Consider the following 72,089-nt stretch of genomic DNA (forward strand, 5'->3'; position numbering starts at 1 on the left):
TGTGAAGCTTAATCCCATCATCATAGTCATTCACCTGCTTAAAGATGGGGGTGTGTGGATGACTTAGCACGTCTAGTAATCTGTTTATTCCCTCCCAAATGGTAAAGACAAGAAGCTCTTCACAGATTGCTGGATGGCTCCAGTTATTATGAATTCTTACAAAGACACGGCAAACGGGCAAGTGTTAGTTCAGCAGAATAACAATACACATTGATATTTGGATCGTTCTTGCATAGTATAAAATTGCAAGTGATTTCAGGTTCTGAAAGGACTTTATAAGCCTCAGGTCTCAACACTCAGATTTTCATGGCACATAGTCTTTTTCATTTCAACTTTGTTTAAAATATTTTATTACAGAAAATTTCAAACATATCCAGAATTAGAGGGAAGCAGATCGTGATGGTACTATCACCCAGCCCCAATAATTATCGATATTTTGCCAATTGTGTTTAACCAGTCTGCACTCCTGGGCCACAGAAATTTTACTTATAAATACCTCATTTCTAACAGATAAAGGCTTTAGAACAATATAACCACAATAGTATTATCACACCTAACAAAATTATTATTTGAAATATTATTCCAATCCGTGTTCAGATTTCTTCGATTGTCTCAAAATTTGTTAATTGTCCTATTTGTTCAATCAGGACCCAAACAAGGTCCTTTATAGAATTTGTTGATTTATCTCTTATGTCTCTATTATCGTTTAGTAGTTTCCTCTCCTTTTTTTTTTTAACCAAGACATTTATTTATTGAAAAAATGAGTCATTTTTCCTGTTGATTTTCTGCATCCTGGACTGTTTTGGTTATATCTCTGTGGTATTGGTTAACTTGTTTCTACAGTCCTATATTTCTTGTTAACTTGTAGCTGAGTCTAAAACATGAAATATAGGCTTAATTATGCTGGGGGAGGCAAGAATATTTCACAGGCAGTGTGGGTACTTGCTATTGTATCACATCAAGAGGGATGTAATACCTGTTTGTCCCACTTTTAGTGATGCTAAGATTGATCAGTGGGATTTAGGTGTCAACCTTTTCCTAATGGTCTTAGCAGCCATTGAGGATTATTGTATAGATCCATTATTTCACTGGGGTTGCAAAATGACATTTTTCTAAGTCAATCGTTCTTTCTGAATTAGTTGGACTTCTTTATCTGGTTAATATGAAAAACAGTTTATAAAGGAGAGGCAAGATAAATGCTTGATTCTGTACCTTAATCTAATTTCAGAATAATGAGCCCAGCAATATATATATATATATATATACACACACATATATTTTTATTTATTTAATTAAAGTATAGTTGATGTACAATATTATATAAGTTATAGGTGTATAATATAATGATTCACAATTTTAAAGGTTATACTTCATTTATAGTTATTATAAACTATTGGCTATAGTCCATGTATTGTACAATATAGCCTTGTAGCTTATTTTATACATAGTAGTTTGTACCTCTTAATCGCATACCCTTATATAGTCCTTCCTTCTCCTCACTGGTAACCACTAGTTTGTTCTCTATATCTGTGAATGTGCTTCTTTTTTGTTATATCACTAGTTGATTTTTTAGTTTCAACTTATAAGTGATATAATACAGTATTTGTCTTTATCTGACTAATTTCATTTAGCATAATACCCTCCAACTCATCCATATTATTGCACAGTTTTTTTGTTTTTTTTTTTGTTTTTTGGATATATAAACCCAGGAGTGGAATTGCTGGGTCATATGGTAGTTCTATTTTTAGTTTTTTGAGAAACCTCCATACTGTTTTCCACAGTGGCTGCACCAATTTACATTCTCACCAACAATGTGTGAGAGTTCCCTTTTTCCATATTCTTGCCAACATTTGTTTTTTGTGTTCTTTTTGATGATAACCATTCTGACAGTGTGAGGTGATATCTCATTGTGGTTTTGATTTTTATTCCCCTGATGATTAACGATGTTGAGCATCTTTTCATGTGCTTGTTGGCCATTTGTATATCTTCCTGGGAAAAATGTCTATTTATGGTTCTGTTCATTTTTTTTTCAGGTAAAAATTATGTTTTCCTTTTAATGGACACAGTTTCCTCTCTCGGTGCTACTTTGGTAATGATTAGGTCCCCACCTCTCAAGAACATTGCATCTGAACAGGCTGAGACAGAGCCAGTGTGAACACAGACCCCCAACCAGGGCTTTTGGAATAACAAGAAGAGCAAAAACTAGCCTTTCTCTTCACTTACAAAGGGAGTCACTCAGAGGGTCCAAAGCTCTGCTTTCCAAACTAGAAAACCTGGAGCTCAATGCAAAATTAGAAAGCAAAATGTATCAGAAATGAAGCATAGTGCTTCCTCAGGTACTTAAGTTTTGATCATCCCTCCTCTTCTACAAGAAATAGTCCCACTCCAACATTTTTAAAGAAAGATGTTTTGTTTCTGTTTCACTTTCCAACTGGGTGTAAAATCTACTAAAAGGGGTACAATGAATAAAATAAATCAGCTCACTCACAAGAAACACTCCCAGATAATGATTTTTTGGTTGCTGAGATTATTCAGCATATTATTTCAAAGTGGCAAAATTCAGGACAATCTGAGAAACGAATTCAAAAGTGGCAGCTACATTTGCTGATATGTCCATGTGAGACACACAGACACACAACCCCATTTTTCAGTGTATATGTCAAGGGGCCAAGACCCCGATCAGCACAATAAGTTATTTTGTACATTACAGTGCACAGAAAAACAGAAGGAAAGACACTTTCTCAGAGAGGTTCATATTGCTCTGAAGGAGGCTGGAGCCCAGCACCCCAGAGCCATCATTAGCTGGACCCCTCCTCTTCTATGGTTGCAGTGGCCTCAGAGGCAGCTGTTTCCTCTAAACGATCCCTTGGCTTCTCCTCTTCCTTCTGGAAATAGAGGTCCGGGTACTTCTGCACGCACCCCTGCATGGCCCAGAACTGGTCTACACAGTCTGACCCCTTGACATCCTCCATGCTGTAGAGGAATCAGGAAAAGGCCACCTTGAAAAGTTTCCCACATGGACCACTGGCCATCCGCCCAAGGCATGGGCAGTTCCAGTTGATATCTCCATTTGGCAGGATCAGTCTCTTCTCCTCATACAGATCATTGGGGTCTGTATGAGGAGAAGAGACCCCAGCTCCAATCGGCCACCAGGTCCAATCTGCTTGGAGTTTCATAGTCTTCTTTGGTGACAAATATGATTCAATCCTTCCCTTCCTGCTGGCAGTAGATCATGGTGCAGGCTGGTGCTTCGACCGCACAGCAATGGCGGTGGTGGCCTCCAGGTTCTGTCCATTTTTAAATCAGGTTTTTTTTTTTGATATTGAGTTGTATGAGCTCTTTATATATTTTGGATATTAACCTCTTATTAGTCATATCATTTGCAAGTATTTTCTCCCATTTAGTAGGCTGTCTTTTCGTTTTGCTGATGGTTTCCTTTTCTGTGCAAGAACTTTTAAGTTTAATTAGGTCCAATTTATTTATTTTCTCTTTTGTTTCCTTTGCCTTAGGAGACAAATCCAAAAAAAATTGCTATGATTTATGTCAAAAAGTGTTCTGCCTATGTTGTCTTCTAGGAATTTTATGGTTTCAGGTCTTTAAACCATTTTGAATCTATTTTTATATATGGTGTGAGGAAATGTTCTAATTTCACTCTTTTACATGTATCTGTCTAGTTTTCTCAGCACCATTACTTGAAGAGTCTGTCTTTTCTCTATTTTATGTTCTGTCTCCTTTGCTGCAGATTAATTGACGATAAGAGCATACGTTTATTTCTGGGATCTCTATTCTGTTCCATTGATCTATGTGTCTGTTTCTGTGACAGTAATATGCTGTTTTGATTACTGTGGCTTTGTAGTATAGTCTGAAGTAAGGGATCATGATACCTCCAGTTGTGTTCTTTTTTCTCAAGATTGCTTTGGCAATTCAGGGTCTTTTGTGTTTCCATATATATTTTAGGATTATTTGTCCTAGTTCTGTGAAAAATGTCATGGGTATTTTGATAGGTATTGTGTTATTTTTGTAGATTGCTTTGGTTAGTGTGGACACTAACAATATCAGTTCTTCCAATCCATGAACATGGGCTATTTTTCCATTTCTTTGGATCATCTTCAATTTCCTTCATCAATGTTTTATAGTTTTCAGAGTTAAGGTCTTCCATCTCCTTGGTACATTTATTCCCAGGTATTTTATTCTTTTTGATGTGATTTTAAATGGGATTGTTTCTTGCTTTCTATTTATGATTGTTCATTATTAGTGTATAGAAAAGCAATAGCTTTCTATGTATTAATCTTGTACCCTAAAACTTTACTGAATTCATTTATTAGCTCTAATAGTCCTTTGGTGTAAATTTTAGGGTTTTCTACATATAGTATCATGTCATCTGTAAATAGTGATAGTTTTACTTCTTCCCTTCCAATTTGGATGCCTTTTACTTCTTTTTCTAGTCTGATTGCTGTGACTAAGACTTCCAATACTATGTTAAATAGAACTGGTGAGAGTGGGCATGTGTGGTTTGTTTTTGACTTTGGATAAAAAGCTTTCAGCTTTTCATTGTTGAGTATGATGTTAGCTGTGCGTTTGTCATAAATGGCCTTTATTATTTTGATATATGTTGCCTCTATATCAACTTTGATAAGAGTTTCTATCATGAATGGATGTTGAATTTTTCTGCATCTATTGAGAAGATCATGTGATTTTTATCCTTCCTTTTGTTAATGTGGTGTATCACACGGATTGATTTGTGACTGTTGATCCATTCTTGTATCCCTAGAATGTATCCCTTGTATCCCACTTGATCATGGTGCATAATCCTTTTTATATACTGTTGAATTTGGTTTGCTAATGTTTTGTTGAAGATTTTTGCATCTATATTTGTCAGAGATATTGACCAGTAATTTTCTTTTTGTGTAGTGTCTTTGTTTGATTTTGGTATTATGCTAATGGTGGCCTTGTAAAATGAATTTGGGAGTGTTACCTCTTCTTCAATTTTTTGCAATATTTTGAGAAGGATAGGTATTATCCCTTCTCTACATGTTTATTAGAATTCCCCTGTGAATCTGTCCACTCCTGGACTTTGTTTGCTGGGAATTTTTATTATTATTATAAATTCAATTTCACTGCTAGTTTTTGGTTTGTTCAAGTTGTCTATTTCTTCCTGATTCATTCTTGGAAGGTTGTATGTTTCTAGAAATTTGTCCATTTCTTCTAGGTTGACCAGTTCATTGGCATATAACTGTTTGTAGTATTCTTTTATGATTTTTTTTTGTATCTCTGTGATACCAGTTATTATTTCTCCTCTTTCATTTCTCATTTTGTTTATCTGTGTCCTCTCTTTTTTTCTTGATGACTTTAGCTAAAAGTTTATTAATTTTGTTTATCTTTTCAAAAAAACAGCTCCTGGCTTTATCTTTTCTATTTTTTTTAGTCTCTAATTTATTTCCTCTCTGATTGTTATTATTTCCTTCTTTATGCTTACTTTGTGCTTTATTTGTTCTTCTATTTCTAATTCCTTTAGATGGTAAGTTAGATTGTTTGACATTTTTCTTGTTTCTTAGGGGCAGACCTCTATCCTTGTAAACTTCCCTCTTAGAATTGCTTTTGCTATGTTTCATAGGTTTTGGAAAGTTGTGTTTCCATTTTTATTTGCCTCAAGGTATTTTCTGATTTTATCTTTGATTTCTTCATTGAGGGGTTTTTAGTAACATGTTTAATCTCTTCATTTTGTGTTTTTCCCATTCTTCTTGTAATTGATTTCTAGTTTCATACTGCTGTGATTGGAAAAAATGCTTGATATAATTTCTATCATCTTAAATTTTTTGAGACTTGTTTTGTGACCTAACATGTGATTTATCCTAGAGAAAACTCCACATGCACTTGAAAAGAATGTGTATTCTACTGTTTTTGGATGGAATGTCCTATAGATATATATTAAGTTCAACTGAACTAATGTGTCATTTAAAACTATTATTTCTTTGTTGATTTTCTGTTGTATGATTTGTCCATTGATGTAAGTGAGGTGTTAAAGTCCCCTACTAATATTGTAATATTGTCAATTTCTCCCTTTATGTCTGTTAATATTTGCTTTATATATTTACATACTTCTGTATTATGTGTATAATACAGAATTTTTTGTATATTTGTTAATGAGTGTTATATCTGTTAATGAGTGTTATATCCTCTTCCTTTATTGTTAATGAGTGTTATATCCTCTTCCTTTATTGATCCTTTTATCATTATATAATGCCCTTCTTTGTCTTTTGTTACAGAATTCATTTTAAAGTCTGTTTTGCCTGATATAGTATTGCGACCCCTGCTTTCTTGTCATTTCCATTTGCATGAAATATCTTATTCCATCCCTTCATTTTCAGTCTGTATGTGTCTTTAGCTCTGGAGAGGGTCTTATGTAAGAAGCATATAGGTAGGTCTTGTTTTTGTTTTTTTTTTTAATCCAATTAGCCAGCCTATGCCTTTGATTGGATAATTTAGTCCACTAGCATTTGGTAGGTATGTACTTATTGCCATTGTTACTTGTTTTCTGATTCCCGTCTCAATTTTAAGAGGATTGTTCTTAAGCTCAGTATATAACTGCTTTTATATCATTTTGGTTATTTTTAAAATAATGTACTTAGAACTAAAATATGCTTCTTATAGAAAATTTAGAGAATAAAGACTCACATAAAGATGAAAATGAAAATCACCTGTTTTCTCCCCACTCAGAAGTACCCTTTAAACATTTTGTTGAGTTTCCTTCTATTTTTTTTCTCTTAGGTACATCATTAAACTTCCATGGTCTAACATTATAATCACCCCCTCACATGTAGTCTCAACCCCTCTACTACTCTCACCTTCATCACACATGTCTAGTAAAACCTCAACACCCCCCATCTCTGCACCTGTGTCTGAGTAGCTGAATGTTACTGGAGTATATATAACTGAATTGATGTTTCCTTAATTTGATTATCTAAAATCACAACTTGCACATACTACGACCCAGAAACCCACTTATATTTCCCAGAATGATTTTATATGTTCTCCTCAAACCACCCACAACTCCTCCCTATTTTACCCTCACTCAGCTGTTGACCTTGCCTCATACTTAAGTGAAATAAAAGCCTTCAGATGATAACTCTAAAATTTCTAATGCAAACTTAACAAAGACTACCCTCATCAGCAGTTATCTTCACTTTTTCCCTTCTGTCATTATGGAGAGCCCTTTCTTCATCTTAGCCAATTCCAGGCCCTCCCTTATCCTATGGATCCAGTGCTCTTTGACCTTTAAAAACACTTCACTTTGGTTATCCACTCACCTTTTATCAAATTTTCCATTCTTTACCATATCAGTTTTGTAACCATATTCTAATTTTCCAACTTTATCTTAGAAACAACACCAAAAACAAACAATCAAACCTTAGTTCCATAGCTCCCTGAAGATTGGTTTCACTCATTTCCCCATTATCCTGCATAACCAAACTTCTCAAGAGTTGTTAAATGTATTAGTTCCACCTCCTTAACTTTTCTTTAATCCATTCTAATATGGTTTCCACATTGCCCCACGACTATACTGAAATTTCTTGTCTCAGGATCACTGACAATGGTCACACAGCCATTTGCAATCTACACATCTCTGTCCTCTTATCCACCCTTTGAGCATTTGATGGGATTGGCCATTTACTTCCTGAAACACTCTCTTCTCTTGGCTATCATTACACTATTGTTTCCTAGTTTTCCAAATGCACTGGCTTATTACATCGGTTTCCTTTTCCAGCTGGCTCCTACGCCTCCTCTGAAGTATTGGCAGTCCTCTGGTTTAAGTTGTGGATCCTCTTCTCTTCTTTTGATTTTTCTCCCTGAGTGATCCTATTAATTCCCAGTCTTTAAAAAATCAGTATGACTAAAGACTCCAAAGTTTATATCTCCAACCTAGATAATTTTTTTTCTGAGCACCATTACAATTTTGCTTACCTGATAGCTCAACCTGTATGTCTTACAGACACTTAAATCATATACATCTAAGATAAAACTTCTCATTTCTCTTCTGCAAGTGAATCCCTCCCCTATCTGTTCTATCCAAATAAATGGCACATTATCCTTTAGTTGCTCAATTCAGAAACCTGAGTCAGTCCTGATTTTCTTTTCCCATAACCCTTATCCAAAGCATTGGTAACTTCACTTGATTCTACTCCCCAAAATATCTTGACTCTCTCTGTCTTTTCTCCATCTTCTTGGCTCCTGGCCATAGCCCATCCTTCACAGACTATGTTGACATCTCTTTGATGTCTCTCTGATTCCACATTTGCTCCTCTACAATCCATTTCCACATCACAAGCAAGAGTGATCATCTTCTAGAACATAAATTAAACACTCCTTAAAAACTGTAAGTGGCTTTTCATTATATTTGTAACAAATTCAAACTCTTTACAAGAGCTGGATGGCTCTATAGATCTACCTCATTTGTCTCTGCTGATCTCTCCAACCTCAGGCTGCACTACTCCATCACTACACCAAAGCCACTCTTTTTCAAACACATCCACATCTTTCCCACCTCAGGATGTTCATACATGCTGTTCCCTCTGTTCTTTTATCTCTACTGTTGCCTTGTTTGACTTCTTGTCTGTTGGAAATCAACTTAAATATTGTCTTTTCTGCAGATGCCTTTTCTGGCCAGTCTGACTAACGTAGGTAGAATTTCTATTCCATCCATCTGTGAGTGAAGTGATCTGAATATCTCTCAAATGCCAATTTTTAATCTTTTCTCAGAAAACAATTTCTTCCCCTATTAGTGCTATAAATCCCAGTGATCTATTCTTGGAAAAGCCAATTTAAATATGAAATACTGACTGTGATATGATAACAGTTGCATGACAATAGACTTGGATTCAAATTTGAATTTGGACTTGTTACTTTTAAAATCAGCTCTTTCCTCTTCTGTTTCTTAATTAGCAGATAGATGATAAATCAAAAAGAATGAAATAAGGGGGAGATACAGTACAGTTGCTGAATGATAAGACAGCCTCGTAAAACTTCTTGCATTTAAGGGCAGAAGAATCATGAAGGAGAGGGGCAAATATTCCTTAAATGCTCGCTCTGTATTAGGGCACTATACTAGATACTTAACTAGCTGTTCTGACTTTAGGGCACTGCTAGGCCAAAGCCAGGGACTACTAACTCATAACATTTTAGAATTGCAAAGAATCTCACAAATCATTTATTATGTAATGAATGTACCCATTATGAGATTCCTCTAGTAATACGTGATCTAGTGCTCTCCCAGTCTACCCTTGAACTCTCTACTTCCCACTGAAGCTCATTCCATGGTTAATAATTCTAATTACCAGAAAGTTTTAGCTTAATGGCATATAAATCTGTCTCCATGTAACTTCCACTCACTATTCCTGTTTCCATCCCCTGCAGCCAAACAGAGTGAGATGTCTCAGTCCACCCCATGAGTCTTCCAGGTATTTGGTCATCAAGTTGCCCTCGGGGCTCCTCCAGGCCAAATGTTATCAGTTGGGTTTGGACTTAGAGTTAGAGTGACTTGAGGCTGATTGGCCACAACCAGGATTCCTGCAGACTTCCTCCCTTCATTTTCCCCTGTGCCTCTGGGCCAAGTGTACATAGTTGAGATCATTTCACAGCCCCTTCTCTCTAAATAATTACTTCTTTAGGCATAAGGCTGCTCCTGTTATTATTGTCCATAGAATACCTGTTCTTTAAATGTCAGCATTGTACTTGTGCTATATGTATATTAACTTTAATCCACACAATATCCTTGGATGGTAGGTACTAGTTTGAAACATATGAAATTGTCATTTTTATTGTTTAAAAATGGTTGAATATCAGAGACTTCAAATGGGGCATTTATTATTAATCTGATTTTATAGATGAGAAAAGCAGAGCCTTGCACATGTGATATATCCTGTTCAAGGCCACAAAGCCAAGAGCAGGGTGAGGTCTACCCCTACATCAGTCCAGCTCAAGAGGTGGCTCATTTGCTGCATGTGCTGCTTCTTTATGTATCACCTTGCCATTGCAGATGGGAGGATTCAAGGTAAAGACAGAGGCCACAGTCTTTTGTAATGCAGCATGGCAGAGTGGAAAGGAAACATTTGAGATAGTTGTATATTTGCTAAATACGTATATTCCAGCACTTATTATTTGTGTGGCCTTGAGAAAGTTACCGAACCTCCCAGAAACCCAATGAGGGTATCTCTAAAATTGGGTTATTAATATTTAACTTGCAGTGCTTGTACGAGGACTCAGTGAGTTGACATTCTATCAAGCTCCCACCCAATACCTTCCTGTTGCCTGGCATATCGTGCTGTATGGTCTCATCCCACTCACTCTCTCTTTCTCCTACATCAAGGGACCGCTAACTTCTCCCTAAAAGGCCAATAGTAAATATTGCAGGCTTTGTTAGCCAAGAGGAAATATCATCTCTTCAAGAACCTGTTCTCACTAAAAAGCTATAGTTATCTGACCACTTTGAAAAATGTAAAAGCTATTCTTAGCTCACAGGCCATACCAAAACAGGTAGGTCAGGGGGCTGGAGTTTGCCAGCCCCTACACTAGCTGATTATTATGTAGTTTTGTCTCTCTTCTCAAGTCTCCAGCAGCTTCTAACTCATGCTCACTCTCAATGATTACATTGCTTCTTCTTTCGTTGAGAAAATAGAAGCAAACAGAAAAGATGTAGCAGCAGTTCCCCTTGCCTTATTTATTGTGCCTGAATTCCCCTCCTTGTCCCTATAGCTAAGGGTCTCTCTGGGCTCCTGACACAATCTAGCCCTTCTGCTTGTGCACTTAATTCCATTGTCTCATACTCTCAGGAACATTGCTCTAACAATTCTCCCCTAGCTCCTTCAAAGCACTAACATTTCTTCCTCCATTGAATCATTCCCATCAGTGAGCAAACATGCTGTGATTTTTCCCATCTTAAGAAAGCTCTCCCTCGACCCCACTTCCTCCTGCACTTACCACTCATTCCCCATTTCTTGCAGTAAAACTCCATGAATGAATTAGCTATCTAGGCTAACTCTAATTGCTCTTTTCCCATTCTTTCTTCACTATCACCCCATCAGTAATGAACTCCAGGTCGTTTACATGAATGAGCAGTTCTCAGTCCTCATCTAGTCTGATTTATCAGCAGCGTTTGCCACAGGATCATTCCTTTCTCCCTGAAACCCTCCTTCATGTGCCTTGTTGGGTACTAGACTCTACTTCTTTCCCTCCTGAATCACTGCTGCTTCTTCTCAGATTCTTTGCTGTTCATCTTTATCTCAGGGATGAGTCCTTAGATCTCTCCTATTTTCTGTCTACATTCTATCTTGTAATGATCTTATATAGCCTTATAGCTTTATCTGTACGTTATGACTTCAGTATGTATATTTCCACCCTAGGCCATTTCCTGAACTCCAGGTTTTTATATCTGACTGTCCATTTAACATCTCTACTCTGATATCTAATTGGTGTCTCAAACTCACCATGAGTTTGAGCTCCTGATATCCCCCATCAACAAAATAGCCTTCTCTTCTAGTCTTTCTCATTTATGTCAACTGCAATTCCATTCTTTCAGTCACTCAGGCTAAAAACCTTAGCTTTATCCTCTTTAAAATTTTTTTTAATCAACTTTTTGAGTGTAATTTATGCCCAGTAAACTTTGCCCATTTCAAGTGTACAATTCAATGAGTTTTGACTGATGTATATACCAGGAAATCACTGCCACAATCAATATACAGAACATTTCTCTCTCTCTTTGTCACCCATTCCTCTCTTTTCCCCTGTCCCCTAAAGAGCACTGGTCTGCTTTCTGTCACTGTGGGGTTACTTTACATTTTCTACAATTTTATATAAATAGAACTCTACAGTGTGTACTCTTTGGTGTCTGTGTCTTTTACTTAGAATAAACATTTTGAGATCCATTTTTGTCATGTGTGTTGGTAGTTCACTTCTTTTTGTTGTGATTCATGTTCCCTTATATGGATAATTGTTTATGTCTTCTCCAAGTGATGGACATTTGGGTTGTGTCCAGTTTTTGGCTATTCTGAATAAAGCTGCTATGTACATTCAGTAGAGGTCTTTGTTCAGACATTTGATTTCAGTTTTCTTGAGTAAATCACTTAGGTACAGAATGTCCAGGTAGAATGGTAGGTGTATTGGGTAACTTTTAAAGAAAGTGTCAAACAATGTTCCAAGGTAGTTGTGCCATTTCATATTCCCACCAGCAGTGTATTAAAGTATGAGTTCCTGCACATCCTTGCCTGGCTACATCTTCAACTGCTCTCTTTTTCTCGCATCCAATCTGAAATTCCATCTATTAGGAAATCCTGTTGCCCAAATCTTCAAAATACACCTAGAATCCTATTCCTTCTCATCCTACTACTGCCACCATTTTGGCAGAAGACAGTCTCACTGGGTGTTTTCAATGGCTTCCTGCTTATGCCCTTCAGTGTGTTCAAAACACAGCACTTGAAATACACTTGTTAAGTATAAGCAGTTTCTATCACTCCACTGTTTAAACCCTTGGTGGCTGCCCTTCTCAGAGCAAATGCCAAGGGTATTATAGTGGCCCATTTACCTCTTCTCGATCTGTCCATTCCTAATGCCCTTGACTTTCCATGCTCCCACTTTTCCTTCTCTCCTTTCCTTCTCTCAATGCTACCTTGAATACACCAAGTTTGCTCCCATCTCAGAGCCTTTGCACAGGCTGTTTTCTGGTCCCTTTCTTTCTCAGATACATATATGACTCCCATCTTCACTTCCTTCAGATCTTTACTCCAAAAACCCTTTCTCTATGAGGCTTTCCTTGATTCTCCCATTTAAAATCGCACCCATCCCACTCCTTAGTCCATGTTCCTACCTTATTTCTGCCATCGCGCTTATCACCATTTGGTAGTCAATATACATTTGCTGACCCTCATCTATGTGCCAATGACTCTTCTAGGCACTTGAGAGGCAGTGTTAAATGAAACAGTCAAAAATCTCTATCATCCTGGAGTTTTCACATACTTTATTAATTTATCTTGCTTCTCAATCATCTCCCATCCACAAGAATAAAAGCTCTGTGATAACAGGGATTATGTCTGTTTTGTTTAATGCTGTCTCACTACTGCCCAGAAAAATGCTGGCAAATAGTAGGATTTCAACAAATACCAGCTGTTGTCTTTTAATTTCATTTTTCCAAATAAAAAAGCAAACTCTGGTCCAAGCTTTATTAATGTAGAATAGATTACTGCAGTGTCCTACTTTGGACTTTGAGGGCATCTGCAGCCTGTGAAAATTGAAGACACAATTGAATTGCTAATTAAAAATGGAACCAGTTCAATTCTGTAATCCTCTAAGAGTGGGTTTTAAACTCTGAAGTAGTAGTAATCTAATTTTCTAGACTGCTTATCAGGAAAACTCCATTTCTCTGCAGACAGCCTCTTCCAAGACCTTTGGGTTGATGAGCAGCTGCCTGAGTGTTGAGCAATGAGGTGGGCTGTTCTGCAGATTTCCCCTTCTTTAGAAATGTGCCTTTTAACACGTTGTCTGGATTAATGTTTCCCAAAGTGTGTTCTCTTGACCACCTGCATTAGCACTGATCAACTCCAACCACTGAATCAGGATCTCTAAGGGTAGGATTCTGAAATCTTCCTTCTTTACAAACTCCTGATGTAGTTGGCTATTTGAAGTTTGAAATTATTTTTTTTTAAATTTGTCTGGGTTAGGACAACTGGGTCTAGGAGGATTGAACCACTGTAATTGAAGGCAGTATGGCAAGGATCCTCAGCAGGTGGATTGAGATGTTCAGGTGAGGGTTGGAAGATTTGATTGAAGCCAAAGGTTAGTAGTTTTAGTTTTGCCCTTGTTATGGGTTGAATGGTACCCCCCCCCCAAAAAAAATAAAGTCCCAACTCCCAGTACCTCAGAATGTTACCTGGTTTGAAAATATAGTTGTTGCAGATATAACTAGTTAAGATGAGGTCCTACTGGGATAGGTTGGATCCCTAATCCAATTTGATTAATGTCCTTACAAAAAGAACTCCATGTAAAGACAGGGACACAGGAAAAATGCTATGTGAAGATGAAGGATCAGATGTTGCATCTACAAGCCAAGGGACACCAAAGATTGTCAGCAAACCATGAGAAGCTAGGGAAAGGCAAGGATGGATTCCTCTACAGGTTTCAGAGGGACCATGACCCTGCCAACACCTTGATTTTGGACTTCCAGCCTCCAGAAATGAGTGACAATAAGTTTCTTTTGTTTTCAGTCTCCCAGTTTGTGGTACATTGTTTTGGCAGCCCTAGGGAACAAACATTGCCCTTGTCCTTCAGTTATTTATCAAACAACTAAAAATATATTATTGAGGTGGGATTATAGATAAAAGAAGAAGAGGCCAGAGTGACAACTTCAGGGACTTCTAGAACTCAGGGAATTTTAAATGTAGGCTTGAAATTTTTCTAGAGGATAGACAGTCCAACGGAAGAATAAGGAAGCTAGAAAAATGTTCACCCCTACATGAAAGCTGATGTATGACAGAAATGGCATTGTTAGAAAGTGAGAAAGAGGTCAGCTAGTATATAGGGGTAGGAAATTTGGTTATCCATATACAAAAATAAAATTAGATTCCTACTTCATATAATAACAACAACAATAATAATAGTAATCACTTAAATGCATTTAGTAGGTACTGTTCTAAGAGGTTTTTGTATATCCTAGTTGCAACTTCACACTTATCTATCAATAGATGCTACTATTTTTATACCCATTTTACAGATTAAGAAACTAGGGCATGTAGAGGTTAAGTGACAGGCTAAAATGTGATGGAGGTGAGATGTGAACTCAGGCAGTCTGGCTTCAGACTCCATGCTTTCAATCACTATGCCATACTAGTTCACACTTCATAAAGAAATCGAGTCAAGGTATATTAAAAATTTGACAGTGAAAATAAAACCAAAAAAATTTAGAAGAAAACAAAGAATATCTTTACGGCTTCTAGCATGAAATAAATAAAACAGGAAAAATACAAATTATAAAAAATATGGATGGCATATACTACAATAAAAACTTTGTTCATCAAAAGACATCATAATAAGAATGAAAAAGAAATATTTGCAGCACGTATAATCAACAGAGGATTAAAATGCCGTGTATGTAAGAAATTCTGCACATCAATAAGAAAAGGACAAACAACACAATAAAAAACGAGGTCCATAAAAAACACACACAGCAACATGGAACTTCACAGATGAGGAAACATAAATGACTAATAATCACTTGAAAAGATGATTATAATTTCACACCTATCATATTTGCAGAAATTTAAAAAACCTGCCAACACTATATTGTGATAAGGATATAAAGCAATGGCAATTCCTGTACACAGCAGGAGGAATGTAAATTGGTGTAGCCACTTTGGAGGTCAGTTTTACAATATTTAGTAAAGTTGAATATTCCCTCACCTTATAACTCAGCAGTCCAAAGGAATATACTCCAGGGCAACTTGCCCATATAGTCAAGGAGACAAGAGACATGTTCACAGCAAAATAGTTTGTAATAGCAAATGCTTAGAAACAACCTAAGTTGTCAACAGAAAAGTGAATTAACTCATGGTGGTGTATTTATATAATGGACTACTATGCAGCACTGAAAATTAATAAACTAGAGCCAAATATATTTATAGGAGAACTTTATAAACATAATGATGTCTTGAGAAAAGAAAATCACAGAATGTGTAAAAGTTAAAAGCATAAGCAAATCTTATAAATGTTAAAAATATATAAAGGTTAACAAATTTAAGAAAAGAGTATATAAAGGTTAAAACATACAACACAATACAAAAATTGTTAAGGGCTACATAGAGACAGAATAAAAATATAACAACAACAAAAAGATTGGAAAAGACAAACCCTAAATTCAGGACAGTGTTTACCTTTAGAATGAAGGTATATTTGTAATGAGTAAACAAAGGGCATTAAATATAATGGATTAGTACTATTTTATCTCTTAAAGTAGGGGTGGGTGCATAGGGACTTATTTGTTATTTCCTTTTCTATGTCTTAAATATTGCAAAAATAAATTTTTTAAAAAGAAAAAGATCATCTGGCAGCTATTGAGAGCTATAAGAAGCAAGCAAGTCATCTGAATGTCAAATGTTGGGGCTACAAGTCAGAAGAGGCAGGAAGTGGCCACAGTCTTTGCTTCCTCTGACTCCCCCTCACTCTTCCTCTCTTATTCCAGAATGGTGGTCAGAAAAGAGAAACACTGGAAAAATGTCTTTTTTCGTTTTTCTGAGGTCCAGGCTCTTCATATTTTGGTCCCTTCCTCTTGGTTGGATAGGGCACTGTTTGGGTAAAGAGCATTCTTTTTGGCGTGAGTACTGCTTTTTCGCAGAGTCGCTGTGGTTTCTAGTCTTTTGTGTTTGACAAGCTCTTTTTGATTTAATATTTTCTAGTGTGCCTTTGATTAACATGCTCTAAGTAAGCAAAGTCTCTCACAAATAAAGTGTGACTGACGTACAGCTAATATTCCTCCTCCACAACACCAAAGTGTCTTCTAGACAAGCAATAAATAAGAATCAAAGAGCTTGGTGTCTGGTGCCTCTGGAGGGCCTTATAGCATACCTCTGGGAATCCATTTGGTCTCAACCAAGAGGAAAAGCTGAAAAGAGGGACGTGTATTTCACACAAATTAATAATCTTGGCATTTCCTATGCTCTTCTATTCAGCAATGTCAACAGAAAATATCATTTTGGCTGTAGGTGTTGTCACTTAACACTTTGCCACAGTGAGTTTTGCCCAAGTATTTTAGTATAACGGGTAGAACAAATCTGAGTGCAGGTATTACTCTTTTTGTATTATTTCAATGATGTTGTTCCCTTACCAGCACCGTGGGTGCTTTCTTATTTGCAAAGGACCAATGGGGAGGAATAAAATGCAGCCAGTCAACCACTTTGTTTACATGAATTCAGAAGGATCCAACCTAGAAAACTCTTTCAAAAACTGGAAAAACAAAATCAATGCTTTCTCTCCCTTGAAAACTTATATTTCATAATAATCATTATTTTGGTCACAGTGGCAGGGAATTATCTCCCAGAGAATTTAGTATTTTTTATTGTTGTAGGGATTTTTTTGTTTGGTTTTGCCAATTGCTGTTCGTTTAAATTTGGTCCGCCTACTGAAATTGAATCTGGAGCTGAAGAATTGAAAGATTTTAATAACATTCTTAAAATACATGGCTTTATAAAGTGGTAATAGGAGGGAGGTATTGCCTGGATATGGTAGTATTTGGCTCAAGGGACAGGTGTGATCTGAATACTCTCCTTGTCTGCAGGAATATTCCTCTATAAAAGATGTGATTAGGATGGGCATGGGTGGGAGGACTTTCCCCTGGAACCCTGTTTATTGTGCATAAAAGATGGCTTAGGCACCATTTAAAGCCTTCGTCCGGTTATTAAATCTTGTGATGCTGGAATGGTGAATTTTATCACCTGGTTATCCATCTTCTAACAGCATCCAAAAACATTTTGCCAGACATATGACTGGATTTCTCCAGTAAATAATTTGTACTTTGCAGTCATCTGAATGAGAAGAGCTTTCCTATAGTATTATTTAATTCTTAGAAGCATATTTATTTTCCTAGATCACGTGCATTTGGTTACTTAGCAAAGAATGAATGAAAAAGTCCTTGTTAGGTGTGGTCTGTAAAAGTAGATGTGACAGTCTTGTTCACACTCTTTATTAATATATAAAACAATGCCTGCCACATAATACACGCTCTTTACCCACTGAAAGAAAAGAAGAATGAATGAATGAATAGATGACAGATTGAATATGGGACTTTAACTGTTATGTTCTTCATAGTCATTCTTCTAACATTACAGAATACCAGTCCTGTATTCTATAACTAGAATGAGATATGAAGAGCGTAGGAAGTACCTAGAAAATAGAAAAGAAGGCAGCAGCTGGGAAGCACGGGCGGGTCAAAGGCCTCTAATCGTCTTGTGTTTTATTTCCACAAGATTAAAGATTCCTTCTGAGTTTTGATTAAGGATGCATAGTTACAAGATTAATCGGTGAGTCAAATTAGAAAAGGTTTAACTTCAATCTCAGAATTAATCAAAGCTCCCCCTGCCACCCCCTCGCTCACATTAAGCTGTCTTTACAACAGGGGATTAGAGAAAACCATCTAAGACTTTGCATCCCCGGGCTCTCTGTTACCTCTTCTGTACAGCTGTCCTCATTCAGATCACAAACAATTCTCTTGTCAAGAATCAAAGCTCATTTCCCCTTGAAGTTTCTGTTTATACCCAGGCCTGAATTTATTCTAGTGCCTCTGCACATATTTATTTATTTTGGTGACCTGCAGTGTCCTGTATCATGCACTCGTCTTATGCATTGTCACGAAACATATTAAAACTTAGTACACTTGTCTGTGTCCAAAAACACCTCCTTAATCATTCCAGTAATTATGCAAACACTCCCATGGGACTGGCTATAAACATGTCCTTCCCTTCCCGAGGAGACTTCTGACTCTCTCCTTGGAAGCCACGCCAAAGGAGTGTGGGCAGAATGCACAATTAATAACTCCACTGAGAAGAGGTTAATGTGGTCATGAGGCACCCAAGAAATAAAACTGCCATTGATTTATTAAAGGTTGTAATTCAGGCACAGGCTTGCATGGTAACAATAAAACAATTTTAAAGAAATAAATAAAAGGACCAGAAAGAAAAATGTGGATTTTAACTGTGCCTGGATTCTAGATTTTGCAAATATATTTTCTTGACTGATGAACAATAAGAGCCATTGCCCTTTAAATGTGTCACTGGTTGCAAGAAAATGTAAAAGTCCAAGGAAATTCTATAGAGACTTTGCTACTTATGGCTCAAAACCTGCCCCCAAATTTCCTAAGGACATCGAACTCTTGACGGTCCATATTTGATATGGTCCCACCTCTTCAAGGGGTAAGATATCATGCTTAATCATGTAAGTTTTCCTTTCCCCTCTGTGGGAGGGGACCATGAGTTCAGAGAATCAGGGTCATTTAAAAAGGCCTATATCATCCCTCCACCCTTTTTCTGACTTACTTCGTACCAAAGAAGATGAGGAGAAATGTAAAGAGTCAGACCTTAGGTTCTTACATAAGGTTCAAAAACACAAAAGAGAACTCATGATCGGGTCCTGATGTACAATCTCACAAAATGGAAAATGTCAGATATAAAGATAATGGGACTCCATTTAGTGCTAACGTGAACTCTTTAGGGAGCCTGGGGTAAGGGAGAGCCATAGACTCTGACATGTGGCAGCCAACACTGGCTGTTTATAACTGAATGAAGGAATGGATGCTTTGGATTGCCTGACCTCAAATCATTGAGATAGCATTTTCATTTCAAAATGTCTGCAGGGCATGATGGGAGGATCCCTGAGAAACTAATGATGTAGCCCTTCCAACCTCTAAGTTTGGAATGTAGAAAGAAAAATCATCAGGCATCTGGGAATGGGGATTAGTGGAGAAGGCCTTTATGGACAAGTAGAAAATAGTGGGCTTTATCTTTTAAACCACCTAGTCAATGGAGAATTTTGAACAGAGGAATAATGGGATAGAAGTGGTGTCTAAAAAATATGGATTTGGGTACAATATAACTTGAAGGATATCTGGGAAAGAGGCTAGTTCAGAATATTTTTTTCAGTAATCTGTCTGAGAACATGAAATACTATTGGTGTGTTGGATGAGCTCAACAAGGAGAGAAATAAGAGACTTTATTTTTCTTCATCTATTGTATTCAAGCATATTCTGTCCAATCCTCTCCCCTTACCCTTGGATGAAATCTGGGCAAGATCTCATAGCTTTCTTGTCCTTTTGCCTCATTGGACAAGAGTCCCATTCTACTGTCCAGTCTTAAACAGTTCAGTCCAGTCTTAACAAAAACTTCAGCTCCATATCCAGTTCTGAGGTTCTCTCCTTCCCCCCAGCTCAGGTTTGACCTATCATCTAAGGTAGGGGTGCAGTCTTTCCCTTTTCTATTCCTTTCTTTTTTTCTCTTTTTCCTACCTCCTGCTACTGGCTCCTCCAGGATTAGAGCATGGGAAAGAAGGGGTTAGAATGAAAGGGAGAAAGAGATTTTTACCTACTTCATGTTATTTGTAGGTGTCTTCTGGCTGTTAATGACTTGTGTGGCAGACCTCCAAATTCTGGCTCATCTGTGGGGTGCTGTGTGGTCTGTTGTGTGTTCCATGTGGACTCTGAATTGTGTGGCAAGAAATTTCTTCTATGGTTGTCTTCTTCCAACCCTCCCTCTACCATCTTCTGCCCTGCATATCCTTCCGCATCAAGATGGTGCAAGCCTGGCTACCTTCAAGTGTTCAGTGAACCCATGGGAAAGGCAGGGGTCCTTGCCATTCCAAATTTAGGCTGCTTCTGATGTTCTTTTCCTCTCTCCTGTCAGCATCTCTATCTTTTATATTCTCCAGCGGGAGGCAGACACCAGACTCTATATTCACAAATACCCCTAAACTCTAGTGCATCCATGTCAAACACTCCAGAGTACAATTACACCATATTCTTCTCCAGGGAAGTAAGAATTCCTGCAACTTAGCAAACCTCCAGCTGGGGAGTGAAATATTGTAATGGGGGGACTTCATATGTTGAAGTCTTAGCCCTAGTACTTCAGAATGTGACTGTACTTAGAGATAGAATTTTTAATGAGGTAATTAAGATGAAACAAAGTCCTTGAGGTGGGCTCTAATCCAATGTGACTGGTGTTCTTGTAAGAAGGGAAGATTAAGACACAGACACACAGAGGGAAGATACATGGAGAAAAGATACATGGAGAAAAAGGCCAAGGAGAGAGGCCTCAGAAAGAACCAACCCTACTGACACCTTGATTATGAGCCACCCAGTTTGAGCCACCCAGTCTGTGATATTTGTTATGGCAATCCTAGCACACTAATATAGGTACCCATTTTCATTTTGTTCCCCCACTTCTATAAATTGGGATGTGTCAGGCCATTTCTTGGTTATCTCTTCAGATGCCTCTTGTCTTAAACTTTGGGCCTTCCCTTGAAGATCTGAGACCACAGGAGACATTCTACTCCAAGCTTACTTTAGAAGGTCTGGATGAAGATGGTAGAACAGATGCTGTGATGTACTCTGCATATGCCCTCAGCCCACCTGATTTTAGGGTAGCTGCCCCATGTACCATTGCCAGGGTCCTTCACCAAGATTGTGCCAAGGGTTTTCTCTGAGTTGTTTTCTCCAAAGCTACAGAAGGCTGCTGAAACTTGGCCAGGGGCAATTCAGACTTTCAGGAGAGTAAGCACCCATGGAGGCAGTCTTTACCTTCAAGGTGAATAATACCTCTGCTTCCCGTTACCTGGTGTGACAACTCTGAAGAATGTTCTGCAGTTTCCCAGAGGATCCCCAGAGAGACTGAGCCACAGCTGCCCACCATGTTATCCAGTTAACACACCATGTACTGACTTTCCTCCATCACCATCTACTTTTCCCTTACTTCTGTTTTTGGGGATTAACTTCTGGCTGTGCACCAAGTCCTTGTCTTAGGGTTTGCTTCTTGGGGAGACCAAATTATGACAAGTTGTGCCTTGGGCTGTGAGATTGAATTAGTGTCTACTTCTGAGGTTTTCCTGGTTCTATGTAGACTGTTGCTTATTGATTTTTCTCTTCATCAAAGGGAAAAGAATTTGAAAAGGAATAGATACATGTATATGTATAACTGAATCACTTTGCTGTACACCTGAAACTAACACAACACTGTTAATTAACTATACTCCAATATAAAATTAAAACAAAAAAATTAAAAAAAACAAAAAGGTATGTGTAAATGACACAAAGCTAAGTAAGATGCTGCCACTACATTCAAAGCATTTATAAACTGAGAAGATTATATAATCCATAGAAGCTTATTGTCACAGATATACTGCAAAGTTCTTTGAGACGCTTGCATAACTCTTGAAGTCTTAGGAAGAAGGAAGAATGACGAGCGCACCTTGGGGTGTTGTGAGCAGCGGTATTGTAGGTAATTCAACATAACCATCTCCATGGCACTTCTGACACTACAAACATGTAACACCTTTCAGTTGCGTTCCTTATGCTATTTTTACCATATTCTGAATTTGACCAGCTTGTCTAATGAACTATTTGCATTCCAGCTAGGATCTCTGAGGCAATGTCCATTTAGTGGTCACTGCATTGAGGAGAACCTTATGATTTCTTTGCTTTGAAAATGAGACTGTTTCATCTGCATGAGAGCCATCTCAGGGAGAGTACAAAGTTGTTGGCTAATATGTTGAGGGTGGTGGATGATTAAGAATAAAGCATTCAAATTCTGATCGTGCCACTCACTAGTTTGGTGGTCATGGGCTGGTTACTTAACTGCCTTCCACTTCCACTTCCTCTTCTGTGAAATAGAACAAAATATTAGCACCTGCTGATTAAAGGTGTTAAATGGATCAAATGAGGCAATACATTTAAAGTTGTTAGTAGGATGCCTAGAACGTGAATGATGGCCCAAGAAATATTAGTAATAACGGGGATGATACTGCTGCAGCAAAGAAATGTAGCTTTTTCTATGTGGTCCCAGAAGCAGAGACAGGACTGGTACTTGGCCTGAATAGACCCACCTGAGGATGGAGTATTTCCTGTGTGGTGACCCCTAGCAGAGGCTGGGTGATGAGTTCTCTCTCTTAGCCAGGATATTAGAAGGGTTTCAAGGAAGGAGTGGAAAGAGAAGACACTTAGGATGACCGCCAGCCCCAGGGTCTACCCCTTACTTTACTCCACAGATGCAGGGAGGCTTCAGGTGAAGGCACAGATATGAGACAGGAGTTTTGAAAAATCCACAATATTCTGTTGAAGTCTGAAGGCAAGAGTGTATCACTTGTGTGAATGGCACCAAGAACTTGTGCATCTCTGTACTGGGGTATGGCGGAGCTGACTGGAGGAGGACAGCTCCAAACAGAGGCTGTAACCTGAAATTGAGAGGTTCCCTGGTCTGGCCCTGAGCTTGGTCATTGTTCAGCTATGAGCATCCTGGGTATAGGGGTCCCCAGTCTGTGCTCATCTGTCCTTTATCTTTACACCACACTGCCTATATCTACGTGTATATTTGTTTTATTCTTTCAACTCAGATACTCACATTTATGTCTGTTTCTATTTCTGACACAACAGTGGGCAGGATTTTCTTTTGAATGTCGATTGCTTTAAGATAATTTTTCTTTGTTTGTATTTATGTGTGTATTTTTCTCTTTTACGTTCCTGTTATTCAAGTTGAAAAAATGAGATTAAACTAAGCATTTATTTGAATTTCAGCTTCAGGTTATGTTCCTTTTGATTGTGAGCCTATCTTGAAATTCCAATTTGGATGGCATTTGTTTCATGACTTAAAATAATTCAGGATTCTTTTAGTTGAAAATGTGAAATCAATGGCTTTTTGATGAATAGAGGTTCTACATTTGAATAATAAATAGGCTGTTCTTTGTTTTCATAAATAGCTGGAGAAAAGCATAAACCCCAGTTATCTCCTGTCATTAAACTCATCCTGGAGATGTGTGGAGTCTACTCTGGAAATACTTACAAAAATTAGTTCATAAATGTAGATTATCCAAAGAGAAAATATTAAGCATTAAATATAGAGACTTTGAATAAGTTATTTGTTCTATATGAATACCAAAGAAGCTCACAAGGGAAGCATGAAATAGAGTACAGCATACAGTAATTACCAAATATAAGACCCTTCAATAAAGACTTTAGTATTTATGTGCATCTCAGATTGATTTACCAGTTACCACATGGTCGGTGTTCTTCCAGTGGTCATAATGGATGATTTATATTAAGCATAATGAGTAACACATCCTTTCTGATTGTTACCTTGTTGAGGTAGGGAAATACACTGCAATCAAATCATCACCATTGCTTTAGTAGTTATAAAATTAGTGTATTTGGTTGAAGTGTTATACGCATGCATGGTATCTGGTTGTCTTATTAATTTGGGGTCTGTATTAGCTTAAAAAATATATCTCACACAAATAGAGTTCTTATGAGATTCTGCTTGATTTTTATTTGGAGGAACTATTTGATCCTCTTGGGGGAGGACTTTTATTTCTGCAGTTTTCTTCCAGGAACAGCTTCTGGTTCATTCATTTTAGTAGGGTATGTATAACTTAATGTTTTTTAAAGGTCTGCCCTTTTGATGGAGCACAGGAAAATAGAATTTGGGGAACAAATTATATAATTCATAGGAGTTCAATGGAGAAACTATGTAAAGAAAAGAAACATCAAATATAAATTCTGATACCCAAGCACAATCATTACTATACCAGTAGAGGTGTTTTTATTTTAAACCACTTTTTTGGGGGTGGTATAAGTATGCATGGTTTTTCTGTATATATATTAGGTATCCTGTTTATAGTGAGAATTTTCTTGTTATTAAATATTATTTTAAGCATTAATTTTGAATTAACTATTTATCCACAGAGAAAAAGAGAATTCCACGTACCCTTCATCCAGTTTCTGCCAATGGTTACATCTTCCATAACTACAGTGCAATGGCAATATCAGGAAATTGACATCGGTACAATGTGCGTATGTCATTTTATCCCATGCTACAGATTTATGTAACCACCATCACAATTAAGATACAAAACTATTCCATCACAATAAATATCTCATGCATGCTACCCCTTTATAGTTACACCCATCTCTCTGGCCCGCACCATTCCTTACCCCCGCTAAACACTAGTTTTTCTTCATCTCTATTATATTGTCATTTTGAGAATGCTATATGAATGCAATCATCTAGTATGTGACCTTTTGAGATTGGCTTTTTTTCTTACTGGGCAGAATCCTCTTAAGATCCATTCAAATTGTTGCATGTTTCAAGTTCAGTCTTTTTAGTGCTGAGTGGTATTCCATGGTGTGGAAGTATCACTGTTTGTTTAACCATTCACCTGTTGAAGTACATCTGAGGAGTTTCTGGCCGTTTGCTATTATAAATAAAGCTGCTATGAACAATCATGTCTAGGTTTTTCTGTGGTCCTAAGTTTTCATTTCTCTGGGATAAATTCTCAGGAGTGTGATTGTTGGGTCATATGATAAATATAGGTTTAGTTTAATTTTGTTTTTTTAAAGAAGCTACCACATTATTTTTAAGAAACTGATGAGTCTAAGAAACTGCCAAATCATATGGTGTAAAAGTGGATGTACCAGTTTGTACTTCCACCAGCAAGGTATTAGAGATACAGTTTTTCCACATCCTCATAAACATTTGGTAATGTCACTATTTTTTATTTGAGCTCTTCTGATAAGGGTGTAGTGATATCTCTTCATAATCTTTTAAATATTCTTTTAAAATATGATTTTTAGTAGTTGGGGTTATCTTCCACCAGCATATATTTGAGATAAATGGTTTTCTGTACCGTCGTAACCAATAACCATTGTTACCTGTTGAATGATTTTTCCTCAACAATTCCATTCTCTCTGTACTATTGAGTTATTACCTGGCCAGAGAAAATAATCTACAGGTTGTCTTTTTCTTTACATAAAGTATTCATATCTTGCCTTTGCGTTACCTACTCTGTCATAGACTTTCAGGGCGAGAGAGAGAGAGAGAGAGAGAGAGAGAGAGAGCGGGAGAGAGAGAGAGATGAGAGAATCAGAGTGTATCCTGGTTTAAAATGAATACATCTGATGCTGTTGCTCAGATCCAAGCTGTGTGTTTAATTGTGTTGATTTTTGCCTGGTGTATATCATCTGGGGGCATTTTAAGTCGCAGTTATCCGATCAACATAAACGTTCTTCACTGCCCTGCACAATGAATTCTTGTATTCATTTATCAGAACATGGCTGAGGAGTCGCCTTTGCCCTTCCAGAGAACACAGCTCATTGTCTGAACTTCCTTTCATTGCCAACTGGGGAGGGCTTCAGAGAGGAGGAATACGAAGGCAGGGATACATGTGGAGGTAGGTTTATGTAGGTGATTAATGCAGTTTCATAAAAAAAGAGTTTTGCTAAGGGAACAAAGTGCTACTGCATTCGTGGGAAGCCAAGATTGAGGAGCTCTCCTTAATACATTAGGGCAAGAGCAGGTCGATGGATATAATTGCCAAACTCCCTTCCTAGGAAGAAGCAAGTCCCCTGAACCAAAAGCTAATGGCATGACAGTCAATTTAAAAATGGACGTTAGACCCGAAGCAAATGTGATGCCCATTAAACTGTATAGGTTGCAAAAGTGGAGCCCATAATTAGAGCATTAGTCAGCTGGCTGTGACACCATGGGGTCCAGGGAAGATGGATTCACCAGCCTGATGCTGAACTTTCCAGCTGAGTTGAGCAGGTTCACCTCTTGTTGCTGTCGCCACAGATAATCCTCCTGGGACATGAGGTCTTAATGTATAAGTTCACCAAAGCTAGATTTGAGACTTAATAACTCCATAAATCTCTGGGAGATGTTTTTTTCTAATTGACTACTTAGTAGCAACATTTATTGATGATGAGCTGAATTTTTAGAATTCAATTGCTAATTAGTGACACAGACAAGAAAATGATATAAGCAATGCCCAGGTTGCAGGAAAAGCTATGAAAAAAGGTAAAAGCTGGTGGATAAAGAAACAACTAAAAGGCAAACAAGACCTGAATGAAAAGCAAGCCAGCTATAGAAAAACTCCTTAGGCTTGAAAATAGGAGGCCTAGCAACTAGTTCTAATGTCAGCATGAAATGTGAGAGCCTATCCAGCTGTTTTTACCTTCTTCATGTTTGTTATGTGGACAAAACCAAGTGAACTGGAGAGTCTGATGTGGGTTCATTCTTCTTTTTTTAAGGTAGACTTTATTTTTTAGAACAGTTCTGGGCTCACCGTAAAATTGAGTGAGAGGTACAGAGATTTTCTATATATTCCCAGCCTCCACATATGCACAGCCTCCCTTACTGTCAAAATCCCAAACCAGAGTGGTGTATTTTTCACAATGGATGAACCACATTGATATGTCATTGCAATCCTAAGTTCATGGTTTACATTAGGGTTCACTCTTGTTTTAGTACATTCTATGGGTTTTGACAAAGTATAAATGATATACCTCCACCTTTCTAATACACAGACTAGTTTCACTGCTCTGAAAAACTTCTGTGCTCCACCTCTTCATCCCTCCTTTCCCCCAACCCCTAGTAAACAATGATCCTTTTACCGTCTCCACAGTTTTCACTTTCTAGAATGTCATGCAGTTAAACAGTACGTAGCTTTTTCACTTAGAAATATGCATTTAATTTTCCTGCATGTCTATTCATGGCTCTATTTAGCGTTGAATAATATTCCATTGTCTGGATGTACCACAGTTTGTCCATTCACCTATTGAAGTACATCTTGGTTGTGTCCAGGTTTTGGCAATTATGAATAAAGCTGCTCTAAACATCTACATGCAGGTTTCTGTGTGAATGAAAGTTTTCAGCTCATTTGGGTAAATACCAAGGAATGCAATCATGGTGCCAGTGGAGTCAGTGTGTGGTGAGAGCCTGCTTCCCAGATGACCATGTTTTAGCTGAAATGTCACATGGCAGAAGTGGGTAAGGGAACTTTCACAGGTCCATATAAGGGTACTGATATCATTCATAAGGGCTCTGCCCTTATGATCTAAGCACCTCCAAACACCATCACATTGGGGATTAGTTTTCAACATATGAATTTGGGGGCCACAAACATTCAGACCACAGCAGATCTTAATTTGGGGAAATTCTCAGTCATCATTGCTTCAAATATTTCTTCTGTTCCTCATTCTTTTCTCCTTCTAGTATTCCCATTAAGGGTATGATATACATTCTGTAGTGGTCCCACCGTTCTTAAATATTCTGTTTCATTTTTTTTCCTGTCTTTTACTTCTTTGCTTTTTTGTTTTGAAAGTTTCTACTGACATCCCCTTAAGCTCAGAGATTCCTTCCTCAGCTGTGTACAGTCTACTAATAGGCCCATGGAAGGCATTCTTGATTTCTGTTACAATGTATGTTGACCTTTAGCATTTATTTTTAATTCTTTCTTATAATTTCCATCTCTCTGCTTACATTGCCCATCTGTTCTGGTAGGCTGTCAGTTTTATCCATTAGAACTCTTAGCATATTAACCATAGCTGTTTTACATTTCTGGTTGGATAATTCCAATATCCCTGTCATATCTGAGTCTGGTTCTGATGCTTGCTTTTTCTCTTCATACTGTGTGTTTAGTCTTATAATTTTTTCTTGATAGCCAGACGCCATGGTCTGAGTTAAATAAACTGGTGTAAATAGACCTTTAGTAATACGGTGGGAAGGTGTGTGTATGGGGTGGGAAATGCTCTATTGTGCTATGATTTAGTCTTTTTATGAGCTTGTGCTTCTGGACTGTGAACTTCATAAGGGTTCTCAGTCTCCCACTTAGGTGGGATAAAATGGCTGCAATTGGGTGTTTTCCTTCCTCCCCCATCTGAAAGTCTGGAGAAGGATGGAGTTGGGTATTTCTCTTCCTCAGGTTGATTAGGTTTTCAAAAAATCCCAGGAGTTTAGGTTCTGGTAAGATAGTTTCTCTTGATGGCTGGTCTTATTAAGAGCAGAGTGCTCTGGCATATTTCAAAATTGTTACTTTTCTCCTCACCCCAATGAAAGCAGGAGGAGATTTTTCTCCTCTATTCATTATTCTCCTATATTTGCTCACTGCTCACTCTTTTTATTCTATATTCTCTGTGAGAACCAGAAGATTCTCACAGAGCTCCTGGAGGTAAAACTCATAAAAGTGTGGGAGCTCCCTCTGACTGGGTCTTCCTGGAGTTTTTAACTCAGACTTGTCCACACTGAGCTTCCAGCAATTCATCAATACAGTTTATGTTTTCCTACCCTGGCTCTGGTTCCTGCGAGGGTGTCTGCTCATGGATTGCTGCTCCAGTAAGTAGCGATTTTCTGCATTCATCTATTATTTTCTCCAGTTGTAGAGACAATAGTTTGCCCTGTGACCTCACTTCTCCCACAGATCTGAGAAGACTTGTTGATTTTTCAGCTTGTTCAGATTTTTGCTTGTTAGGACACAGTGACAATTTCCAAGGCCCTTATGTGCTGGACCGAGAATTGGAAGTTGGTTCATCCTTTAAACAATTAATAGTCTTTATCTTTTAGAGCGGTTTTAAGTTTAAAAATTGAGCATATAGTACAGAGTTCCCATATACTTCCTCTCTCTGTCTCAATTTCCCCTATTATTAACATCTTGTAAGTGTGTGGTACCTTTGTTACAATTGATGAATCAACATTGATACATTATTATTAATTGAGGACCCATAGTGTACATTAGAGTTCATTCTGTGTTGTGTAGTTTTGTGGGTTTAGTCAAATGAATAATGACACATATCCATCATACAATAGCATATAGAATTGTTTTCATTGAGCTGAAAATTCCCGGTGCTCCCCCTACTTTCTTTTTCCCTCCTTCTTCCCATCCCCTGGCAACTACTGAACTTTTTATTATCTTCATAGTTTTGCCTTTTCCAGAATATCCTATAGTTGAAATCGTATAATATAAAGCCTTTTCAGACTGGTTCTTTTATTTAGCAAAACACATATAAGATTCCCCTGTGTCTTTTTGTAGCTTGATATGTCAATTTTTATGATTAATTAATTTGACCACTCATTATTAGATGCACACTTGGGTCTGGTACCAGCTGGGACCAGAAACACAAGCACAAATAAGAAACAGCTGTGATCATATGAAGTTTACATGGAAACTGGCAGAGAGACAGATCTCTGGACAGTGACACTGCCAGGAAGATAGGAAGAAGTGAGGTACAAGTTGAAAACAGTGAGTGGCATCAGGTGATGTTTAAGAGAAGAGAACAGGATCCTCTAGGAGTGTAGTCAAGGAGACAAGGTTTGAACATAAGCTGAACCAGTTTCCCATTTTGTAAGCCAGAAAGGGGAAAGAAAGTATGGGAAAAAACCCATCAGTGGAGAAATTAATGCATTAGAGTGAGAAAGTGAAACAGAAGACAATAAAGAAGAATTTATTTTTAGTTGTAGTGGTTCTGAATGAATACTTGTATGAGCATTTTATATTATTTCTTCTCATAACATGGAATAATATTTCTGGTGCCTGGAACAAAATTAATTCCTTTCCCCTGAATAACCTGAATTTAGATATGAGTCTTTTTCCACTGGAAATTGTAGCATTTTAAAACTGGAAGGAACTTTGATGGAAATTTAGCCGAACTCATCCATTTTGCAAATAAGGAGACTAATGGCTAAAAATTAAGTGATTTTCCAAGTTATTTAGCGGATGGAATCATGGGGCTAGAAAATAGGTGTCCTAATTCTGATTCTAATAGTCCTAAGCCCCCTTCTTTCTAAAGGCATGGAAAGGTATGAATACATCTGTTCAATAGCAGGTTCTAAAACATTGGTACAAAGAAGAGAGAGTGACAGGTGAAACTGTTTCTTATGCAAATAAGAGATGAGTCTCGACATTTCTAATATTCCAGATATGGCTGAAATAAAGAACTATGAATAAAAGGGGAAAATCGTAGTTGAAGTGGGAAGAGAAGAAAGGAATGGAAACCAGATAAGAAAGGAGCAGTGGGGAGGGAAGAAGAGAAAGATCGAATGAACACTCATGGTGTTTGATCCTTCATTTTAAAGAGAATGTTACCACATTTATGGGGTCAAAAAACTGAGTTCTGGGCAACTTGGAATCTCCAGACAGCCCAAGGGTGTCTAGAAATAACATTTATTCAAGGAGGGAAATCAAATTCTTGTCATCCTGTGAGAAAATCTCAAGCATGAGGTCATTATTCTGAGGTCAACTCACTCTCACAGATTTTCTCAACTTGGTTCTTGTTTCTCCAATTTTCCATGTTGCTTTTCCATGTTGTTCTAGAGTGTTTGGACATAAAAGAGCAACTTGCATGTTGATGGGAGAGTTGCTGGAAAGCTTATCTGTTGTTGCTGGGCCTGTTAGTATCCTGTGGGAGGGGGTTAAGATCTGTTCTTTTTCTCCTTTTCCTTCTCTTCTCCCTCTTCTTTCCCCTCTCTGTTCCTCTTTCTCTCTTTCCTTGTCTTTTAACTGTAGATTAAGATTGTCTACATCCCCCCAAATTGTCTCCTATGACAAAGACATTATTTTGTTGACCGATGTTTTAAATGACTTTGCATCTTTTCTCCCTCCCTTCCAGACAGAGAGGTTTTTACTGACTCTGAAGATGGGAAATGGTGGTGTGTGTGTGACGGTAACATGGAAAAGGAACTTTTTGAAAATCAAAAGGTAAAATATGGCCACTTAGTTCTCTGAGTGAGCTGCAATGACATACATACATGGAACATGGTCCCTGTAGTCCTCCTGTCCAGCAGCCTGAATAAGAGGGGTGCAACATGATAGAGGTAGGGAGAATATGGGTTAATACTTCACAATATATCCCAGCATATATACATTGGACTTAATATCCAAATAAAATGGTAAATGTATTCAACACTGAATTTCACACTGTTTTCCAAATACTTTGCCCATTTCAATTTTGTCCAGAGAGTGGAAGCTTATATAATTCCTTTATCTATTGTGTTTACTGATATATTCAATTTTCAGTTGGAATATATTGACACAATCTCCTTTTCCCGACTTTCAACCCCATATTCTAAATGAATTTATCTCTGTTAGAAACTCCGAAACAGCATCCAGTGGGATGGTATGGCAAGAGATTGGAGGCAGAGGCAGAGTGTGGAGGAAAAAGAGTTGATGTGAACTCAGGACCAGTGATATGAGCACCAATTCCAACTCAAAGGGCCATGGAGGGCTTCCTAGAGAGGACATTTGAAATGAGCTGTGGAAGATGACTCGGAGTATTATAATCTGCTGTCATGCTGAGAGAGGTTAACTATACCTGTAGTCCATATAGTATGAGAATCAAGGTAATATAAGGATGTCTTGTAGCAGGTGTAGCTTAGGGTGACTCTCAGCTCACAAGCTTTCTCCTTTCTCTCAGATGAAGGTTATGACCCAGGGATGAAAGGTTTTCAGGATAGTGTTCCTACTCTGTGACCCTGCCTGGCTACAGGGTGAAACCCTGACTCAGACTGTGCTTTCCTGGTCCTGAATACCTGGAATTTCATAGTTTGAACTAAGACACGATAACTGCAGAAGATGGGAACTGCATTGCCTGTGGCTATGCTTTAGAAGGAAGTTTCACAAACGCTGGGCTGGAAGCTGTTGGAGCTCCTGTTCTCTATATCCTGGGTATTGGCTGTTAAACCCTTGGACTTGGTGGTACCATCATACCTTGGAGATACTGCATGTTTAGTTCCAGACCACTGCAGTAAAGTGAATATCACAATAAAGCAAGACACACATTTTTTGATTTCCCAGTGCATATAAAATTTATGTTTACACTATACCATAGTCTGTTAAGTGTGCAATAATAACATTATGACAAAAAATGTATATACCTTAATTTAAAATACTTTATTGCTAAGAAATGCTAACCATTATATGAGCCTTCAGAGAGTGTAATCTTTTTGCTGATGAAGGGTCTTGCCTTGATCTTGAAGGCTGCTGATTGACCAGGATGGTGGTTGCTGAAGGTTGGGGTGGACATCGCAATTAAAAAAAAAATAAGACAATGAAATTTGCTGGATCAACTGACTCTTACTTTCATGAATGATTTCTCTATACCATGCAATGCTGTTTGATACCATTTTACTCATAGTAGAACTTCTTTCAAACTTGGAGTCAATCCTCTCAAAACCTACCACAGTTTTGTCAACGAAGTTTATGTAATAGTCTCAATTCTTTGTTGTCATTTCAATAGTCTTCATAGCATCTTCACCAAGAGTAGATTCCATCTGGAGAAACCACTTTCTTTGCTCTTCTCCTCCTCTGTTAAAGTTTTATCATGAGATTGCAGCAATGCAGTCACATCTTTAGGTTCCACTTCTAATTCTAGTTCTCTTGTTATTGCCACCACATCTACAGTTACTCCCTCCACTGAGGTCTTGTGGCCCTGAAAATCATCCATGAGCATTGGAATCAACTTCTTCCAAACTCTTGTTAGTGTCAGTATTTTAACCTCTTCCCATGAATCACAAGTGTTCTTAATGGCATCTAGAATCGTGAATCCTTTCCAGAAGGTTTTCTATTGATTTTGCCCAGATCCATCAGAAGAATCACTATCTATGACAGCTATAGTCTTACCAAATATATTTATTAAATAAAATTTGAAAGTCAAAATGACTCCTTGTTCTTTGGGCTGCAGAATGGATGTTGTGTTAGCAGATGTAGGGGAGCAAAATTTTCTACCCCAGCATGTCTCTTTGGCATGTAGATTATTTTGAGCTGACAACAATCAAGGTCCAAAGGACACAAGAAGAAACTTTGACATTCCCCTAACTGCCTAAAAGAATGTAGATAGTGGACCTCTTCCAGGAAGAGAGCTATCATCATAGATAACTATAGTATGAACTAAGTATGGTAGACAGGGAACCTAGCAAAGTCTGTTTATTAAAATTCCTCTCTGTGTCCCATTGTCTCTACATGGCCTACCAAATATTTGTTTACCAAACATTTGCTTTTCCATCTCCATGTGAATTGCATACTTTCCTTTGAAGTCCCAAACCACTTTGTCTTTAACTGAAGACAGTATTTAAGGTGAGGGTTTCAGCCATTTTGGTGAGTTACTTAGTTTTTCTGCATCTCTCCTATGTATATGTGTTATTAAACTTATGTTTGATTTTCTCCTGTTAATCTGTTTTATGCCAATTTAATTCTTAGACCAGCCAGAAGAACCTAGAAGTGTAGAGGAAAATTTCTTCCTCCCTGACACAGGCATGTAAACAATAGTGTCCTGTGCATCTCCATCAGATCTCTTGGATAACCATTTGCATTGTCAATGAGCAGTAATACTTTGAAAGGAATTTTTTTTTTTTGAGCAGTAGGTCTCAACAATGGGCTTAAAATAGTAAACCATGTTGTAAACAGATGTGCTGCCATCCAGACTTCGTTGTTCCATTTACAGAGTATAGGCAGAGTAGATTTAGCATAAATTGTAAAGGCCTAGGATTTTTGGAATGGTAAATGTCTTAAAGTCACCAGCTGAATTACACCCTAATGAGAGAGTTAGCCTGTCCTTTGAAGCCAGGCATTGACTTCTCCTCTCCAGCTATGAAACTCTTAGATGACATCTTCTTCCAGTATAACGCTGTTTTACCTACATTGAAAGTCTGTTGTAAACACCTGTGTAGCCACCGCCATTAATGACCTTAGCTAGATCTTCTGGATAATTTGCTGCAGCTTCTGCATTGGCCCTTGCTGCTTTACCTTGCACTTTTAAGTTTTGGAGATGGCTTCTTTCCTTAAACCTCATGAGTCAACCTCTGCTAGCTTCAAATTTTTCTACTGCAGCTTCCTAAACTCTCCCAGCCTTCATAGAATTGAACAGAGATGGGGCCTTGCTCTGGATTAGGTTTTGGCATAAGGGAATGTTGTGGCTGGTTTAATCGTCTATCCAGACCACTACAACTTTCTCCATATCAGCATTAAGACTATTTCATTTTTTTAATCATTCTTGTGTTCACTGCAGTAGCACTTTCAATTTTTTTCAAGAACTTTTCTTTTGAGTTCACAACTTGGCTAACTGTTTGCTGCAAGAGGCCTAGCTTTCAGCCTTTTTCAGCTTTTGGCCTTCCTCACTAAGCTTAATCATTTCTAGCTTTTGATTTAAAGTGAGAGACATATGACTCTTCCTTTCACTTGAACACTTAGAGGCCACTGTAGGGTTATTAATTGGCCTAATTTCAATATTGTTGTGTTTCAGGATATAGGGAAGTCCTAGGAAAGGGGAACATCCAGTAGGTGGAGCAGTCAGAACACACTCAACATTTACCAATAATTTTGCCATCTTATGTGAGTGAGGTTCATGGTGCCCTAAAACAATTACAATAGTAGCATCAAAGATCACTGATCACAGATCACCATAACAAATATAATAATAATGAAAAGTTTGAAATATTGCAAGAATTACCAAAAAGTGACATAGAGACACGAAGTTAGCGTATACTGTTGGAAAAATGGTTTCAATAGAATTGCTTGACAAGGATTTCCCATAAACCTTAAATTTGTAAAAAATGTAATATCTGTGAAGTGCAATAAAATGAGGTATGCTTGTATTTGCCAGTGTTTTCCTAATAAATTTGTTTTTGATGGTCATTTTACAATTTCCAGTTGTTTTCTTTTATACCTTAGCTAATTAACTCCCCTGTCAAAAAAATTTGCCTGTCAAAAATATCCCATGTGTTACCAGTACTGTGACTGTGCTTCTTTCTCTTAGATTAAGGAAGTAGTTCTTAAACTTTAGATCACATGAGAACCCCTGAAGGATTTATTAAAACACAAATTTCTGGGACTTCTCTCTGCAGAGGTTTTTATTCAGCAGGTCTCGGGTGGGGATAAGAATTTGCATTTCTATTTCTAACAAGTTCCCAAATAATGCTTACGCTGCTGGTCAGGGAACCACACTTTCAGAACCACTGATTTATGAAGTAATAACTTTGGAATAATTCTGTAAAAACAAAATACATCGAGAGATGCATTACACTTAATAGTTTATGCTTGTATGGCAAAAACATCCAATGTCCAAACACCTAACACCTTAGTATATACGGAATAATATTCATTTCCAAACGGAAGAGAGCTAGTTTGGGTATAGGTGTGGTGATCATATGCTCTGGATATCTCAGATACACCAATTTCAAGGAACTTTTAAAATTCTTGTGAATAATGTGGGTCATTATGTACATAATTAAGTGGAATTTAATATTTGTTCTCTTAAGATATTTCATTTAAACATGTTCATAGAATAAAAAAATCTATTATAAGACAACAAGTCCCAATATTTTTGTTCAAGGGACACCATGACTATGGCACACAAGTAAAACTTGAGTAAAGGAAGAGGGAAAGGGAGGTCCAAAGCAGGGGGCCTCCAGAAAGACAGTCCCAGGTGGGTACAAGTATGGTGGTGGGGGAGGGTGTATCTGTTGGAATTCAGCCAGAGAATTGGGACCAGTAGGAAGGGAGGGACATGGGCAGGATGGATCTCAATGGCACTGGCCAAAACTGGTGTCCACAGGTAGAATTTCTTCTTTCAGGGAAGCCTCAGACTATATATCTATATCTATCTATATCTATATCTATGTCTATACCTATATCTATATCTATCTATATCTATATCTACCTCAGCCTATCTATATATCTATATTTCTATATATATATACACCTGTTTCTATCTATGTATCTATCTATATATTCTTTTTCAGATTCTTTTCCCTTATAGGTTATTACAAAATATTGGATATCATTCCCTGTGCTATACAGTAGGTCCTTGTTGTTTATCTTATTTATATATAGTAGTATGTATGTGTTAATCCCAAACTCCTAATTTATCTGCCCTCTCTTCATCCCCTTTGAAAACCATAAGTTTGTTTTCTATGTCTGTGAGTCTGTTTCTGTTTTGTAAATAAGTTCATTTACATCATTTTTTTTGGTTTCATATATAAGTGATATCATTTGACATTTGTCTTTCTCTGTATGACTTACTTCACTTAGTATGATAATGTCTAGGTCCATCCATGTTTCTGCAAATGGCATTATTCCATTCTTTTTTATTCAGCCCTGCTTTTTAAGGCCTTCCAACTGATTAAGCTTGGCCTACCAGATTATCCAGGATAACTTCCCTTAGTTAAAGTCAACTGAGTAGGGACTTTAATTAAATCTGCACAAATCTTCTCATAGAAATGTTTAGATTCATGTTTGATTGAATAACTGGGAACTATAGCTCAGCCAAGTTGAGACATCAAAAAAGCCACTACAGAGGGCATGGACTGATTTGAGGGGGAGAGTACAGGAAGGGTTAAATGGTGGTTTTGAGGGCCAAGAATACAAATCTTCCCCACTTCTCAGTTTTGGGTGTGCTCTGCATTTGAAAATTGTCACCTAATGGACTTGGAAAGAAAGACAAAAACCTCAAAAATTGTTTCTGAAAATGTGTGAAAGCTGAATGTGAAGAGAAATGCTTGTTTTCAGGAACTAGGAACTGGCTCACCTTTAAAAGGAAAGTCATCTATCACCTCTAGAGAAGTGGAATTGCAGTATTGTCCTGGATGGTAATTTGTACTGGATGGAAATATTTATTGCCAACCTAGCATGCAAGATACTGAAGACAAAGCTTTAATGTCTCATTCAGTCAGTAAAGCAGCCTTAGAGCCACAGGTGAGAAGTATGAGCCTGCAAAGGAAGGTTGCCTGCCCTTTGCTCTTGTGGCATTTGATGAAAAGTTGGATAGGTAGATCACAGGAAATAGCCAGAAGTGTTATCTATTGGACTCCCTTTCTATGGGGAGGAATTAATCTCTTCATGAGAAAGAATGATTTTGAGAAGATTCCCATGGAGGCAGAAGGAGAGATCTATGGTTGTTCGAACAGAGGAGATCTGTGCTCAGCTCCTGGCTGCACTTCTGGAAGAACTGAGAAAGAAATGGCTGTTTGTGTGTGTTTAAAGAGGCAGAACCCCAGGCACCTGACTTATCCGCTTTCCAAATATCAACACACATGAAAACATGGGCTAGAGGTGGTCATCTAACTGAAGTTGAGTTTACCATCAGGCTGTCAGAATAGGGGCTCGGAATTGAAATGCACTTGATCTATAGACAACTGAGGAATGGGATATCATATTTTATGAACTCTAAGATGCCATTTACTCCAAGATGTTGAATCATGTTATGTTCCACCAAGAAAACAAATTGCCATTAAATTGTGACATACTGCTATCATTTCTCTTGGTGTTTTTATTTTATACTGATGAAACTGTTTTTCTAGATTTCTCTAGACATAGACTTCTGTCATGTACTACCCCAGGACACAAATAAAAAGGAAAAATATAAGCAAAATCTATTTTAACCCATATTCATAATAGTTTTTCCCATTTGGAGTCATGCTCTTCTGAATCTCCTTTTTGATTCAGACTTGTCAATGTTCATGGTTTCTTTTCAGTATCTTCCTCTGTGCTGTGAAAGCACTGGACATGCAGCATTTATTAAAAACATGTTCCTTGAAATTAATATAATATTTCATGTCAATTAAAATTTGATTAAAAAAAGAAATAGGTAGGAATGAGAGGAAAAGAATGCGTGTCCACTATTTTCTCTGGGACATTCTTCCAAGCCACTTTCCACTTCTTTTGGTCAGGAAGTGACAGCTCCACCATAACTGCCCCATGGAGACAGTGATGCTAAGACACCTTTGATTTGTAAGAAGCATTCCAATTTCAGAGATGTAAAGATGTAAATTAAAAATGTGTAGCCTAGAATGGATGGATAGTATTTTTTTTTTTTTTTTTTTTGCACAGCTGAGTTTCATTCCCATTACATTTATAATTGGGAGATAGCTTAAAGTTCTATTTTCCAATATTTAAAAAAATGATAATAAAACCAAGGCTCAGATAAGTTATGGCTATTTCCCAGGATCACACAGTCTTGAGGGTTTTAATATAATACCGCTTAGAGGTATGGCAACTTCATTCTCAGTAACTAATAGCTCCTTGTGGGCTGTGGGCAGTGGGGCACGAGATTGGTACTGTAACAGCTGGGGCCCTTTCTCTTATACCTTAAATCACATAAACATGCAACTATCTACTATCTGTGCCTCAATAGGGACATTTATTGATCATTACAAAGAGGTATTAGATGAATTCAGGAATAGAAAAATAGGATAGCATTCACTCCAACATTCAGTGCCTCTCAGTTTATCACCTTTTGAAGTAACCAAATGTTAAGTGTTTAATTGATGCATAGGTCAATGGAATTCTTTTACTGAACTGTATGATCTTGAGATAAGTCAGTTAATTTCTCTGACTATTGGGTTACTTTCTTATAGAATAGACAGGTTAAATTAGATCATCTTCCAACAGTACACTTCTATGATGATCTTCCAGTTCAACATGGTACAAGATACAACATCTATGGGACATAAGATCTAAGTTGGATGGTTTATCTTTGCTGGGGAATGCAAAACCAAAATGGTTCTGACAGAATGATTAGCAATAAATTGATCCCTGAAAGATCAATTATACCAAGATTTATTTATGCATAAGCAAAGGACTATTTAGTCATTCTGGACAATTTTGGTTATTACCTTCAAATGGTATCATCGCTGTAGCTTTTGATCTTTTCTAAGGGATTTAAATCATTTTAGTGGGGTTTATAATTCCACATCAAATCATAATTAACAATAAGAGAAAGGTCAGAGGCTCAAAAATCACCATAAGATCAGAGAAGGGAACCTGCAGCAAATCCTCAACCTAACGAGATGCCTGATGCATAAATATATATTTTCTAAGAAACACCGTCTCTGTGAATGATGTTCATCTGAATCTCAGAGAAACAAGGAGTGTCTTGCAACCTTCCTGCTGGCTAATCTACCAGAAGACTAGCTGACAGATTCCTCAGATACTTGGTTCTGCTTCTTTATTTTTACATTCCTCTGTCAAGCTTTCTCCCCAGGATGCTCTTATGCACATATTTCCCTTAAATTTCCCCTGCCCTGCTGTATTTGAGGCAAGCCTAATAACTTTTGTGTTTTTTTTTTTTACTGCTATTTGTTTATATTGCTAAGGACTGTGGGATCAAAAACGGTAACAAATCTTAGAGAAAGACTCTCATAATATACAAAGTCTCTAGAATTCGTTGAAATGTAAACAGGGCTGCATATACATTCTGGCAGCCTCTTTTGCAGACTACCAGTCCTGTCTACATTGGGTTCTAGCCCAGGATGCTCAGAAGTCAGCCTAAGGTCCGGTAGCTCTGGCACTGTTGGTCCCTGCATTGTACTGCTCCTGCCTTCCTGTATTTCTTTGTGATATTCCTTCCTTAACCTTTAGGCTATTTTTTAAAACTGACCTTTAGTCCAAATGGTGTATCCAGAGGTGAGGTGGCCTTTATAACATTATCATGCTTGGGTTTATTTTCAGGTTATTATTTCCTCTCTTAATCTTGATCTTTGGGTATCTTTGGGGATGCCACTACTTTCTTGCTGACTCCTGTCCTGAGTTCCACTCCTTGGTCCAGGTCAAAACTTCTTTACATCCCATCTGAATTCCAAATGAGAGGTTCTTTCCATTGGTGTGCTGGTAAATGTTTAACAGCCAGCTCTTAGAAGCAGAAGAAAAATCTGACTTGTAGCATTTGCAATTTCCATGGTGTAAATACTCCCACTGTGGCTGATTTCAAACTACCTATGGGGTGCCACCGAACTCAGATTTGGGAAGAGATGCACAGAACTGGCTCTTGCTAGCTGGCTCCAGTATCCCACTGGTTCTCCCTCTAACTAATTTATTGAGAACGGTGGTTGGCATGGTACACAGAGAAAAGAAATTTATTCTTACTCACCGCTGCATCTTAAAGAAAAAAAAAAAACTTTTGTCATTTTTCCCCCTCCTGGTAAGAAATCTCAGGCAGACCCCACAACTTTTCTGGTAAATCTTAGTATTAAAATATCTATTCAGTGTACTGTTCATGTAAAAGAGGCTGCTGGTTGGCCTGGTGCTTGGGGTCTGCTGCCCATTTTCTACCCCAGGTCCAGGTGACATCAGGGGGTCCTTTCAGAATTAGCATGCTGGGAAAATCAGAAATATTTGTTCACAGTCCATTGCAACTTGACTTTATTGATGTGAGCCAATAGTCTACAATCTGGTCAGGCTGTAAGGGATGTTGAATTTCTCTGTTGTTTTGGATAATTTTTAATCTGACCTAGCAAAGAGCTTAGGGACTCTGGAACTAGATTTCCTGGTTTTGAATCTTGGCTTTGCCATTTACTTAGCCATGTGACTTTGACCTTTCCATGCCTCTGTTTTCTCATCTGAAAAATGGAGAAATTAATAGAGCACCTATTTCATAGTCTTTTTAAGATTAAAGGGTTATTATGTATAAAGGATTTACAGCAGTGATGACAAGTGGTAGGTACTATATATGTGTTAGCTATTATTATTATCACTATCCAAAAATGATGGAGATGAAAATATTTGTTCCAACTTCCAGTTTGGGCTTTTGCCATTCTGGAGTCCTGCCATGGAGAAGAGCCCTGTAGTCAGTTTCATTACTAGTTCTTACTTTTCTTTTACTCCACACCTGTGACCACCATGCTGCTTCTAGTTCCTCCAGGGTTAAAGACTGTAGTGGTGGAGGGTGCTGGTAAGGGGGAAAGCAGGTCTTATTTCATTGGTATGGTTGGTAGAGGTAGAGATGACAGATGTCCATAGCAGACTCTTTCTCTTGGGGGGTATTTTTATGGCTTCCTTGGAGATTCCCCTTAAAGTCCTCCAATTCCAGTTTTCTGGAGATACCTTTTCCAGGTGGTTGCTTCCTATTTTCCCTCAGATCCTAGAGTTTGACTGTCTATCTCTAGCTTCCTTTTTAAAAAATTAATTCATAAATTTTTGGCTGCATTGGGTCTTTGTTGCTGCACATGGGCTTTATTTACTTGCAGCGAGCGGGGGTTACTCTTCGGTGCAGTGTGCGGGCTTCTCATTGCGGTGACTTCTCTTGTTGTGGAGCACGGGCTCTAGGCATGTGGGCTTCAGTAGCTGTGGCTCGCGGGCTCTAGAGCACAGGCTCAGTAGTTGCGGCACACAGGCTTAGTTGCTCCACGGCATGTGGGATCTTCGCGGACCAGGGCTCGAACCCATGTCTCTTGCATTGGCAGGCGGATTCTTAACCACTGCACCACCAGGGAAGCCCCTATATCTAGCTTCTTGATTCACTTTTGTCCCATTCTACTCTAGACATACAGGCTACTTCCAATAAGATACTGCCTTTTGGTTCTGCCTCCTGGCAGGTAGAGCAGCCTCTCTCTCCTTTAGGGTCCCCATGAGTTTGAGGGACATATGTCCTCAGAGTGGCTTTCTTATACCATGTTCTCTTCACTTGGCTTAAGGAGGTACCCCTCACTCCTCTGTGGGTGGGAAGATAAGTGCCACAGCACAGAACATGTGGTGCTTTCCTCCATCTCCGGTCTCTCTAAGGTCCTCATGAGGTTCATCCTTCCAATAGTTTTTCCTTTTGAACTAATAATTCCATTCCTGGTAATCAATCCTAATGAAAGAAAGCTCAAATGATGAAAAAGCTTTCTGCTCAAACGTGTTCTTTTTATCTCTCTCCTTCTTGCTTTCTTTTATATACTCTAGGGGGGATGTGCTGTTTGACAAAAGCTCTTAGAACTGGTTTTAGCCACCCCTTTGCAAATCTTACATAGATGTCACTTAAAAATTATGAGGATGCTTGGCAGGGAATGTTCTCCATTTGGGGTCTCAGGTGAAAATGTAAGACAGGAGGGTTGTGTTTTAATATTCTGCCACACAGCCTTTCCTTCCAAAAACTTCCTTATTAAGTCCGTATTCTGCAAATTCTTCTATCTGGCTAGACTAATTCCCTTCTGTGACTTTTTGTGTCTTTACAATTATTTTCTAGTGCCAACCTTCTGCAGCACTTCCAACATTTACCAAATATATCTGTTTTCTGGTTTATTTAAAAATGTGTTCTTTTTAAAAATCTACTTTATTTTTGGCCTATACCCTGGGGTTGCCAGAGTACTTGCTTCCTCTTATAAATTACACCTGATTTCAAGAACATTAAAACCAAGTTTGACATAATAGGTTATTGCTCTGTACATTTTGTATATGTTACAATTCATAATAAGTTAAAACAGGGGTATTTTCCCAAGCTCCTACCACTGCCAATTTTCATAATCTAATACCTAGTAAAGATGCTAACCAGCTAGAATCAAAGTGCTCAAGAAAGACTTTGAAACTGTACTTTTGATTTTAAGAATTTATTTATGGTTTTGATAAATGGCATTTTACATGTATCACAAATGGCGTTCATTTTAAGCACTATTTAAATATGGGACTTATGAATTACAAAATAATTTTTTGCTTTACTCCAAGATATTTTGCATCTTAATGGAGATTTATCATTGATTTTATTTGAAATAACTTGCTTTTTGAGAACCTTAAATAATTCAGTTTCTACTGGATTAACTTGTAACCTCAGGACTATAAATCTAGCAATCTGGAATAGCTAATTAATACTGTGAAATATTAAATATACATAAAGGGTTATGAATAATGAAGGGATGAAGCAAGTGATAGTATTAGAAACTTTAAGTATATTGAGATTGTTATATTAATGTACTTATATGAAATGTTTATTTATAATTATATGTGGATTATATTATATTATTAGAAACCCCTAATAAACTCAAATGAAAAACTATTAAATTTTATAAAAGTGTAGATAATGAGTTTATTTGCAAATTAAGATGACAATAAAATGTCATTTCTTCCCAGCAAATTAACAAACATAATTTGTTTTCAATGAGAATACTTAATTGCTAGTAAGGTAGGGGTACAATGGAATGGGTATATCCATACATTGTAAGAGGGACTGCAAACTTGCAAATCTTTTGGAAAAAAAATTGGTAACATGTACCTTGACATATTTCTTCTCTGAACTAATAACTCCATTTCTGAGAATCAGTCCTAAGGCACTAAGCCCAAATAATTAAAAAGCTTTCTGTTTAAAGATGTTCTTTTCATGCTTTATATAATAAAGTTGGAAACCACTTTAACATGCCACATAATATAAATGTTGAATAAAGTCAGGTATTACCATTCAATGGGATACTATGTAATTGTTTTAAGGTACTTCTGTAAAAATTTATAATAGGAGAAATATTAATGCCATAGTAAAAAAGCAAGGTACTTTATGTATAAATATATTTATATATACATACATATATGTATAGACATATTTAGGAAGTTTCATATTTAGAATGAACACAATTACATGAAACCAAAAAGAAAAAAAAAAGAATAAAACAAAACCCCAAATTCTGTTTAGATCCACACAAAAAAGAAAATCAAGTCACCAAGAGTTAACCTTGATATTATTTTGTATAGTGGGAGTATGGTTGACTTTTTTCTCCCCTTTTTTTCTATTTTCCACAATGAGCATATATTCGTTTTAGATGGACAAAACAAGAAAGTTTTCAAAAGTAATACACCCACACATAATGGTTTCCCTGTATTAAATTTATGTAAACGTGTGATTTCATTAAGCAGAAATCCATTAGCACCAAAACTCACTTCCTATTATAGTGTGTCACTTCAGGCAGTTATTAAGAATCTTTCCCACCTTAAAGAATATAAACCTATTTCTTTAGTTCTGCAGCCTAAGTTAAAAGATGGGGTAAGTGCTAACATTTCTTTTTTTAAGAAAGAACATAAATTTCAGTGCAGACTGTCTACCTAGCACTGAAGATGTCATTAGGAAATTGTAGTCCTTAAACTACAAGCTTAAAAATCTAAATTATATGGATGAGTCATTTTAGACTCATGAATAATATGAAAAGGTTTTCTAATCGTAAAAAGGCCTGGACAATAAAATGAATCCCTTTGAGGTTGGTTATTTCTGTACAAGATGAGATTTCTTTTCCCCCAGAAATATTTGAAAGACTGTTGCAGCTGGAAATCATTCCGACAGTGTGGGGAAAACATAGAGCTATAAATAGGATGAAGAAACAAGTGAGCAATTAGGAAATGGAGGAACAAACTGAAGGCAACAATAGAGGCTGGCAAAACATCAGCAGTAGATTCAAAACTGGGATCTTTAAGTATTTACTAATGGTCTGTGTAAGCAGAGAGAAAAGAGACCCTCCATAATGTATGGATCCTTGTGGCTTGTACACATCTTGTTTCACGTACTATAATAGATTATAAGTTAGGACCTCTAGAAATAATCTTTTGCTGCCGTTTCAAGAATAATGACATAAATAGCTATTAGCGGTAAGAATTTATAAGTCTAATAATAAGAATATATGAAATTAGCTTGTCCATGAGTTTTTTTTTTTTTTTGAGTTTTCACATGCAACATCTACAAATTTTAGTTCACATTGCAATTGTGAAGTGCAGAGGAAAGTAATTATTTTTTTCTGCAACTGATCTGTTCCTCTTCTGGAGAGCTCATTTTTTGGTTAGTGGGGAAAAAATTACCTAAATGTGCAAGGCAGTTTAAAGATAAGACCAAGTGGATAAATTAAACAGCCCTTCCAAGCAACACTCAGACACTGTTGTGTGGTGGTTTTCAGCATTTTAAGAGACGCTTCTCTTCCTATTCAGGTGTATGGAGGGAGGCCATTTGCCCTTGGCAATGGGTGAGGGCTCGTTTGGGCTGGTCCTTGATTCTGTCCTGAATGCTGTCTTTTTCTTTTTGGTCCCTTTGGATCCTGCCTTCCTCATACTGACAAGTTTGTAGCTGGAGAACTCCCAAGCCCTTTTAATGGTTTAGGAATGACTTGCCATTTCCCTTCAGATCTCAATGGTACTAGGCTTTGATTAAAATATTTCCCTAAACTAAAATTTCATGTATGTTTATATTTGTGTATGTGCATTCAGGTTTATGTATGTATCTGTGTGTGTGTGTGTCTGTTTTTTATTGAGGTATAGTTGATTTACAGTATTAAATAAGTTTCAGGTACATAAGATAGTGATTCACAATTTTTAAAGATTATACTCCATTTATAGTTATTATAAAATATTGGCTATATTTCCTGTGATGTACAATATATCCTTGTAGCTTCTTTATTTTATACATAGTAGTTTATATCTCAATCTCCCACCCCTATTTTTCTCCTCCCCCCTTCCCTCTGCCCATTGGTAACCACTAGTTTGTCTCTATATCTGTGAGTCTGTTTCTTTTTTGTTATATTTACTGGTTTGTTTTAGCTTTTAGATTCCACATGTAAGTGATAACATACAGTATTTGCTTTTCTCTGTCTGACATTTCATTAAGCATAGTATTCTCTAGGTCCATCCACATTGCTGCAAATGGCAAAATTTTATTCTTTTTTATGGCTGAGTAGTATTGCATTGTGTGCACACATGCACTCACACACAAATATGCCATGTCTTATTTATTAATTCATCTGTTGATGGACACGTAGGTTGCTTCCGCATCTTGGCAATTGTAAATAATATTGCTATGAACATTAAGTTGCAGGTATCTTTTCGAACTAGTGTTTTTATTTTCTTTGGACATACACCCAGGAGTGGAATTGCTGGATCATATGGTGATTCTAATTTTAGTTTTTTGAGGAACTGCCACACTGTTTTCCACAGTGCCTGCACCAATTTACATTTCCATCAAGTGTGTTCATTTTTATGTGTGTATCTGTTCATGTATGTGCTTTGTGGGGACAGCAGGAAGGAAACATAGGTAGTAAAAGCTATTTTGTGTCTATAAGGTCTTAGGCATTTATGGGCATTGTTATCATCTTTAATCTTCATGGAAATCTTAGTGATAGTTGCTGTTATCATCTTTTATTTCTTTTCCTCTCTTTTAAAATTAAATTTTATTGGAGTATGGTTGCTTTACAATGTTGTGTTAGCCTCCACTGCACAACAAAATGAATCAGCCATACACATACAGATATCCCCTCCTTTTGGATTTCCCTCCCATTTAGGTTACCACAGTGCATTAGGTAGAGTTCCCTGTGCTGTACAGTATGTTTCCATCAGTTGTCTATTTAGTATCAATAATATATATGTGTCAATCCCAGTCTCCCAATTCCACCCACCCCACCCCTTTCTCCCTTGTTCCCATACATTTGTTCTTTACGTCTGTGTCTCTATTTCTGCTCTGCAAATAAGATCATCTATATCATTTTTCTAGATTCCACATATATGCATTATTATACGATGTTTGATTTTCTCTTTCTGACTTACTTCATTCTGTATGACACTCTCTAGGTCCATCCATGTCTCTACAAATGAACCAATTTCATTCCTTTTTATGGCTGAGTAATATTCCATTGTATATATGTACCACATCTTCTTTATCCATTTCTCTGTTGCTGGACATTTAGGTTGCTTCCATGTTCTGACTATTGTAAATAGCGCCACTATGAACATTGGGGTGCATGTATAATTTGAATTATGGTTTTCTCTGGGTATATGCCCAGTAGTGGGATTGTTGGCTCATATAGTAGTTTTATTTTTAGTTTAAGGAACCTCCATACTAATTTCCATAGTGGCTGTATCAATTTACATTCCCACTAACAGTGTATGAGGGTTCCCTTTTCTCCACACTCTCTCCAGAATTTATTGTTTGTAGATTTCTTTTGATGGCCATTCTAACTGGTATGAGGTGTTACCTCATTGTAGTTTTGATTTGCATTTCTCTAATAATTAGTGATGTTGAGCATCTTTTCATGTGTTTGTTGGCAATCCGTATGTCTTTGGAGAAATGTCTATTTAGGTTTCTGCCCATTTTTTGATTGGGTTGTTTGTTTTTTTAATATTGAGCTGTATGAGCTGTCTGTGTATTTTGGAGATTAATCCCCTGTCAGTTACTTCATTTGTAAATATTTCCTCCCATTCTGAGGGTGGTCTTTTCATCTTGTTTATGGTTTCCTTTGCTGTGCAAAACTTTTAAGTGTAAGTAGGTCCTACTTGTTTTAATTTTCATTACTCTAGGAAGTGGGTCAAAAAAGATCTTGCTGTGATTTATGTCATAGAGTGTTCTGCCTATATTTTCCTCTTTGAGTTTTACAGTGTCTGGTCTTACATTTAGCTCTTTATTCCATTTTGAGTTTTTTTTGTCTACGGTGTTAGGGAGTGTTCTAAATTCATTCTTTTACATGTAGCTGTCCAGTTTTCCCAGCACAACTTATTAAAGAGGCTGTCTTTTCTCCACTGCATATTCTGGCCTCCTTTATCAAACATAAGGTGACCATATATGTGTGAGTTTATCTCTGGGCTTTCTATCCTGTTTCATTGATCTATATTTCTGTTTTTGTGCCAGTACCATACTGTCTTGATTACTGTAGCTTTGTAGTATAATCTGAAGTCAGGGAACCTGATTCCTCCAGCTCCGTTTTTCTTTCTCGAGATTGCTTTGGTTATTTGTGGTCTTTTGTGTTTCCATATAAATTGTAAAATTTTTTGTTCTAGTTCTGAGAAAAATGCCATTGGTAATTTGATAGGAATTGCATTGAATCTGTACATTGTTTTGGGTAGTAGAGTCATTTTTACAATGTTGATTCTTCCCATCCAAGAACATGGTATATCACTCCATCTGTTTGTATCATCTTTAATTTCTTTCATCAGTGTCTTATAGTTTTCTGCATACAGGTCTTATGCCTATGTATTTTATTCTTTTCATTGCAGTGGTAAAAGGGAGTGTTTTCTTGATTTCACTTTCAGATTTTTCATCATTAGTGTATAGGAATGCCAGAGATTTCTGTGCATTAATTTTGTATCCTGCTACTTTACCAAATTCATTGATTAGCTCTAGTAGTTTTCTGGTAGCATCTTTAGGATTTTCTATGTATAGTATCATGTCATCTGCAAACAGTGACAGTTTTACTTCTTTTCCAATTTGTATTCCTTTTATTTCTTTTTCTCCTCTGACTGCCATGGCTAGGACTTCCAAAACTATGTTGAATAATAGTGGTGAGAGTGGATACCTTGTCTTGTTCCTTATCTTAGAGGAAATGCTTTCAGTTTTCACAATTGAGAATAATGTTTGCTGTGAGTTTGTCATATATGACCTTTATTATGTTGAGATAGGTTCCCTCTATGCCCACTTTCTGGAGAGTTTTTATCATAAATGGGTGTTGAATTTTGTCAAAGCTTTTTCTTCATCTATTGAGATGATCATGTGGTTTTCATTCTTTAATTATTAATATGGTGTATCACATTGATTGATTTGCATATATTGAAGGATTTTTGCATCCCTGGAATAAATCCCACTTGATCAAGGTGTATGATCCTTTTAATGTGTTGTTGCTTTCTGTTTGCTAGCATTTTGTTTACGTTTTTTGCATCTTTGTTCATCAGTGATATTGGCCTGTAATTTTCTTTTCTGTGTGATATTTTGGTCTGGTTTTGGTATCAGGGTGATGGTAGCCTCATAGAATGAATTTGGGAGTGTTCCACCCTCTACAAGTTTGGGGAAGAATTTGAGAAGGATAGGTGTTAGCTCTTCTCTAAATGTTTGATAGAATTCACCTGTGAAACCATCTGGTCCTGGACTTTTGTTATCATCTTTTAATCAATGAAGAAAGTGAAGCTGAGATGTGATATCAGAAATGGAGCCCATTTCTGCTTGGCCTCAAAGCTTATGCTCATTCTTTTGTCTCTTGGGTGTGGCAAAAATGGAAAAAAAAAAGTTTTATTTCCTTTGGTGTTCATTTTGTGATATTGCCATCCAGATCAGTTTTACCAGTTTGCAATGTGCTGAAAAGTTCTAGTGTGATAACATCTTCATTAGATTTGTCCACTGTTACCAGAAATATTTTCTTGTTTTGTAGCTACATGAGCGTATTCAAGTTTGCTTCAGTGTGCATATCTTTTATGTTTAGAGAGAATGAACATTTTTCCATTTGTTTAAATGTATTTGTGTTTTTTCTTGTACAAACTGCTGTCTATTTCAATTTTAATGGTTTTGTTGCTATTCTTGTACATTTTAGTGAGAGTTTATATGCTATAGGACAAAATATTTGATATCAAATATTACTCCTATCTACTTGTTTCTTTTTCCTTTTCAATTGAGGAGATTTTTGGTAAATCTTTCTAAATAAAAGTTTAGAATTTTGCATACATAAATTTGTTAATCTTTCTTTTGTGATTTTACTTGGTACTTTAACCTTAAGAAAGTTATTTTTCTGCAGATATAATAGATATCTTAATTATTCTAATATTTATGAATTTGTTAAAAATGATTCTTTTATAGACCTGGAATTTATTTTAGTGGATAATGTAAATATCTAATTTAATTTCTTTTAAAATTAATATCTTTTATCCATATAATTTATTAATAATCTTTATTTTTAACCATTGAAGTTTTAATATAATGCGGTGCAATTTCTGATTGACCTATTTTGTTCTATTTTTCCTTTTATCTATTTTTATTGCAGAACTAAACCTTTAATTTTGATGTTTTATAAGGTTTTAATATCTGATAAAACTCAGTTCTCCTAAAGTAACACTTTCCTTTTCTTATATCTAAAAAATCTGCGATAATTCCTTTTTAAAAATATTTCTTTAATATTCCAATTATTTAAAATGTTTTTCCAGAATCAATTTTAGAAGTATCTTCTTATCTTTCCAATTGAGAATTTGAGTGGGATTATAATACCTATATAATACCTATATAAATTAACTTTGAGAAAATATTAATCTCTTTATTGAGGTCTAAATTGTAACTCTTCCTTTACTAAACGTTTTCTTTATATTTCCTACTCAACATTTTTTCATTGTGAAAGTTCTGTGTAGCTTTCATTAAACTCTTTCGTTAACATTTTATAATTTTATTGTTATTGAGAAATGATCTCCTTTATCATTACGTTTTAGCTACCTGTTATGGAATATAAAACTTCTATAAACTTTTTAGATGTTCTGTCTTTCCATTTCACTATTTTATTATTTCTAATTGATAATTTATTTTTAATAGCAGATTTATTTGGTCTTTTCTTTATGTAATTATTCTAATTATGCATAATGATTTTTCAGTTCCCAATATAATTTTTATTTCTTATTTAAATCTTAATACTTATTTTTATAATTTTATTACAAAAACAACTGTAGAAGAGACATTGATTAGTTTCCCTGTCTGTTCAACCTCCCTTTCCTAACTGTTCTGTTTGTAGATTTAGTTCTGCTTGACAGTTGAGCACTACTTGAGTACAGCCCAGTCATGGCTGATTGCTTAAAAAAATGGGCACATGATTCAGAGAAAGGTAGTTCATTGGACAGTCAGTGATCAGCAAGACTGGGAGTTAGATGGTGTTCCACGGGGGCCATGAAGTAAGTACCGAGGAGGCTAGAGTTGACACTATGGCAACCCCAAGCCTCCTGTAAACCCCAGGAGCAGGAACTGGCCATCCTGTAGAAAGTCAGGCTGCAGGGAGTTCGCACGTGCATGCGCGCACACACACACACAAAACCCTCAACCCACTGAAAGCAATCCAACACGACATCTAGCATCAGAAAGACAGAAACAGATGCTGCTCGTTATCTTTCAACCTATTGTGGGGAGCAGTTTCCCCTTTAGACTTTAGATTCTACTATAAAAACCCCTCCTTTTTGTGGTCTGTTTCTAGTGGGTTTCTGTTTCTCACAACCCCAAATCCTTTAAGACATTGCTGATAATGGATATCTTTATTATTTCCCTATTTTTAAAATGAATGCCACATGTTTCAACTTTTGATTTCAGATAAACATTTATAGTAAGGTGTATTCCTTTTGTTACTTTAAAAATATTTTTTATTAGATGTGGGGACTTCTGTTGAAATTGTCATATCGTTTTGACTTAGTTAAATGAACATTTGTTAAGTGGAGCACAGGGTGTTGGATGGTGAACCCTAGTTCAACAACAGATCACAAGAGAAATTGAAATAGAGAAGTTTATTACTCACCGTCCTGGAGGAAACACCCTATGCGCCTCCAGCATCCAATGGGGTGGGGGAGAGGTCAAGGCAGAGTGCAGAACAGAGGGAGACAGAGGACCTGGGGCACGTGCCTTTATTAGGGTCCGTGGGTGAAGTGCTTTGGGGTTCCTAGGCTAAGGCCAAATTGGTCAATGAAAAAGGAAAAAGCAGCATTTTGGTAAGCTCCACGGGGGTCTTATCTAAGGGGTGCACAAGAGGAAATCCACGTGAGAGACAGGGGAGGCTGTTGAACAAGGGCTAGTGGGGAATTATTTCACGAGCTTACATTCACTCGTGTCTCACCCACTGGCTGGCCATATAGGGCATGAGGGGCTGGTGTCCATTTAAGTCCCTGCAGGCTGAACCAAATGGATGCTGAGGCAGCAATATCATGGAATAGCTCAGCTAAACTCTCAACACACATGCATGTTTTTCTTATTTAATCTATATGTCATCTATTACATCTATAGATAATCAAATATGTTGAACTGTAAATTAAATTTTCCTGGCATTTGGTTAAATGATCTTTTCATCACACCATACAATGCAAGCTGTACAATATTTCAAAGAACAGAGACCATGTCTTTCTTATTTTTCCTAGGGGAGAAGAGAAGTATAAATTTGTTATGATGTATCTAATAATTATTTTTATGCTACTTAGTATCACTGAGTAACCTAATGGTCCCTTTGATGGTCCCATCCGATGCCAAGGTCCTGATTCTGTCATGGATTCTCAACTTTCTCTCTTATCAAAGCTTGTGATTCAGACATATATTTCAGATAAATATCTGCCTGCAGCCTGGTGGTGTGCAGACCTGCTGAATGGTCCTCTCGCCACCCCCTGATGCTCTGTATTACTGCCAAGGAAGTGGGCTTGGACACCTTTGCAATGACACTGACAGCTCAACCATCTTTACAAAACATGGTAATTAAAACGTACATTATCACATGTGATAGCTCAGTTTATTTTTCTCCAAATTTTTAATATGAACATTTTCTAACATATTGGGACACTGGAAGAATGGTAAGATAGATTTAAGGCTTAACACCACTGTATTTTTGCCATGGCTTCTTCTTTCTCAAGTTTAAAAATTTGATTCATCTATCTATTGACCAGATTAAAGACTTCATGGTTTTTCTATTGCCTCATTTCTTTTATGTTCAAGAAAGTCTGCCTGATGCTTTTAAATGTGAACAACCTCTTAGCTGGAGATAATACTCTTGGGAAACCATTTTCCTTCTCTTAGAACATAATAGACATTATTCCATCATCATCTGTCATTCATTGACGCGGTGGATAAATAGAAGGCCAGCGTGATTTTTTAACTGCTGTGGGTGATTTTCACAATTTACCTGGATTCCTGTTTATTTCTTTATTCTTGATGTTTGATAGTCTGTCAGTGTTGAAGGTCCTCTATCACATTTGATATGCCCAATCATGATATGCTCTTTTACTCTAACACATCAGTTTTTTTGTGTGTGTGGTACGCGGGTCTCTCACTGTTGTGGCCTCTCCCGTTGCGGAGCACAGGCTCCGGACGCGCAGGCTCAGCGGCCGTGGCTCACGGGCCCAGCCGCTCCGCGGCATGTGGGATCTTCCCGGACCGGGGCACGAACTAGCGTCCCCTGCATCGGCAGGCGGACTCTCAACCACTGCGCCACCAGGGAAGCCCCACATCAGTTTTTTTCTTGGAATCTCAGGGTTTATTTTTTCTTGTACTGTAACACAACATAGTTTTTGGGTTAATTTGTTGGATTCTCTACCTCAGAGGCAGCAGTTTGTAGGATGGATTGCTTTTCTCCACCATAAAATTTAGTTCCTTTCTAGTTGTTAGAATGTTTTTGTCTTTTTTATCTACATTCATTGCCTTTACTTTCAACTTTTCACATGCCAGTAATTTGCTCTTTACCTATGTCTATTCAATTCCTTGCTAGTTCTAATATATTTCTTAGATCAGGAATGATTTTAATTTGGGTATCAATTTATTGCCTTAACTATGCAATCTCCCCTTTCATCTCATTCTATCCTTTTATCATCTCACTGCATCCATTAAATAATTAACCTGTTTTATAGCATAACACAATTTATAGAGGAATTTCCTTCTGTTCACTGAGTAATTTTTCCCTCCTGGGCTTGGTTCTTTGTCCTTTTGATATTCTGCTCCTTTTACTACTCCCACCCTTTTTGCTGTTATGTGTTTGCAGAGTTGCCATGCTGTTTCTTTTCACCTTGCTTATGCTTTGGCAGTTCTGTGTTGACATTATATTTGGTCAGCTGAGGAGCTCTGTTTTAGGATACCTAGGATCTGCTCTGCTTCCACAGTTTTTTTTAAACCATGTATGTTCAATACAACTAGCTAGAAGGCATTCACATTTTCATGGGGCGGGGGTATCCTTGAACTGCAGCTTGTTCTTCAATTCAGTATGTAGCTCTGGAACCTTCGTTTTCATCAGAGAGTTACACCCACATTGACTTTTTTCTTCATTTAACCTGCTTCACCCCATGAAACATTCCATTACTCCTTTGTTAAAAGAGGAAAAGTATAAAAATGTGTGTTCAGTCTGCTTCTGTTCAGGTTTGGGGGTATTAGTGAAATATTTCAGGACTTTGTAAACTCACTGAACTCCTGGGATACGGTGGAGTCTGGTAGGAGGGGTGTGGTTAGGAATGAAACTGTCCTGTGTCCCACTCTCTACTCTAGAGTCAGCTGTAACTTTCCTTCCATTACTTTAAAAAATGTACATTCCTAGTTTAATTCTTTTCTTTTCTTTTTTTTTTTTTTTTTTTGGTTGATGCAATTCTTTTTGCTCAGTTGCTTAGATATCAGTGGAGGGAAGTTTTGTGTTGCAGTTTAAATTTGTTGCGTTGACCCAGAAGTCCTGCTAAACATGCTAATTGTGATGCAGGGAAGAGGGTATTGACATACCCAGCCTGCAGAGTGACCCAGAGTTGTTAATAATATGCTTGTGAACATATAAATTAATAAGTGGAAGGACCAACATCAAACCCATTTCTTTCCATTCCAGGCCATTGTTTTTTATATGTGTCCCCTAAACATCAAGTTAGTTAATTATTTAAACAAATATATATATATATATAATTAAAATATAAATATTTACACATTGTTTTACTATGCTTGATGTGTTTTTAAAAGATTTCAATTACAGGATAAAGGGTCCTTTGGAAAAGAACTACCGGATTATTTCTATCTGTTCAATAGACACATTACCAAACAGCTGTGTGTAAAATTAACTCTTCTAGATGGTATATTTAAAACGCACACTGTTGTCACTATTTACTTATTTACATATTTATTTCTCCCCAGCTTTATTGGGATATAATTGACACATAACACTGTATAAATTTAAACTGTACGGGGCTTCCCTGGTGGCGCAGTGGTTGGGAGTCCGCCTGCCAATGCAGGGGACGTGGGTTCGTGCCCCGGTCCGGGAAGATCCCACATGCCGCGGAGCGGCTGGGCCCGTGAGCCATGGCCACTGAGCCTGCGCGTCCGGAGCCTGTGCTCCGCAACGGGAGAGGCCACAACAGTGAGAGGCCCGCGTACCGAAAAAAAACCCAAAAAACAAACCAACAAAAAAATTTAAACTGTACAACTTGTTGATTTGACACATTTATATATTGCAAAATGATTACCATGGTAACATTAGCTACCACCTCCATCCCATCAAAAAGTTACCATTTCTTTCTTGTGAAAAGAATACTTAGCAACATTCACGTATCTGATGCAGTATTACCTATCATCACCATCCCCAGAACTTGCTGATTTTATAACTGAATGTTTGTACCCTGTGACCAATATCTCCCCATTCCCCACATTCCCCAGCCCTTGTAACCACCACTCTACTCTGCTGTTTAGATTCTACACATAAGTGATACATTTGTCTTTCTCTGTCTGACTTACTTCGCTAAGCATAATGCCCTCAAGTTTCATACAAGTTGTTGTAAAAGGCAGGATTTCCTCCTTTCTCATGGCTGAATAATATTCTATTGCATATATATACTATAGATTCTTCATTCATTCATCAGTTAATGGACACTTAGGTTGCTTCCATATCTTGCCTATTGTGAATAATGCTGCAATGAGCATAGAGGTGCAGGTATCTCTATGATAACATGTTTTTAATTCCTTTGGATAAATACCCAGATGTGGAATTGCTGGATTATATGGTAGCTCTATTTTTAATTTTTTGAGGAAACTTCATACTGTTTTTCATAATGATTTTTATGGATTTACATTCCCACCAACAGAGCACTAAGTTTCCCTTTTCCCTACACCCTTACCATGTGCTCACTATTTAAAATAATCCTGTAGAAAATATTTGATAAATTGATAAAGTTTTGGGAAGTTGATTTTTAAAATATGCCATTTGTTTTATTTATAGAATGAAGCACACCTATATCAGAAGTTATGAAAAGGCTTTGCAAAACCTCCCTTGAAAGAATTTAAACCAGGATGAAATTTCATCTTGCTGTAATGGTTTATGGGAAACTGAAGGCCAAAGAAATGGACTTAATAATACTGATTAGTCCTAGGTCTATAATTCCTTTAAAAGGAGACTTCTCAAGATTTTAGATTTTCACTTCTCAGAGTGATACTGCTTTTTGTTTCTTCACATTTATTCACTTATACAGATTCTAGTTCAAAAGCTCCACAAATTTCAGGGCACTTGACCACCTGAAATTGTGCCTTGTGTTGATGAAGTACCTTCTGATTCACACAGTGTGTACCACTCAAAGCACAATTCTCTTTCTCTGTTTACAGCCCGTGGTGATCATTCTATGTTTTGGATCTATTCCTATTTTCCCAAAGTCATTTTCTACAGGCAGTTATGTGTTTTTTTCCCACTTTTACTGAGCACTGGTACATTTTTTTGTGAGAATATGACAAAAACAATGTTTTTATTTTTGCCAAAGCTGGGAAGTTTTGTTTTTGTTTCTTCTCTTGATCTCTACTTGGCTGTTCCTTTGTATAATGTGTAGAGGGTTCTGTGTTAGTGCCTGAGTCTTATTTGTATACTCACTGCTTTAATCTTCTGGTTCAGTGGTTCTTATACTACAAGGGACCCAAATGTTGCCTAGGGTGCTTGCTAAAGTATAGTGTGGACCCACCATTAGAAATTCTGATTCAAAAGCACTAGAGTAGGACTTAAGAATCTGCCTTTTAACAAGGTTCCCAGATGCTTCTAAGGAAGATAGTCCATCACCCACAGTTTTAGAAACACCACTTTAGATCACTTAATAGTTAGAATTTGGTCAACCAAGGAGCTCTTCTCCCAGTTTGGTTACTAGAGAAGTAGCTATTCTTCATGTTTCACAATTGCTGTAATGAATAGAAACCTGATACAAAATGGGGCTGTAAGTTGCATAAAAGGAGAATGTGAGATTTAAGATAGTAATGTTAGAGGTAGACATTTGAATGAATAATTTTATCTAATTAGCTCTTAATTTCACTAGCTTGTTCTGGAAAATGTGCAAAGGCAGATATAAGAATATTATTGAAAACAAAAATTTTAATTTTTTTCCCTAGGAATGGTGGCGTGATGGTTACTTTTATGTGTCACACGTGGCTAGACCGTGGTACCTGGTTGTTTGGTCAAACACTAGATCTGATGTTGTGAAGGTATTTTTTAGTTTTGATTAACATTTATAATTAATTGACTTTAAGTAAAGCAGATTACTGTCCATAATGTGGGTGGGGCTCATCCAATCAGTTGAAGACCTTAAGAGCAAAGACTGAGGTTTCCTGAAGAAGAACTTCTGTCTTTTTTTTTTTTAAAGATTTAATTTTTAAGTTATTTTTGGCTGCATTGAATCTTCATTGCTATGCGCAGGCTTTCTCTAGTTGTGGCAAGCGGGGGCTACTCTTCGTTGTGGTGCGTGGGCTTCTCATTGCAGTGGCTTCTCTTGTTATGGAGCATGGGCTCTAGGCACGTGGGCTTTAGTAGTTGTGGCACATGGGCTTCAGTAGTTGTGGCACACGGGCTCAGTAATTGTGGTGCACGGGCTTAGTTACTCCATGGCATGTGGGATCTTCCCGGACCAGGGATCGAACCCATGTCCCCTGCATTGGCAGGTGGATTCTTATCCACTGAGCCACAATGGAAGCCTGAAAGTCTGTCTTAAAGCTGCATCATAGAAACTGCTTGAGTTCCCAGCCTCAACTGCCTTGCAGATTTTAGACTTGTCATCTCCCACATTTGTGAGTTAATTTCTTAAAATCTTTCTCTCTCTCTCCACACACACACACACACACGCAAACATATCCCCTATTGCTTCTGTTTCTCTGGAGATTGCTAACTAACACAAGTAGTAACAAATTTTATTATTGTTCTATAAAAGCTTCTTCTTGACATCCAAAGAAATGCCCTGGGTTTGGAATTAGAAGATATGGATTCAAATTCAGTTCTGCCCCTTAATGATTGTGTGATCTGAGACTAGTTACATGTTTCTTGTTGTAGGTTCCCTTGTCTGTTAAGAGGGGATTAGAACACCTTTCCAGGTCATTTAAAAGATTTTTTGTGAGGCTCAGTTATGGTAATTCATGATAGTTCACGGACAAGCTCTCTGAAAAACATAAATTGTGATACATTAGAGGTGTTCACCCATCACTTATGTTCCCTGCCAAGAATGCAAGACATATGTGACAATTTCGCTCTTAGAACCATTTCAAAGATTGATAAGTTGGGGTTACTTGCAATCTTTAATCTTTGTACCTGTATCTGTTCCCCCCGCTTCACTCATTTATTACATGTCCTGCCTTATCTATTGGCAATGCCTGCAAAGAGCAACTCACATTTCTGTTCTCTTCAGGGGAATGTTTTTAGCCATTATTTTCTGTAGCCCACACTTGTTTATTATTTCCTTTGGTGGTTCTTACAAAATGGCTGCCAGATCTCTTTTCTGTGCTTTCAGCTAAAGGTAGTATGACAATTTTCTAAAGAAATTCATCATTAAAAATTTATTCTGGAGGGAGCCCAGATTTTGCTTAATCTGCTGGTTCTTTGACATTCATTTTTATTTCCAAAATTCGACTTATTAATACCATCTAGAAGCACTAGGAAACCTCCATTCTGCATGTGTATCAGACTATTCATGCCTTCCCACAGTTCAGTGTATAGAGTTTCCCTGTTTTGGACTTAACTTGAATGATGTTAATGACTGGTCATATTGGTCTGGCTTCTGATTATAGATGAATCATTATATCAGCTCTGCAGAGGATTGGCCATCTTCTAATTTCCACATTCCTGAAGTGGAAACAAATAGTAAGGTGATCAAATGTGCCATCACTTTGTTTTTCTAAGTCTGTCACTAAGACCCTTTTGAATTAGGGTTAGATTGTCAAGGCATTTGAATTAACTGCATATATTAATCTCTGGAGATAAGTGGGAAACTAGGAAAAGACAAATGTGCAATCAACATAAAGCAAGTTTGGGGCCTAACAAAGTGGATCGAATTATATTTAACAGGAGGATGCTGCTGTTTAATTCACAGGCACAGATGCCCGCATTCATCTGTGACACTGAATCTGTTTTCTAATGAGTGTTGTCTTCTCTGAGGATCCTTCCTGTTACTCCTTTCTCCTTGCTCTAATTTCAGAGTTCACATCTGCTGTCTGGGAAAGGTGATGTTTCACTTACCTTCATTCAAAAAGGAGAGGGTATAAATTTTGGCTCCAAATGTTTGATGCTGGTATTATATCCTTTATCAAGTGTTCCTGAAAGAAGTGTAGTGGTTTTACTTTACTTCATAGCCATCAGATACATTAAATCCACTGAATCTTGGTAAATTATTAAGCAACTATTGATTTTGTTGTGGTGAACATCAAGATGTATTGACTTTCACCTCAGTCAATACTTTCAAAATGCATAATAAATCTTGATGTTTATTGAAACATGTGTCTTAATCTCAGTGTGTAGGTGCATATACACAACAAATCAGTGCATCAAAACTCAGATATTTATACTGTACTTCTTCTGAACATCTTTATAAAAAACTATTTCCCCCCAGAGATTCTACTATTTTTTGCTTGTTTGTTCATTAGTTCTTCCTTTATTCTTAAAATTTTTAACCTCATTTATCCTTCCCTTGGTTGATAATAGTAAGGGAAACTAAGACTTGTAAAGAAATCTATTGGCCTTTCACAAACTAGCTGGGGTTAGTCTTAATTTCTGTCTCCACCCAGTTCAAGTTTAGATGAAACAATGAGAAAGTTAAAGATTTTCACTCTCCACATCCGTCCAAGAATGCTTTATTCCAGCATCGACCAGAACAATACTAAATCAGGGACCACATCTGAGAATCCACTTCATTTCATATCAATATTTTTAAAAATTATATGGTACAAAAAGACAAACATAAGGTCAAATTTGCATTTAGATAAAATTAAGTGATCAACTACATGATACAGTTTAATGGGTACAAAACTAAAACAAAATCCTTATTGTCTCCTGCAATATCTTAAATTCTACCAGTAGGAATTTATTATAAGTCCTCTTAGAAAATTAAAATTGCTCCTGGCTAAATAACAAAATGAATTAGCTGACCAGTAACCATTTATTGACTATCTACTCTATGTTTAGTCCTTTGCTATCCTTCTGAGTTGACACTTTACTTGGTTTACTCTGTGGTCCTTATCTATGCTTCATGTTTCTTTAACCTCGCTGCTACTTCTCGTGTATTAATTGGCTATTCTGTGGGCAAATGAAATAGTGCCTATTTAATCATCAGGGTTTTTCCTTCCAGCTAGAAAAGTACATATCATTCAAGAAGTGGGTGCTTTGATGGACTGTGAGGAAAGCAAGAAGGAAGGGATACATTTAGAGTAGAGCAAATTGCCATCCTATATACATGTATATGCATACACCCTGCTATGGTTTGAATCTTTGTGTTCCCCCCAAATTCGTATATTGAAATCCTGATCCCCACAGATGATGGTACTAGTAGGTAGAGCCTTTGGGAGGTGCTTAAGTCAGGAGGGTGAAGCCCTTACAAAACTACCTTTTAATAGAAGCTACAGAGAGATCCCTTCCCCTTTCTGCCATGTGAGAATGCAACAGAAAGTGTACAAGCTGGAAGAGGGCTCTCATTCAACCATGCTGACACCATGATCCAGCCTACAGACTGTGAAAAATAAATTTCTGTTGTTTATAAGCTATTTTGTTACAGTAGCCCAAATGGACTGACACCCCTTATGTATGTGTATATATATATCTGAGGTAAAGCAGATAGCAATAATTTTCCATGAGGCAGTTTGTTAAACTGGCGTTCCCAGGGGAGTTTCAAGCCAGCTGTAGAGACTTTGAATAATAACTGATGTCCCAAAGGAGAATGAGGTCAAGAAAAGAGAAGAAAATGCAAATAGAAAAAAATCAATCTTTTTCATTAAAACAACTGCCCTAATTAATCAATGATTTGGAATGTTCCATATAGTGGCATGTGGGAAAAGTGCTAAGCAGATAAAAATTTGTTTTTACAAAAGAGAGAAAGCTTTAATAACAGAGTTTTGGTGACAGAGACTGTATGACAATGGCCAAATCCACTTTTCAAGAATAGTGATCTTCAAATCCTTTGCACAGTCATTAAGGCTAATGTGGAGAAAATAATGGCTTCCATCCTGCTGATGCATATTTAAAGCTAAGAACTTAAAAAATAAGATTTTATGTTCTTAGGGTTTTTATCGCTCTACTTTGAGCCAGTATGACTCCTGATAAAATGCATCAATGTGGTTTGCAGACACTACACGGGAATGAAAGAAAAGCCATTCTGAACTTAAATATATGGATTTTCCTGAAGCTTTTATAGTCAAGTTGGCCTTCACACTTTAAGCCTCTAATACAAAGAGGAATTATGTTTAAAGCATTTTGGGTAGAGCAAAGTATTATTCCTGTGGAATATAGGGATAATGGCAAGTTTGTTGATGGCTTCTTTTTTTTCTTTTTCATGCTATGTAAAAATTTGGATTATAACACATATAACAATATAACACACATAATAGGAGCCTGTTTTTTCCCCCGAATGTCCACAGGGATCAGGAAATGTGACACCAAATGTTTTGTTGGCTCTCCTTTAGGGTCCCCATGATAATCATTTTCTTCATGGCAATAAACCTACTTTGACTTGCATCTGGAGTGGCATTAGTGTTTTGTGGAAGGAGCAGAGAAGTTCTTGCTTTCCGTGCGTCCTTGTTCATTGTTTATGAAATGGCTCATGATGGAGCTGTGCTCCACTCCTAGCTCTCAGAAAATGGTGAAGAAAGTGAAGTTTGATTTCCATATGCAGAGCGTCCAATATGTTCCATTTCATCTCATGCCTCAACATCTCCTGCTCTATGGTTAATGCTCTTATGTTCTTATTTACTATGTTAATATTATTATTATATATTAGTATCTTTTCTCTTACAATTATTAAAAGTATTAAGAGTAAGTAAATTTTTAAAAGTTCTTAAAAGTAATATTTTGATATGAATAACGTAAATATAAGTCAATGTGTGTTTTTTATAATTAAAAGAATACTATTTATTATGTATTTAAATTATGCAGTGAAAAGTTGTTCATCATAAAAAGGAATTTTAAGTATGGTACTGGCACAAAAAACAGACATATAGATTAATGGAACAGGATAGAAAGCCCAGAGATAAATCCACACACATATGGTCACCTTATTTTTGATAAAGGAGGTAAGGATATTCAGTGGAGAAAAGTCAGCCTCTTCAATAAGTGGTGCTGGGAAAACTGGATAGCTACATGTAAAAGAATGAAATTAGAACACCCCGTAACACCATACACAAAAATAAACTCAAAGTGGATTAAAGATTTAAATGTAAGGCCAGAAACTAGAAAACTCTTAGAGGAAAACATAAGCAGAACACTCTATGACATAAATCACAGCAAGGTCCTTTTTGACCCACCTCCTAGAGAAATGGAAATAAAAACAAAAATAAACAAATAGAACCTAACGAAACTTAAAAGCTTTTGCACAGCAAAGGGAACCATAAACAAGGTGAAAAGACCACCCTCAGAATGGGAGAAAATTTTTACAAATGAAACAACTGACAAAGGATTAATCTCCAAAATTTACAATCAGCTCATGCATCTCAATATCAAAAAAAAAGAAAAACACAATCCAAAAATGGGCAGAAGACCTAAATAGACATTTCTGCAAAGAAGATATACAGATTGCCAACAAACACATGAAAGGATGCTCAACATCACTAATCATTAGAGAAATGCAAATCAAAACTACAATGAGGGGGCTTCACTGGTGGCAAAGTTGTTGAGAGTCCGCCTGCTGATGCAAGGGACGCGGGTTCGTGCCCTGGTCTGGGAAGATCCCACATGCCGTGGAGCAGCTGGGCCTGTGAGCCACGGCCGCTGAACCTGCGTGTCCGCAGCCTGTGTTCTGCAACAGGAGAGGCCACAACAGTGAGAGGCCCGCATACCACACACACACAAAAAATACAATGAGGTATCACCTCACACCAGTCAGAATGGCCATCATCAAAAAATCTACAAACGATAAATGCTGGAGAGGGTGTGGAGAAAAGGGAACCCTCTTGCACTGTTGGTGGGGATGTAAATTGATACAGCCACTATGTAGAACATTATAGAGGTTCCTTATAAAATTAAAATTAGAATTACCATATGACCCAGCAATCCCACTCCTGGGCATATACCCTGAGAAAACCATAATTCAAAAAGAGTCATGTACCACAATGTTCACTGCAGCTGTATATTCAATAGTCAGGACATGGAAGCAACCAAAATGTCCATCAACGGATGAATGGATGAATGGATAAAGAAGGTGTGGCACATATATACAATGGAATATTACTCAGCCATAAAAAGAAGTGAAATTGAGTTATTTGTAGTGAGGTGGATGGACTTAGAGATGGTCATACAGAGTGAAGTAAGTCAGAAAGAGAAAAGTAAATACCATATGCCAGCACATATATATGGAATCTAAAAAAAAAAAAAGGTTCTGAAGAACATAGGGGCAGGACAGGAATAAAGATGCAGATGATGAGCATGGACTTGAGGACAGGGAGAGGGCGAAGGGTAAGCTGGGACGAAGTGAGAGAGTGGCATTGACATATATACACTACCAAATGTAAAATAGCTAGCTAGTGGGAAGCAATCACAAAGCACAGGGAGATCAGCTTGGTGCTTTGTGACCACCTAGAGGGGTGGGATAGGGAGGGTGGGAGGAAGATGCAGGAGGGAGGAGATATGGGGATATATGCATATGTATAGCTGATTCACTTTGTTATAAAGCAGAAACTAACACACCATCGTAAAGCAATTATATTCCAATAAACATGTTAAAAAAAACCCCTATACTTCAGCTTAAAAAATAAATTAATTAAAGAATATGTATGTACGTGCAAAATAAATAAATAAAATAAAATAAAAAGGAATTTTAGGGATAGCAGCAGATAGATACTTGGGTGAAGGGAACTTTAACAATGACACTGACCTGACTGGTTTCAGCAGCTACGTTGGCCTATGTGGTTTTGCCTTGAGACCTCTAGAACTGGCACCTCTAGGCTTCCTCCTCTCTTCCTCCTTCTTTTCTTCTTGTTATGTTCATGATAATGACTTCATGAAGAAGAAAGTATAGCATAGAATGGTGGAGCACAGAACAGCACAGGCAGCATGGCAGCGTAGTAAGAACACAGGCTACTTGCCAAGAGACTCAGGTTCTTCTGTGTGCTTAATATTAGTTGTATGATTTGGAAAAATCACTTTCCCTCCCTGGACATTGTTGTCTTCATCTTTAAAATGAAGATGATGAAGATGATAGGAGCTAACAGCCACCAAGCACTTACTAGATGCCAGGTCATATTCTATGTGCTTAATAACAATGAACTCATTTAACCTTTACAGCATCTTAATGAAGTAGCTACTTTTTATTTAAATCATTTTGCAGATGAAGAAACTGAGACAAAAAAAGGGTGCATATATTTTTATTTCTTAAGTTCACACATCAAAGACAGTGTTAGAACCATGTAGACCTGCCCTGGGGCTCTTGCTCTTGACAATGGCTAAAGTTCCTTTAAAGTCTAGGATTCTATTTTATAGAAATCTCACATCTGTGAAAAAATAGGTGATCCAATGTATTCCAATGAGCTTAAAGGCTATTTAATAAACACAATCATAAATAAATATTTTGTGTTTCAAAAATACCTGTCTATATCATCTAATTATCTATTGTCTATCTACCGTCTATTTTAAGATAACTTGGAATCAATTTGCTCAAGCTGCTCTCAAAATTCTAGTACCTAAATGATGGCTCTTAATAGAAATGAATAATTATAGCCTGTTGCTAACCACCACTGAGATGTATTCCACTGAATCATTTTTCCTCTAATGGCTGTTGGTGTCACAAAAATAACTTTTATTTAAGAAGAGAAAACAACAACATCAAAAAGAATGGCAGGGCAATCAGCTCCATTAAAACACTAACGATGTGTAATAATATCATGTAGTTTTGAAACTGTTTTCTCTGAGAGGCTATGAGAGCTGTAGAAATTTGATCTTATTCCTTCTTATGTTATCTTTATTATTTATAGATTATTTATAGATTTGGTCTTGTTCTTTCTTATGTTCTCTTAATGGTAGGCTTACCATCGTGTAATCTAGTGATATTTTGTATATGAGATTTCCCTACCAGTGGATTCACTGTCACAACCATCTCTGTTGCTTCAGCATCTCAGAGTTGAAAGTTCCCTTTAACACTGTGAATAAAGGGACAGAGGATTTGTTAAAATGTTCTCCCTTCTTCGAAAATGAAGAGTTCAGGTTTATTCAGCCTAGTTTACTTACTGAAAACTTCAGTGTTCTTTTAACGCTTGATAGTTAGATGTGGTAAAAATCATCCACTGAAAAAATGATTTCCTGTTGGTTTTCTTGGAGACATCTGTAGGATTTCTGAGAAAGAGAATGAGTCTGGACCTAAATGCCTTAAACACACCCTTTCAATGAATTGCCAATTTTACTCCACATAGACACTGGTAGTTGGGAACAGGAAAACAGTGTAAGAAACTACTGCAATCCCACTACTGGGCATATACCCTGAGAAATCTATAATTTAAAAAGAGTCATGTACCAAAATGTTCATTGCAGCTCTATTTACAATAGCCAGGATATGGAAGCAACCAAAGTGTCCATCAACAGATGAATGGATAAAGAAGATGTGGCACATATATACAAATATGTACAATGGAATATTACTCAGCCATAAAAAGAAATGAAATTGAGCTATTTGTAGTGAGGTGGATGGACCTAGAGTCTGTCATACAGAGTGAAGTAAATCAGAAAGAGAAAAACAAATACCGTATGCTAACACATATATATGGAATCTAAAAAAAAAAAAAAATGTCATGAAGAACCTAGGGGCAAGACGGGAATAGAGACACAGACCTACGAGAGAATGGACTTGAGGATACAGGGAGGGGGAAGGGTAAGCTGTGACAAAGTGAGAGAATGGCATGGACATATATACACTACCAAATGTAAAATAGATAGTGGGAAGAAGCTGCATAGCTGCATAGCACAGGGAGATCAGCTTGGTGCTTTGTGACCACCTAGAGGGGTGGGATATGGAGGTTGGGAGAGAGGGAGATGCAAGAGAGAAGAGATAGGGGGACGTATGTATATGTATAACTGATTCACTTTGTTATAAAGCAGAAACTAACACACCATTGTAAAGCAATTATACTCCAATAAAGATGTTTAAAAAAAAAGAAAACTACTGCAACTTTATACTTACAATGATAATGTGTGTAAATCTACATGTTTCAATCACATGTGATTGAAACGTGTGCAATTAAACCCAAGAGCTGAAGAAGTCTTTGTTAATTTGTCTAGAAAGAGAGGCTAGAAAGAAAGGGTAAGTTTATCACACACACATACAAAAACAACCACAAAGTGAGGCTCTGGCTATTAAAGGGTCCCACAGTTATGATCATGTCTTTGAAAATATCTAGTCAGCATCTTTAGGTCTTTTCTTGCAACATCCTGAACCAATATAAGGGAGAAGAAAACCTCCTAACTTGTGTCATTGAAATATAATTGATGGCCATGAGCGCCAGCAGGTTTGCTAGATGCTTTTCTGGGAACAGGGAGTAAGTATAAAAATAGGCCAAGACTAAGGTTGATACCAAGGTAGAACTTGACTTCCTAAAAGGAAGATGGGCCAGGTCCTGTGTCCAGTGGCGTTCACAGTTGTGCTGTCCAATATGGTAGCCAATAGCCACACATGGCTATTTCAATATAAACTAATAAAAATGAATGATAATTGGAAAATTAGATCCTCCCTCATACCATCCACAGTTCAAGTGGTCAGTAGCCATATCTGGCTAGTGGACACCACATTGGATAGCCCAGATATAGAAACTTCTATCATCACAGAAAATTCTTTTGGACAGGAGTGGTTTAGAGTCAGAGCCTTCACTGTTGGAAAGTGGTAATTTCTGATTAGAAAGTAAGGGATCACTTGGCGCATTGGTTAATTAGGTCAAGGGTCAATAACTAAAATGAGGCAAAAGGAGGGAGCGACCAGTTCATGTTCTGGAGGATCGCTCTTTTATGCTTAATTCTTGACCTAAAGCTGGCAGAAAGTGACATTTTTGGAGGGGGAGATGGGAGCTTTGACTTCTCGTCTTTCCCCTTCATTTGGAAGGAGAAAGTTGTGAAGTTTAAAGATTTGTTTCTTCTTCCGCATCCTATTTTAATATGCTACTACCTACTCTAGAAATTCTCATATCTAGATTTTATGAAGGTTGGTATGCTTCCACATAGGCCTTATCAGAAACTTTAATGCTATATGCCTCAGGCTTTCTTGCCTCTAGCTAACTGTATTTATCAGGGAGAGAATCTCCCTGAGAACTGCCACTCCAGATTAGGAAGCCCAGAATTGTCCCTATAGTAGAAAATGCTACACAGTGGTTATGATACAAGGAGACTTAGAAGAGATAAGGAGACAGCTGCAAACATACATTCAACTGCTTAAATAAAAATCAAGGCAAGAGGGGTGGGCTTAGAAAGAAATATGTGGAATGGATTTCTGGAAAACTTAAATGGCTTGTGGGATATTTGCCCTTAGAACTTTTTAATCAAAAAGGCTGAATACTGTTAAACATCTCTTATCTGGTCAATTACAATCACTTCTAAATAGTCTCCTGTCCTTAGCACTGACCATAGTGGCTGCCCAAAAATGACCATGTCCTAATCCCTGGGACCTGTGAATGTGAATTTATTTGGAAAACAAGGTCTTTGAAGATATAGTTAAGATCTTGAGATGAGATCGTCCTGGATTACCCAGGTGTGCCCTAAATCCAATGGCAAATTTTCTTAGAAGAGACGGAAGAGAGGGCACAGACACACAGAGAAGTCCACATGAAGATGAAGGCAAAGGTTGGAGTGCCACAGCCAAGCAACCACCAGAACCTGGAAGAAGCAAAGGATGGATTCTCCCCTAGAGCTTCCAGTGGGAGTGTGGCCCTGTCAACACTTTGATTTCAGACTTCTGGCTCAGATTTCAGGTTTCCAGAACTGTGAGAGAATACATTTCTGTTGTTTTGAGCCACCAAGTTTGTAACAATTTTTGATGGCAGCCACAGGAAACAAATTCAGATCTCCTCTGATACATCCTCCAAACCGTTATTAGAATGATCTTATTTAAGACATAAATCTTATGCAAAGTGTAAAGTTCAACTTCCTTAGAGGAGCTTCCAAGGACCCCTTGATATGGTCTCTGCCTGTCTTTCTCCCTAGGTAGCTCTCGGTACCCCTGTTACATTTAATGAGATCAGATTCCTTTGTTCCCTAGATGTACTGTCAGTTTCATCCCACTGTACGTTTGAACACAGTTCTTGTTATTTGTAATGTCCTTCTAAGGCTTGTCCATCTGTTGTAACTCTTGACCATCTTTCAAAAATCTTAGGGCTTCCCTGGTGGCGCAGTGGTTGAGAATTTGCCTGCTAATGCAGGGGACACGGGTTCGAACCCTGGTCTGGGAGGATCCCACATACCGCGGAGCAACTAGGCCCGTGAGCCACAACTACTGAGCCTGCGGGTATGGAGCCTGTGCTCCGCAGTGAGAGAGGCCACGATAGTGAGAGGCCTGCGCACCGTGATGAAGAGTGGCTCCCACTTGCCACAACTAGAGAAAGCCCTCACACAGAAACGAAGACCCAACACAGCAAAAATAAATTAATAAACTCCTATACCCAACATCTTCTTTAAAAAAAAATCTTAGAATCCCTGTCCCCATGCAACTATGAGACTGATGTTACTCTGTCACTCCCTCCTTATCCATTGTCACCTCTGCATCTTGAATATACACCCATATAACACAGCGCTTTTTTACAACTATCCATTCAATAATTTAAAACAATTAAATTAATTTTAATAGGTAATATATGTGTATGTTTCAAAAATAAAAATAATTAAGAAGTATTCATGGAGAAGACTTGCTCCTATTCTTATCCCCATCCATCTTGTTTCTCCCCATTCCCTACAGGTAATTGTTTTAAAATAATTTGTTTCTTTATGCATAAGTTTTCCTTATCAAAACGTAGCACATTACATATATTGTTCTGAACCTTACTTTTTTCCACTTAGTAACATATCCTAGAGATTTTTTTCCGTATTACTGTATAGAAATCTTCATCATTCCTCTTTTTTATGGATACATAATGTTCCACTAAGTAGATGACCTTGGATAATTTAACCAACCCCCAATTGTTGGACCCTTGGTTTGTTTTCATTTTTTATTATTATACATAATATTTTAATGAAAACTTTTGTACGTATATCATTTCATAGGTATGCAAGTGTAGGATAGATTTCCAGAAGTGAGATTGCTGGGACAAATGGCAAGTGTAAATGTGACTATGTTAGAGATTGCCAGATTTCCCCCCACAGACATTGAACCATTTGGTGTCCCACTGTCAATGTATAAGTTGGCCTGTGGGCATAACTTAGCAACATACAGTATTGCACTCTTGTATTTTGGTCAACATGATTGATGAATGCAATGGTTTCCTATTGCTGCATAACAAATTACCACAAACTTAGTGGCTTAACACAATACACATTTATTATCTCACCCTTTCCGTGGACCAGCAGCCCAAGCATGGTTTAGTTGGGTCCTCTGTTCAGGGACTAGGGCTGCAATTAAAATGTTGTCTGGGACTGCAATCTCATCTGAGGCTTGAGACGTCTTCCAAGCTCGTGTGGTTGTTGGAAGAAGTCAGTATCTTATATTTGTAGAAATGATGCTCTTAGTATCTCAGTGTTGCCTACAGTTCTCAGCCATGTGACCCTCTTTACAGACAGTTCACATCACATCAGGTGGCTTCTTCACGGCCAGCAGGAGATTCTCTTGCTGTTAAGTGTAGTATAGTCTAAGTCTGTATAGTCTGTGAAGATGCAATCTTATTTTATGTAACATAACCATAGAGTGTCATCCTATCCCATGTGCCACATAACATAACCTAATCAAAGCAGTGACAGCCCAACACTGTTGTCTCATTCTGGTTAGAAGCAAGTCATAGGTCCCAGTCACACTCAAGGGAAGGGGATTACATGGCGTCTAACACTAGAGGATGAAAATCATGAGGCCTTCATAGAATTATACCCATCACAGTGAGAAATGTAGTTTTAATTTGCATTTTTAAAATTATGAGTATTTTTATATGTTTAATAGCCATTTGTATTTTTTTCTTTGTGAACTGTCTGTTTATGTTCTTTGTCCATATTTCTCCTAGTTTTTTATTTTTCTTTTGAATTTCTAGGGACTCTTTATATATTAGTAGGTGTAGTCCTTTGACAGTGATATGGTTTGCAAATATTTTCCTCCAGCTTATTCTTATGCTGTTTTTGAATGTAAAGTTTATGAATTTTATGTGGTTGAGATTATCAACCTTTTCTTTCCACTTCTTGCTTCTGAGTTATTGAGATAAAGGCTACTTCCATTTTGTGGCTTTTAAAAGAATTCTACAATGTTATGGTTTTATTTTTCTATACCTAAATCCTAAATCCATTTGGAATCTGAATGTGGTGTTACTTATGAATTCAAAAGCATCATTTTCCAGATGGCTATTTGTTTGCCCATAACATAATGTATTAAATTTCATGTTTATCACTGCAGATTAGAACACCACTTTTATCATGCACTAAATTCCCATTTAAGTTGGAACAGACCAAATAAGAGAAGAGAATTTATCTTCTCTTATTTTGTCTGTTATATATGTCCCAATACTACACTGATTTAATTATTGAAGTTTTATAGTGCATTTATTAGCTAGTAAGGTTTTTCTATTTCAGAAATTTCCTGGTTATAACTGCTAGTATATTTTTTCCATAGGAATTTTAGAATTAGCTTATCTAGTTTCAGAACAAAATTTCTTTTTTACTATTCTTATTAGGATTGTTAAATTTAGTAATTAACTTAGGGAGAATTGACATTTTTATAATATTAAGTCTTTTTATCTATAAACTTGGTGTATCTTTCCATTCATTTAGTTCTTCTTCTGAATCTTTCAGGAATCTATCCATTTTTTCTCAAATTGTTTTTCCACATCCCTTGTAGATTTACACATAGGTATTTTATCTTTTTTTCAGAATTATTGTTGTTGTCATTAGAAATGGATCTTTTCCATTACATCTTCTAAGTGTTGTTGTTTGTAAGTATGAAAGCTATGGATTTCTATTTATATTACATAAGACTACATTACTATTTAGAAAATATTTGCTGAGTGTCTAACATGTAATGGCTTCTGTACAAGAGCTGAATTCATAATATACAAGAAAGTCATGGCCCCTAGTGAGCTAATGGTTTAGTGGAGGAGGCAGAAAGTAAATATGCAAACAAACAAATGTACAATGGCTATTTGTGATCAATGCTATAGAAGACAATGAAGAGTGTTTAGTAACAAAGAATAATTATTTAAGTGTATCCTTCCCAGTTACAGAAACTTTGAGGGTTTGGTCCATGCTTTATTTATCTCTAGGTCTGCAGAGTCTAGTACCCTGACGAGGAAACAAAAGGCAGTATATGTTTCTTGAATTGAATAGGACTCATTTACTTTGAGCTTAGGGGCAATAATGTTTTAATTCTGTTATCATGATGACCATACAGCCATATTTTTCAAACAATTTCATATTTTAAATACTCTGTTTCTATAAATATATTGTCACACCATGGGTCTTAAGAATTTGTTTGGAAACTGGCCACCAAAATTATAGCTTTTGTCCAAAGAATCTTTACATGTCTCAGGTCCACGTGCAGAGTAGACCCTCATCCTCAGCATGAGTGTCTTGAAGACAGGTTTTGCTGAAAGGGATACATCCTTTGTAAAGTTTTGACTGAGGTGTCAAAGTCAAACTAGTTTATGGAGGCTAGTTAGAGCTTGTGTGTTCTGCAATCACAGATGGTAAGATTTACATCTTTTATACCAGTAGGAAAGAAAGAGGATGCTCTAATGGAAAGAATTCTATTTATATCATAGGCCTTTCATTGTTGTTTTATTTTCCCTCTCTGAATATTAATAAAAG

General features: G+C 37.1%; 1 long non-coding RNA gene and 1 pseudogene across 1 annotated transcript; one reads left to right on the forward strand and one right to left on the reverse strand.

The window, feature by feature from the left end:
- Positions 1-2,798: 2,798 nt before the first annotated feature.
- On the reverse strand, positions 2,799-3,234 carry LOC137224566 (mitochondrial intermembrane space import and assembly protein 40 pseudogene; annotated as a pseudogene).
- Positions 3,235-25,325: 22,091 nt separating this feature from the next.
- LOC137225372 (uncharacterized) lies at positions 25,326-33,905 on the forward strand. The gene is made up of 2 exons (XR_010943814.1): positions 25,326-31,254; positions 31,645-33,905. It is a non-coding gene; the product is annotated as an uncharacterized lncRNA (long non-coding RNA).
- Positions 33,906-72,089: the final 38,184 nt, after the last annotated feature.

This window comes from Pseudorca crassidens, chromosome 5, assembly GCF_039906515.1.
Source record: "Pseudorca crassidens isolate mPseCra1 chromosome 5, mPseCra1.hap1, whole genome shotgun sequence".
NCBI lineage: Eukaryota > Metazoa > Chordata > Mammalia > Artiodactyla > Delphinidae > Pseudorca > Pseudorca crassidens.